Raw genomic sequence first — 72,089 nt, forward strand, 5'->3', positions numbered from 1 at the left:
AAAAAAATAAAAATAAAAAAGAGAGTTACAGGGAGGGCATTCCTCTGCGTCAGGGATTTAACATAAGCTCTCCTCTGTGCTACAACCTACTGTTACCTGTTTTGTACAGATGGGGAAAGTCTTCAAGTTTCAGAGAGCTTATGGGACCTGCCCGAAATCTCCCAGTTAAGTAAGTGCTAGTTAGAATTTGAACTGGAACACACATCCACCTGGAAACAAAGTCCAGGATTTTCTAAGAATAATAAATGCCGTTTTTGTTTGTAGGTGAAAAGGTGTACTCTGAGCCCATGGAATAGACCAATTATATTGTCTTCTGCTGCTTCCACTGTATTCCTTAGGAAAGTTAAGATTTTCTGCCATGACCGGAATACAAACTATGTAGTAACGATCATTACCATCAACAGGTGGAGGAAAACAAGCTTACGGGGGTCACAGATGGTTTTAGGAGAATTACAATATGTTAAATACTGATTTCCACCAGAGAGAAAATGTATACAGTAATAGTTATTTAGAAGTTTGAGAGTTAAGTTTTTCCTGAGGATTATTAACATTTCGACACTGAGGAATTTCCAACAGGAATTTCTCACCTGTAAGCTTAGTTTATGATCTAACAGAATTTTTCAAAAATCATATAGGTAGCTTGGATTAAAGAAGTCTTTGAAAATTTGCCACATCATTAAATCATCCGTAACTTTTAAAAATATATAATTTTAGAAGACATACATTTTCTCTAATGTGTATTTCATTAACCTATGTGACTACATATCAGTATCAATTATTGGAAAACTATTTAACTATTAGAAAACTTTTTTCTATATTTCTATATGTTAAACACTTTGAGATTTTTTTTTTACAAATACTAAAACGAAATCATTTTCCTTCCTGAATTTACATCTCTGTCAGCAACCAAACTGGTTCTAAAACAATCAAGTTTTGCAAAAATGCCCCTGATGAATAATAATAGTGAGAAATCAAAAAAGAGGATGGTTCCTTAGAGCAAGTAAAATGTGCAAATTGTTATTTTTAGCACTTTATCCCCCAAATTATTAATTTGTTATTAAGATTTTCTACACTCTCTCAAATGACCAAGAAAAGGATACTCTAGTTACCTCAAAATTCTGGTTAATTTTGGGCCAGTTTTCAAAGAAGTTTCATATGTCATATACCATCCTATCATATCTATCATTTATTGAGTAGTTACTTTGCATACTGTGCTAAGGACTTTAATGCATCATCTCATTTAATTTTCATCACAACCATGTAAAATAAGATGCTATTTTTATCCTTATTTTATAGGCAAGGAGCCCAAGACTTTAGAGAAGTTATTTAGCTTTCCCAGTGTCTTTTCACCAGAAAGTCAGTCACAAAGCCTTTAAAGGTCTCTTGGATTTTAAAGTCCATGCTCTAAACTACTTACACTTCATTTAACATACAAGTTCTACTAGCCATGATCACCTCTTTCCTTGCTCATTCAGAAGTTACTTCTGGTTATAGTTCTACTAAAAATTTATATTAGGGATTTTTAAATGAAAGAAAGACAAGTAATATAACTCTTTCACACTTTTTAAATCATTTCCTCAACATAGAAGGCCTTGATTTGTGTTTTAGTCTTAGCAATGTCAATTTTATAAAACTATATTTTAAAATTAAAATTTGATAAAATATCTCCTCAAAACGGTCAAGGGTCTGTAGTTTCAAACAACAGCAATTGTGATTTACCTCCATCTGCAGTTTCCCTCAGTTCCAGCCCATTTGAAGCCTAAATTAGGAGTAACAGAAGTGGAAAGTAAGTAGTCTGTTTCTAATGAAATCAAATAAATGACAAAAAGGAAGTGAAACTGTAAAATAACCCAAAATCAATGGAATTTAAGCTGTATAGGGCTGAAGTGGAGTAAAGAGAGCATTTTCATATTTTTCTTTTTTCTTTAAAGTAAAATGACTATACTTTAGTGTTTGAGTTAATTTATCACATTATCATTGACTTGTACCCAGAGTCCAGGCCTACTTGATATCAGGTAGGTTAACATATCAGATCCTGAAAGCTGTTGGCTCTTTCATTGTCTCCCTCCATTTCATTCCTTAACTCATTCACCTGTTTTTCCATTTGGCAAAAGATGTCTTGGGGAAAGGGGAAAATCTAGTTCAACTTTGGGAACAATCTCCTAGTATTTTAAGAAGTGAGCAGATGAATACACATGAACAGCTAATGGTGGTGAACAACCCATTAAAAGGATAGGTAGTTTTATCTCTAAACATGTTTAAATGATCTCTCTCTCTCTTTTTTTTCTCTCTTCAGCTTTAATTTTTTCTCTTTTTACTTAACTTTTTATCACTCCCCCAACTTGACTCAAAGGGACTTTTAAGTAAAAAAATGACCAAAAGGCACTCAGTTATCAATGTACTGAAAGAGGACTCCTACATAGCTCACTATCTAGTCAACATTTATCACAAAAACACCCTGATGAATGTTTGCTTTTGAACTGTGGTGCTGGGGAAGAATCTTGAGAGACAGCAAGGAGATCAAAGAGATCAATCCCAAAGGAAATCAACCCTGAATATTCATTGGAAGGACTGATGCTGAAGCTGAAGCTCCAATACTTTGGCCACCTGATGTGAAGAGCCAGCTCATTGGAAAAGACCCTGATGCTGGGAAAAATTGAAGGCAGGAGGTGAAGGGGATGACAGAGGGTGAGATGGCTGGATGACATCACTGATTCAATGGAAATGAGTTTGAGCAAACTCTGGGAGATAGTGAAGGGCAGGGAAGCCTGGCATGCTGCAGCCCATGGAGTCTCAAAGAGTCAGACACAACTGAGTGACTGAACAACAACAACAAAATGTTGCTTGTAAGAGTCCTCGTTGACTTGAGGCATTTCAATTATGCAGTTTCAGATTATTAGAGTAGTTTTTGTAGAAAAGGGCACCCAACCATTCCTTGCTGTTGTCTTTTCATGACTGTGGTCTTGAACATCTTCTACTGCAAGTTTCCTGGAAGATGGGGAATTTAATAACACAAACCAGATGGCAGGGAGTGGTGATTTAAATGTCCCCAAAGAAAGTCTGATTCCCTCTAGCTCAGAATGCAAATCATTATCAAAAGTCATCATTGTTAACTTGCTGCCCTGGGGATCACTCAAGCCTCTAGCAACTTGGACTGTGAGGGCTGAATTTCAGCTCTGCCAGTGAGGGGCCAGAGTGAACCATGCAACACCCCTGGATCCTAACAAGTCTCTGGAGGCTGCTTACCTGCCTGCAATTCAGGAGACCAGGGTTTGATCCCTGGGTTGGGAAGATCCCCTAGAGAAAAGAATGGCTACCCACTCTAGTGATCTTGCCTGGAGAATTCCATGGACTGAGGAGCCTGGTGGGTCACAAAGAGTCAGATGCAACTGAGCAACTAATACTTACTTGATTTTGCATCAAAACCTGGTTATGTTTGATAGGTAGAGTCACTTACAGTTTAAGTATCAAGAAATCAAAATGTCCAAAGAAGTTATGAAGATCATAAAATGATTTATTGAGAATAGTTGAATGCACTCTGTTAAATAAGGCTAGAGATTTTACAAACTATTAATTTTTACAACACATGAAATAACTACAAAAGATATGAAGTAGGAAGCTTAATAATTCCAGTTCTAGCTCCTGGAGGAACTGATTTGATACTAACCCAAATAACCTTCAAAGTGCTAATTTCATTTCTCTCCTAATGCTGCTTTCTATTCTCCCTCTTTCCTTTTTGTGACCCAGTACATGACATGAACAGTAACTGTCTAGGATCATTAAACCAAGCTGTTGCAAAAGCTGGTCTGTTGATTCAGCATTTGGCTGAAGAATAGAAGGCTGGCTATTCAGTGAAAGTTTTGATTCCATTTCTGTCAAGCCAGCAAATAACAGCAACACTCTAGTTTTGCTGATAAAAGGAACAAAGAAAATAAACCAATACCTTTTGGTGACATTTCCATTGCAAAAAGGGAAGGTGTTTTTTCCCTTTTCCACCCTTTTCTGGCATTAGGAAGTGTTAAGACCTAGAACATGTTTTGTGTCTGAGTAAATGCTTATAAACAAAATCCTTAAAAATAAATAATTTTTCTTCTCCCAGCTCTTCAGTTCCAACTCTGTTCTGTTCCAGACTCTTCTCTTCCCACTGTGTTCCATGTTGTTGTCTGCTTGATACCCTTACTTTCTTTATAAGCTAGCCTATACAGAGGAGAAAGATGTTTACTGCTTTGTAACCTTCCTGCTGCCATAAGCAGGGTTCTGATTTAGTTCAGAGCTGCCAGGGCTGAGAAAAGACTTTCTGTAAGTCACAGTGCCCTCTCATAATATATTCTGCCATTTTCTTGCTTATGTTTTGTTGAAGTATCAATGCTGCATATTTTCACAAGCCCAGTTTCCTACAGGAGAAGGAGTTTGTGTCCTCTGATGGTTTCCTGGCTGGGGGAACTTGTGCCTGTGTTCTGGTCAGTGGAGCTGGATCTCATCTCTCTGAAAGGCAGCACAGTGTCCAGTAGTAGGTTTTGGGTTGTCTATGGATGTTTTTCCCTTTCACAAGCTGAGAATGTAGCCAGATCTTGCATTTCTTTGTCCTTGAGCCCTTTGCATTGCAGCAGGAAGCAGCGGATATGAGGCAAGAAATGACAACTCCTTCTAAGGCTTTTGTTTGTGATAGTCTTGGCTTAGTGAGAATTATGTAGGAAGTGGGAATGAGAGAGGTAAGTGCTTAAATTTTAGTAGGTGAAATTTGTGGGATCCAAGGAGAAAGAAATACTCCTGAGACAAAGAGATGGGGTGGGTTATGAGTGGGTTTTCTGTCCCACTAGGTACATTCTGGGACCTTAAGTAGTACCTGAAGAAGTGAAGAACCCTATCAGTGAATGAGATTGAATTTCCTGTGATAGGAGGCTCAGCACAAAATAAAGTTGATTAGAATAAATTTCAGGCTTAGTACAATGGTACCATTTATAAAAGTGCTTGCTTTGGCAATGATCAATGCATAGCATAAAATGAGAAAAAAAAAATTATATATATAGAACATTAGAACTAGAAGTGACTTCTATGTTCATTTAGTCTAGACTCTTCAGTTTTAGATTATGAAACCAATGTTTAAGATATTTAAAAGAACTTGTTCCAAGTTGATGGACTAAAACCAGTGCAGAGCTGAGAAAGTGGGTTATCATCCTACTGTGCATTTTCCTTTCAATCTCATCATTTGAGAAATTCAGATATATTTGTAGCAATTAAAATTAAAATACATATTATTTCATCATAACCATGAGTAGCCCTTATCAAAATAAAATCTCTTACTTTTGAAATGAAATAAGGACATCAAAACTACAAATAATATGTAGCTGTAATAGTGGAAGTAAAAAAAAAAGAACCATGGCTACGTGAATGTTCTAGTTTTTTCCCGTTATACAAATTGTGAGGAAAATGATGAGCTACATTATCAACAGCTAAAGTAGTTGCTATTATAGTTTCTGAGAATGAAACACCTAAGGCATCTTCACTGCAGATATGAGTGTGTAAGTGTATGAATAGGCAGACACACACAGAGAAATCTGTCAGCTATCAAAAACTGTGGGGTTTTCTTTCCAGGAGTGTGCTTAAGAGTTAAGAAATATTCGTATACCTTCTCACTGAGTCCTACTTTTTTAAGAACCCTCCTGAAAAAGTGAAAGTGAAAGTCACTCATTCCTGTCCGACTCTTTACAATCCCATGGACTATTTAGTCCATAGAATTCTCCAGGCCAGAATACTGGAGTGGGTAGTCTTTCCCTTCTCCAGGGGATTTTCCCAATGCAGGGATCAAACCCAGCTCTCCCACATTGCAGGCGGATTCTTTACCAGCTGAGCCACCAGGGAAACCCAAGAATACTGGAGTGGGTAGCCTATCCCTTCTCCAGTGGATCTTCACAGCCCAGGAATTGAAATGCAGTCTCCTGCATTACAGGTGGATTCTTAACCAACTGAGCTATCAGGGAAGACCCATATAATACTATTTCTAGTCTAATTTTTCCCATTATCAAATCTTTAATCTGTGTCTTTGTCATCCCTTGTAATTTTTTGCTCTTTGGAGGCAAAATGCTGATTGGAGTTTCACTTCTTATTTTCCTCTGGACATTGGTGCCAGAGAATACAATTATCTGTTGCAGAAGTATTTCCTTCTAGCTGAATGAGAAGCCTGTACCAGGATGAGTTCAACAATGAGAAGACCTAAGTAATCTGGGTGTTAATTCATCAATGCATTGGGTGGCTGTCCCTGAGTTGCTGTGAATTCAGACTCTTCTCTAGGCAAATTCAAAGGGCAGCACAATGCCCACAGTGTGGAAGCCTGTCCTCTGAATGCTGCATCACAGGGGGTTGGCCTGGCATGTCTGCTCTTATTCAGCCATCTGTTCATATGTTTCCATAGGAGTCTCTCTGCCAGCAGGGCCCATGGCGGATGAGGATAAACAGCAGCACCATTAGGACACCAGACACCAGGCAAAAGATGATGGCAAGGATGATCCTTAGAACTGTGAGAAAATAGGAAGAACATTAGTGTAAAATAAAGGATTGGGAAAACATAAAGATCATAAAATTCATGTATTAGGAAAATATGAAGATTACACATCAGTGTTGGTTTCTACCTTCATCTATGGCTGATTCATATCAATGTATGACAAAAAAAATAATAAATAAATAAAAATTAAAAAAAAACATAATATCTCAGTATTTAAATTAAAAAAAAAATAAAAAATAAAATAAAATAAAATGTCAGTGGCATTTCTAAAGCAGCCATCAGTTCAGTTCAGTTCATTCACGCAGTTTTGTCTGACTCTGCGAGCCATGAAATAGTATATTTCATATAGCATAGTGAGATGAAAATAGCACCAGACTAAGAGTCAGGAAATGACCTATGTTCCAGTTCCAGCATGACCTTTGATATTTGGGCCTCAGTTCGGTGGGCTACAGTCCATGGAGTCACAAAGAGTCGGACACAACTGAGTGACTGAGCACACACATATTCTTCCACTATAAAGTGAGGGTAATTGACTGAAGTATTTCTAAGGTTCTCCTTCAGCAATAACTTAATGCATTTTTTGGTGCATTTTTCTACAGTTAAAATTAGTTGTTCATGGTGTCAGGGTCAAAGGCATTCTGAATACTCAACTGTGATCATTAATTGAGTCTTAAAGAAATAGAATATCAACGTTTGCTCTCTAAAGTCGATTTTCAGTAAATATCTTTTAAAGAGGAAACCTTGAGCACATACTGTGTATGGTAAGCATTTTTAGGATAACTAAATCACTGCAGATGGTGATTGCAGCCATGAAATTAAAAGATGCTTACTCCTTAGAAGGAAAGTTATGACCAACCCAGACAGCATATTAAAAAGCAGAGACATTACTTTGTCAACAAAGGTCCATCTAGTCAAGGCTATGGTTTTTCCAGTAGTCATGTATGGATGTGAGAGTTAAACACCAAGAATTGATGCTTTTGAACTGTGGTGTTGGAGAAGACTCTTCTTGAGAGTCCCTTGGACAGCAAGAAGATCCAACCAGTCCATCCTAAAGGAGATCAGTCCTGGGTGTTCCTTGGAAGGACTGATATTGAAGCTGTAACTCCAATCCTTTGGCCACCTGATGCGAAGAGCTGACTCATTTGAAAAGATGCTGATACTGGGAAAGACTGAAGGTGGGAGGAGAAGGAGACGACAGAGGGTAAGATGGTTGGATGGCATCACCGACTCAATGGACATGAATTTGGGTAGGCTCTGGGAGTTGGTGATGGACAGGGAGGCCTGGCATGCTGCAGTTCATAGGGTTGCAAAGATTTCGACACAGACTGAGTGACTGAACTGAACTGAACTGATACTACTGCTATTTTGTATGCTTATTTACACATACATGCTATTACACATACATGCTTATTGCACATACATGCTTTGTATGCTTATTACACATACATGCTATCCCTTTGATAGTTGACCAGTCATGAAGCAGATATATGCGGTTGTTTTTTCATGAGATGCTATTCATTATTTCATCTGGAAACCTATCCTCTCACCCAACAATACCCTAGTCCATGATAGTATATATATATTATAAATATCAGCTTGCACCATCTCTAAATGTATATCTGATTTTCACTGTAAAAGTATGGGATTGCTTGTTGGCTTAAGTAATAGGAGAGCAAACATCTCTCTGATCCTGGTAGCCCTGTCCACAGAACCCTAGTGCTCCATGGAACATAGCTGAAAATCTCTTATTTAACCTAAACTTATTGCAGAGATGAAGAAAATGAGAAGCAGAGAGATTAAGGTAAGGAGGTAATTGCATTTGGATTGAAATACATGGCATCTTATCAGTCTTATGGGTTTAAAACCATCTATTCACTAATTCTCTAAAAAGCAGAGACATAGTTCTGCCAACAAAGGTCCATCTAGTCAAAGCTATGGTTTTTCCTGTAGTCATGTATGGATGTGAGAGTTGGACCAGCAGAGAATTAATACTTTTGAAGCATGGTGTTGGAGAAGACTCTTGAGAGTCCCTTGGACTTCAAGGAGATCCAACCAGTCAATCCTAAAGGAAATCAGTCCCGAATATTCATTGGAAAGACTGATGCTGAAGCTGAAACTCCAATACTTTGGCCACCTGATGCAAAGAGCTGACTCATTTGAAAAGACCCTGATGCTGGGAAAGATTGAAGGCAGGAAGAGAAGGGGACAACAGAGAATGAGATGGTTGGATGGCATCACCAACTTGACAGACATGAGTTTGAGCAAGTTCTGGGAGCTGGTGATGGACAGGGAGGCCTGGCGTGCTGCAGTCACGGGGTCTCGAAGAGTCAGACACGACTGAGCGAGTGAACTGACTGACTGATTCACTAATGACTTCCAAATTTTAATCTTCCCCAAATTCAAGGTTTATATATCCAACTGTGTATTCAGCACATTAGCTGGGACATCTAATAGTCGTTTCAGTCTCAACAAGTCCAAAGCTCACCTCCCAGTCCTGTTATGCCCCATGCATCTCCCTCACTAAGTGTGTTGTTCCCACAGCATTCCCCACCTCAGTCGATGGAAATTTCCTACTTCTAGAGTCTCAGTCCCCAAATCTTGGAGTCTCCCTTGACTCCTCCCTTTCTCTCACATCCTATGCCGAATATGTCAGGAAATCCTGTAGTCCTACCAACAACTATATCTGCAAACCAGTGATTTCTCCCTTTCTCAGCCACCAGTCTGTTTTGAACCACCAATTTTTTTGTGGGATAAGTACCTCTGACTTCTTCCTAGCTTCTATCCTTTATCACTCCCAGTCTCTTTTTAACACAGAAGCCAAGTGGCTTCAGGTCAAATCATGCCACTCCTCTACTTACAGTCTGCAATGAATGCTTATCTCACTCAGAATGAAAGTCAAAATCCTGATGATAATAGTTTAGAAGGCTCTATATTAGCCTCTTGGATTTCCTCTCCTACGCTCTTCTTTGACTTATTCTCTTTTGGCCACCGCACTCCTTTTTGTTGCTCAAACATTCCAGGCATTCTCCCCTTTACCTCATTTGCTATAGTTTTAACATTGCCTAGACACTGTTCTCTGGAAAAGGTCAGTTTTCATTCCAATCCCAAAGAAAGAAAGTGCCAAAGAATGCTCAAACTACTGCACAATTGCACTCATCTCACGCACTAGTAAAGTAATGCTCAAAATTCTCCAAGCCCCGCTTCAGCAATACGTGAACCATGAACTTCCAGATGTTCAAGCTGGTTTTAGAAAAGGCAGAGGAACCAGAGATCAAATTGCCAACATCTTCTGGATCATTGAAAAAGCAAGAGAGTTCCAGAAAAACATCTATTTCTGCTTTATTGACTACACCAAAGCCTTTGACTGTGTGGATCACAATACACTGTGGAAAATTCTGAAAGAGATGGGAATACCAGACCACCTGACCGGTCTCTTGAGAAACCTGTATGCAGGTCAGCAAGCAACAGTTAGAACTGGAAATGGAACACAGACTGGTTCCAAATAGGAAAAGGAGTATGTCAAGGCTGTATATTGTCACCCTGCTTATTTAACTTATATGCAGAGTACATCATGAGAAACGCTGGGCTGGATGAAGCACAAGCTGGAATCAAGATTGCCAGGAGAAATATCAATAACCTCAGATATGCAGATGACACCACCCTTGTGGCAGAAAGTGAAGAACTAAAGAGCCTCTTGATGGAAGTGAAAGAGGAGAGTGAAAAAGTTGGCTTAAAGCTCAACATTCAGAAAACTAAGATTATGGCATCTGGTCCCATCACTTCATGGGAAATAGATGGGGAAACAGTGGAAACAGTGGCTGACTTTATTTGTGGGGGCTCCAAAATCACTGCAGATGGTGATTGCAGCCATGAAATTAAAAGACGCTTACTCCTTGGAAGGAAAGTTATAACCAACTTAGACAGCATATTAAAAAGCAGAGATATTACTTTACCAACAAAGGTCTGTCTAGTCAAATCTATGGTTTTTCCAGTGGTCATGTACGGATGTGAGAGTTGGACTATAAAGAAAGCCGAGTGCCGAAGAATTGATGCTTTTGAACTGTGGTGTTGGAGAAGACTCTTGAGAGTCCCTTGGACTGCAAGGAGATCCAACCAGTCCATCCTAAAGGAGATCAGTCCTGGGTGTTCATTGGAAGGACTGATGTCGAAGCTGAAACTCCAATACTTTGGCCACCTGATGCGAAGAGTTGACTCATTTGAAAAGACCCTGATGCTGGGAAAGACTGAGGGCAGGAGGAGAAAGGGATGACAGAGGATAAGATGGTTGGATGGCATCACCGACTCAATGGACATGGGTTTGGGTGGACTCTGGGAGTTGGTGATGGACAGGGAGGTCTGGCGTGCTGCAGTTCATGGGGTGGCAAAGAGTCGGACATGACTGAGCGACTGAACTGAACTGAAGACACTTTTCTCACAAATCCCTGTACCAGGTAACTCCATCACTTTCCTTGTTCAGATCTTATCTTCTCAATGAGGACTTTCTGTTTGAAAATGCAACCTATATGCCTTCTCCCCACACCCATCCCCAATTGTCACTTGTGACCCTCCCCTTCCAAAGTACTTATTTACTATGTTTATTATTCATTATCCATCTCTATTTCCTTCTAACAGAATGTATGCATCACAAGGTCAAGAACCTTTATCTTTTTTGTTCACGAATGTATCCCAAATACTTAGAACACTATCTGTCACACAGCAGGAGCTCAATAAACATTTTTTAAATTAACTTTTTTATACCTATGGCTGACTCATGTTGAGGTTTGACAGAAAACAACAAAATTCTGTAAAGCAATTATCCTTCAATAAAAAATAAATTAATCAATAGATATTTATGAAAGGAATTAATTATCTAGAGCTCATATATCTTCTCAACTCTTATTTCAGTATTTTTTCTCCCAGTGTCAGAATGCCTCTTAGTATCATAAGAAAGTGAATATTAATCAAATTAGATCTTGGTGGACCAGTGCCATTAGCACTGCAGATGGAGTTAAAGTTGGAGGAAACTAAACAGAATAAACAGAATTGAAGAAGAAAGGAAAGGACTAAATGAAAATGAGGGAAGAAGGCAGAGGCTAACAATTCTTTAAAATTAATGTCCATGACTGAATTTCTGTATTTGGAAATTTATTTTCAATTTTTTTGGCCGAGTTGTCATATACTTTCCTAGTCTTTCCCCTTCCTTTGTTCCTTCCTAGATATGCAGTGAGTAACCAAATGTCAGGCCAGCTGTGTGTTGGGTTCTGGGGTTCCAACATCCTTGCCCTTGAGGAGATCAATATCTAATGAGAGAACTAGATAATCATGAAATTATGTAATAGTAAAATAGAGGTGTAAAATATAATGCCATTTGAACAGAGAGAAAGTTGAGATTACCACGACGTGTTCTACTTGGAAGAGATAGAATTTGGAAAGTCTTCTGAGAAAATGATAAGATTTGAGTTGGACTTTGAGGTAAATAGAATTTTGTCATGAGACATAATGAACTGCATGAGAGTGTCTTGGGGAAATAGTGAGTGGTTGCATGTGACTGGAATATAGGTTGTGGTGAGTTGAGACCAGATATGTAGGTTGAGGCTCAGGTTTTACAAGTTCTAGTTTGTCATGAGGCAAATGGAAATTATCAGCAATTACTACACATTGAAGTGACATGGCCTAATTTCTGGTTTAAAAAAAAAAAGAAAAACTGGAAAAAGGGAAGATGGTGGAGATATTCTCAGCCTGACAGCTATTAAAATGGCTTTGATAAGATACTGAGCACTGGATGCAGCACTGGAAGTGTGGCCCTGACAATGCAGATGAGGGAATTCAAGAGATACTTCTAAAGAAGAATTGACAGGCTTTATGATGGACTAAATATACTGGTAAAGTGGACATTGTGGTCAATGCCACTCCATGAGCTCTAGGTTGGATAAATAAGATAATTAAGCTGCAAATGGTTCCACATAGGAAAAGAAGTACATCAAGGCTGTATATTGGCACCCTGCTTATTTAACTGATATGCAGAGTACCTCATGAGAAATGCTGGGCTGGAAGAAGCACAGGCTGGAATCAAGATTGCTGGGAGAAATATCAATAACCTCAGATATACAGATGACATCACCCTTATGGCAGAAAGTGAAGAGGAACTAAAAAGCCTCTTGATGAAAGTGAAAGAGGAGAGTGAAAAAGTTGGCTTAAAGCTCAACATTCAGAAAACTAAGATCATGGCATCTGGTCCCATCACTTCATGGGAAATAGATGGGGAAACAGTGGAAACAGTGGCTGACTTTATTTGTGGGGGCTCCAAAATCACTGCAGATGGTGATTGCAGCCATGAAATTAAAAGACGCTTACTCCTTAGAAGGAAAGTTATAACCAACCTAGACAGCATATTAAAAAGCAGGGACATTACTTTGCAAACAAAGGTTCATCTAGTCAAGGCTATGGTTTTTCCAGTGGTCATGTATGGATGTGAGAGTTGGACTGTGAAGAAAGCTGAGTGCCGAAGAATTGATGCTTTTGAACTGTGGTGTTGGAGAAGACTCTTGAGAGTCCCTTGAACTGCAAAGAGATCCAACCAGTCCATCCTAAAGGAGATTAGTCCTGGGTGTTCATTGGAAGGACTGATGCTGAAGCTGAAACGCCAATAGTTGGCCACTTCATGCGAAGAGTTGACTCATTGGAAAAGACCCTGATGCTGGGAGGGATTGGGGGCAGGAGGAGAAGGGGGCGACAGAGGGTGAGATGGCTGGATGGCATCACTGACTCAGTGGACATGAGTTTGAGTAAACTCCGGGAGTTGGTGATGGACAGGGAGGCCTGGCGTGCTGCGATTCTTGGGGTCGCAAAGAATCGGACAGGACTGAGCGACTGAAATGAACTGAACTGAAAGTGAGATTGAAAGCACATTGGAAAGGATCCACCTGGAGTAGAGGAGATAATAAAATTTGTTTCAAATATAGGATTGAGATGGATTATTATCCTGGTAGAGATGATCAGTAGGCAACTGGAAAAAAACAGGTCTAAAAATCTATATATAGATATGAAAATAAGGACAGTAGAAGAAGATAGCCTCTTAAGTAACCCTGGCTCATGGTGACTGTGGAAGGAGGAAACCAGGGACAGAGCCCTGGACACCATCATTTCGGGGGTTGGTGGAAGTTACCAATCCAGTAGAAATTCAACAAAAAATCTGAGAACAAAGAGAAGACTCTCTCTCTCGCTTTCCTTCCCCCCCATGTTTATTTATTAAAGTATACATTCCCTTGTACTGTAAAGGATTTTGTGAGTTTGACAGAGAAATGTTCTGGAATCTGAGAAAAGAGAGTGGTTACTTATATCTTACCGCAAAGAGGTCTAGTGCTGGTAATGGCTGACAATATGTCCTACTACATGGGGACACATGAAAGCTGCTGAAGGCAGTGTGAATTGGTACTAATTGAAAACTATTCTGGCAGTATGTATCAACTTCTTCCTGGTGCCATAAATCCCCAAGTCCTGTCTACTGTACTTCTTTTCTGCCTTTGAATATTTTTGCTTTTTTTGTTCACATGTACTAGTATTTTGTTTTTTGTGGGGACGGGGGTGGGGAGCGGTGGGCGGGATATTATTTCAACAGCCTCCCAACTGTTCTCCTGCTCTCAGAACCACTTTTCTTCAATCTGCTCTCCCCACTGTAACCAAAGAGGTCTGTCCAAATCAAGAGGCTAGTCACATCATCTGTCCTCAGATAAAACCCTTTAATGACCAGAGTTAGTTAACTTGACCTACAAGACACTTAATGCCTTCCTTTCCAGCATGTGAGGATTGAAGAGATTGTACTCTCATCAGACACACTTTTTTCAATTCCTAAAATGCTCCTAACCCTAAACCTCTTGGTCTTTATACATTTTCCCAGTTCATGTATAACATTTTCTTTTCTCCTCCTCTCCACTAACCTGGTTAATTCCCTGTTTCCTTCTGGTTTTTGTTTAAACATCTCTCCCTTGGAAAAGATTTCTCTGATACCTTAGACCTCAGATAATTGCCTCTGCTATATGTATTTATAGTTACCTCTGTGTTCTTCATTACAATACTCACCATACTTAATTGTTTGAGGTTGTTGAATTCTCCTCTCTCTCTGTCCTCCTTGCCTCCCTCCCCACATCCATGTCAAAGTTTACAAGACACATAGCGAAAAATTCTCTGGTCTTGCTGTTGTTTCCTCAGCAAACTTACTGACTCCTACCTAGGCACATATAAAGTACATAATAGGTACTGAATAAATATCTATTGTTTCTTTAATGTTCATAAACTTTGACCCATCAATGCTATTCTGGTGTATTTGTCCAAAGAGAATAGTTCACTAGATAGTGTGCAAGGAAAGAGAAGAGATATAGTGAAAATATGATGTTGGAGAGTGCTTTAGGCTTGAACCCTACTACTCATGGCAATTCTTTTCTGAGGTTTGATTTTCTAGCCTGTAAAATGGAGATACGTGATTCTGACAGGAAAAGTTTCACAAAGTTTCACTGAATTAGGCATGAGTTCATTCAGTTCAGTCACTCAGTTGTGTCAGACTCTTTGCAAGCCCATGGACTGCAGCACGCCAGGCTTCCCTGTGCATCACCAATTCCCAAAGCTGGCTCAAACTCATGTCCATCAAGTCAGTGATGCCATCCAACCATCTCATTCTCTGTTGTCCCCTTCTCCTCCTGCTTTCAATCTTTCCCAGCATCAGGGTCTTTTCCAAGGAGTCAGTTCTTCACACCAGGTGGCCAAAGGATATGACTTTCAGCTTCAGCATCAGTCCTTCCAATGAATATTCAGGACTGATTTCCTTTAGGATGGACTGGTTGGATCTCCTTGCAGTCCAAGGGACTCTCAAGAATCTTCCCCAACACCACAGTTGAAAGGCATCAATTCTTTGGCACTCAGCTTTCTTCACAGTCCAACTCTCACATCCATACATTACTACTAGAAAAACTATAGCTTTGACTAGATGGACCTTTGTTGGTAAAGTAATGTCTCTGCTTTTAAATATGCTGTCTAGGTTGGTCATAACTTTTTTTCCAAGGAGCAAGCATCTTTTAATTTCATGGCTGCACTCACCATCTGCAGTGATTTTGGAGCTCAAGAAAATAAAGTCTCTCAATGTTTCCCCGTCTATTTGCCATGAAGTGATGGGACCAGATGCCATGATCTTAGTTTTTTGAATGCTGAGTTTTAAGCCTACTTTTTCACTTTCATCAAGAAGATGTTTAGTTCTTCGCTTTCGCCATAAGGGTGGTGTCATCTGTGTATCTGAGGTTATTGATATTTCTCCTGACAATCTTGAGCTTCATCTAACCCAGCATTTTGCATGATGTACTCTGCTTGTAAGTTAAATAAGCAGGGTGACAGTATACAGCCTTGACATGCTCCTTTCCCGATTTGGAAACAGTCTGTTGTTCCATGTCCAGTTCTAACTGTTGCTTTTTGACCTGCATACAGATTTCTCAGGAGGAAGGTCAGGTGATCTGGTATTCTCATGTCTTGAAGAATTTTCCACAGCTTGTTGTAATCCACACAGTCAAAGGCTTTGGCATAGTCAATAAAGCAGAAGTAGATATTTTTCTGGAACTCTCTTGCTTTTTCTATGACCCAACAGATGTTAGAAATTTGATCTCTGGTTCCTCTTCCTTTTCTTTTCTGCTTGAACATCTGGAAGTTCTTGATTCATGTACTATCGAAGCCTGGCTTGGAGAATTTTGAGGATTACTTTGCTAGCATGTGAGATGAGTGCAGTTGTGTGGTAGTTTGAACATTCTTTGGCATTGCCTTTGTTTGGGATTGGAATGAAAACTGACCTTTTCCAGTCCTGTGGCCACTGCTGAGTTTTCCAAATTGGCTAGCATATCAAGTGTGACACTTTCACAGCATCATCTTTTAGCACTTGAAATAACTCAGCCAGAATTCCATCACCTCCACTAGCTTTGTTTGTAGTGATTCTTCCTAAGGCCCACTTGACTTCACATTCCAGAATGTCTGGCTCTAGGTGAGTGATAAAACCTTCATGGTTATCTGGGTCATTAAGATCTTTTTTGTACAGTTCTTCTGTGTATTCTTGCCACCTCTTCTTAATATTTCTGCTTCTGCTAGGTCCATATGGTTTCTGTCCTTTATTGTGCCCATCTTTACATGAAATGTTCCCTTGTTATCTCTAATTTTCTTGAAGAGATCTCTAGTCTTTCCCATTCTGTTGTTTTCCTCTAATTCTTTTCATTGACCATGGAGGAAGCCTTTCTTATCTCTCCTTGCTGTTTTTTTGGAACTCTGCATTCAGATGGGTATATCTTTCCTTTTCTCCTTTGCCTTTAGCTTCTCTCCTTTTCTCAGCTATTTGTAAGGCCTCCTTAGACAACCATTTTGCCTGTTTGCATTACTTTTTCTTGAATCATTTGTCACTTCCTCTGTATAATCATAAGGGATTTGATTTAGGTCATACCTGAATGTCTAGTGTTTTCCCTACTTTGTTCAATTTAACTCTGAATTTTGCAATAAGGAGTTTATGATCTGAACCACAGTCATGAATTAGGGATGAATGAGTTTCAACAAAGAAATGAAGGAAGAGTAATATAATTTTACAAAATAGTTCAGGAGTGGGAGGGAGTGAAGGAAATAGAGTTATAGGTGGAAATTACTCGTGTGAGAAAACTGGGATTGAAGAGAGTGATATAGAGCAGGCCCTTGGTGGTGCTCTTGATAGAAAAGGGGACAGAGCCAGAGCAGAGGAAGAAAATGAAGCTGAGAGCTTCATGGAGGTCCAAGGGGACTGTAGGAGTGAGATCATATATCTGAGGAGAGGAGTTAGGTTGCTCAAGGAGGAGCATGTTTTCTTGAAGGACAGCAGGAAAGGCAGGTCAAAGCTACTGAGATATTTTGAGGCAATGGCAGGAGAACATGAGAGAGTTTTCAGTGGATTGTTTTGTTATTATTAGGACATCTCATGAGAATTAGAGAAGCAAAGTTGGAATTAGAAGTTTGGGAAAATCAATAAGACCTTCCTGTAGAAAATAGGAAAAGAGTCCAGTAAGGATGAATACATTTATCATGCAGCATTGAAAGATACAGCTGAGGTTGGACTAGGAATGTCAACGTTCATAGTTTGAAATGGTGACACTTGGTTTCGTTCAGCTCCATTCAGCAAATCAGAATGCAGAAACTGTGTGGTTGGTTTGACCCAGGGATGCATATTGTTGAGGTGGGCAGGATATGGGTAGGGCCATTATTATGACGGTCAGAATTGCCTAGATTGAGGACAGGAGTGATGAGTGAGCTGGGGTTTACCAAAGCACGTTCCCAATGTCATTAATGAATGATGAGACATGTCCTAAGAAACTGATGATGATGACAAGGATGAGAAAAAGGTATAGTAATCACACAGTCTCATCTCTGGGGGAGGAGGGGTGCTGGAAGGCATATCACTGAACAGGGGCTCTAAATAGCAGCGGGGGCGGGGGTGGGGTGGGGAGGAACAGGAGAATGCCAAGGCGATTGTGCTGGAAACAGAGGCTAAAGACACAGACACAGTGGTATAAATATATGAATATATAGGCAATGAGTGGGTCTTTACATTACAGTTACATTCGAGGCTCATTCATAGCTTCTTTCCCCCCTTTATCGAACAACTGAGATCCAGACTGCTGACATCTAGGCCCAGACATTCGGAAATCAGGCTAGGTATGGAAGGTGGAACATTTATTCAATTAGCAAATGTTGATTAAAGGCACCAGGTTCTAGACATTGCTTACTGACTGAAGGTTCAAGGAGGATTAAGGTATGGATCCTGCCTGCAAGAAACTCATGACTGAATCTTGGGGATGTGTCTATGTGCTACAGATTCTCAACTTGACAAAGCTTATGAGGGGAAACGAACACTTCCTACCAGTAAATCTCTTTCCTATCAAATAACTGGGGTTGGAGGTTGAGATGGGGTTGGAAGAGTGCTAGTAAAGGGAGTCCAAGTGTATTAGTAAAATTTTGGAATTATGCATTTTCAAAAAAATTGTTATTATTTTCAAGTAACATAGTATGGAACTTAGACTTATTATGAGTTTCCCAGAAAAGGCTCTGGTTAATCTAGTTGATATGACAATGAAGTTAATTGGGTCTACTAGCACTGGTGAAAACACTACTCATAGGAATAAATAGAATTTCATAGATGGAAATACCCTAAGGAGTAGGCTTGTCAGGCATTCTGTATACACAATATATGTCCCATTGATGGTTTTGTACTGCTTCCTCTACTGGCTTTATCAGGGCACTGTTAATGTCTTTGAATTTAGCTTTTTTTAAAAAAAAAAATAAATGATAAGAATTCAGTAGTTAGGGTTATTTATCCAATTTATCTAGGTATCCTGTACTTTTATTTGCTAAATTTGAAGGTCCTTGTAAAGAGTCATTCAACCCCTACAACCTTCCAAGTGGGCACCCACCCCAATGGACACTTTCAGTCCCAGAGATTTCCCAACAGTGAACACTATCTTCCTGAAATGTTCACCTGCTGCCCTTCACATCACTCCTTGAGACCATATAGAACAAATTGAATCCTTTTTCATTAAAGCAGTTCAAATATTGAATTCACTTTGTTGGAGACCACCTCATGATACAAAATTTTTATGAGTTAAAACCAGTGGTGTTCTGCTAGACTGGATTTAAAAAAAAAAAAACCCAAAACAATAAAACAAAACTCCAAATTGTGGTAAACATTGACTTCTGTGGTGGAAATACTCCCACATGACACAATGACCAATTTCAAATATCCAGAGTGAATTCACTGAACTCAAGGTGGGAAAGTGAGACATAACTTCCCACTCTTGAGATCTGTGTGAGTTAACTCCAGCACACCAATCCCTACATTTTCTTTTTATTAACATGTTTTGCTGCTTAACTGTGTTTCACTCTATCTGGATATAGGTTTGCTGATGTTTGTGTTTTAAGGAAAAGAATTCTACAAACATACTGTAGGTAGATTTGATAAGAAGAGGTGACAGACAGTTGTGGAAAATGAAGAGAGATAACCTGGTAACTCCCAGGGTATTAGGTATTGCTGCCAGTCAAGATAGAAAGAATAGGTTCAGGGAAGAAAGGTAACTAACTTACATATTCATGAGCAAATATTTATTGAGCACTAATCCATGTCAGGCACAGTCACTTCTGGTTGCTGAGGACCAATACATGAGAAAATACCACAAATAAAAATCCTTGCTCTTGTGGGGATGACATTTTATCTCATTAAAATTGGCTCCTTGAAGGAAACCTATGGCAATCTGTTTAGACCCTCAATCTTCTGCTAAGTAATTCCACTATCCTTTCCAACTTAAAGCAACTAGTACATTTGATAAGGGTATTTTTAGCCCTTATACCACATCAGTAGAAGAAACCTCCATCCAAACTGATTCCATATGCTCTCAACCTTTGTAGGGAGCCCTCCCTGGCACTCTTTTCAGCCTCCTTCCCTCCAAATCCAGGGTTGTTCCCATAGCAACTCTTGGAGTCTTTAGGCATAACCTTTGCTGTTTTGTGTAATAAGCATTTCTTTACTTCTCTACTACATTGTAAATTTTCCCAGGTTGTTTCCTTAGCCAGTTCCATCTTAAATAGATGAAGCAGAGCCACCCATCAGTTTAGGCTTTATCTGAAGTAGCCAAGTCCAAACTAAATACATTTTCAATTTAGAACATTAATTTAAGCCAGTCAAGTCATTTTACTTTATATTAATATTTTCCTTCTCATTGCATTAAAATTAAACCCTAAAACAAAAATAGAGCCTCTAAAATCTGTTCCTCAGGAATATTATTCTAAGTAAATAAACACACACACACTTTTTAAAGACACCATTTCAAAAGTAATGCTTTTGAATTTCCTAAAATGACTTTACTCATTATTTTACATTTGGCTTACATGCGTGAAGGAGAAAGGATATTTGAATGATGGTCCCAAGGCCAAATATTTACTTGGAAAAGAAAGAATATAAATAAACACATCAATTGATGTGTCAGTCATCCCATGACCAACTAGGAGAGAGAATGGCTTTAACTCTAGACTCTGGCATCCAGTTGAAACCATCTCTAGAACCTGTTTCATCTTTATTCGTGCTGGTAAAGTAGCATGGTGTTTTCTAGATGTGTTGCATCTGCAAGTTGCAAATCTACAGGACTCTAAAGAGTGTTATTTGAATATGATTTCTTCTTTTATAGTAAGTGGTTTCTGCAGGACCTGAGAGTTTGTTCAGGTTTTCTGAAGATACCAGAATTAAAGCCTTACATATTCCTCTTGTCCTCAGAACAAATATCACACCTATACTTTCAATATTCCAATAAGTTACCCCCTGCCCCCGGGAGGTATGCAGAACATTCTTACATTTCTAATTTTGTTCCAGTTTTGAGGTAGGAGATAGATGGACCCCAGGACTGGACAGCTGGTGTATATGTCAGGTGGAGTAGAATTGAAGCTTTAGTCTCATCTAAACACTCCTCCAGAGGAAAAGGGGATGACAGAGGATGAGATGGCTGGATGGCATCACCAACTCGATGAACTTGAGTTTGAGTAAACTCCGGGAGTTGGTGATGGACAGGGAGGCCCGGCATGCTGCGATTCATGGGGTCGCAAAGAGTCGGACACGACTGAGCGACTGAACTGAACTGAACTGAAACACTCCAAGGACAAAGCTAGTGGCAGAAGCTGAGCTCTGCTGACATAAAGATATAAGATGGCCACTCCTGAGGTCAAGGAAAATTTCCATGTCAGCACATGCTCACAAAGGCTCCTTGGGGGTCAAAAAAGGAAGGGTACCACACCATAATAAGTTTGGGCATATCCTCACAGGCTTCTGCAGTGGGATCCATCTTAGCAAAAAGTTGCACACGCATCTTGGGAAGAGTCTTAGGACTGATCAGGTGTGAAAAAAAACAATGAAAAACCAACATAATTGGCCAAAGGTAAACAAAGACCCAGAAGGCCTGTTTTATATAAGGGATTTAAATCACCTTTTTACTGTGCTCCTCCTCATTAGAGAGGACTCCCACACCCTTTCTCTGTGGGTGTGTATTTCTGCCTAGCTTCTCACTTATAGAAACTACTTCTGTGTGTGTTCTCCCATTGGTTGTGCTAATAATAAACTTTGTACCTGTTTTTAAAATTTTTGCCTCTTTGAAACATTCTTGCTTTCAAAGGAGGGGAAGAGCCTGGGAATTTCGCCCCTTGCCACTAGTCCCTGTTGGTCTACTGGTTAGGATTCCTGGTTTTCATTCAGGCTACCCAGGTTCGATTCCTGGACAGAGAACTAAGATTTCTCTTCAGGACTGTTCACTACTGTTTCTCTGAGATCAGTCTGATACTTGTTCCCTGAATTCCAATTCTTTGATCCCAAGTAAGTGCTTTCTGCTTGATTACTGCTTCCTCGGTTTATGTAGGTTGACAAGGTTTATGGCAGGTAGAGGCAGGGCCCAGTGAAGAAATAGGAGTTGCCTGAAGTTGAGGTCTCTGAAACATACAATTATCACCCAAACCCTATTTCCCTCAAAGATGGGGGTGAAGCCAGTTTATAGTCTCAAAGCACCATCCATCTGGAAAAAAGATGTTCTGCCTTCTCTGCAGAGCTCTGCATTCACCCTAATTGATAATGTCCTCAGTACCTTTATGGTTGCTTATGGCACACTCCATGGACCAGTCTTGGGAGATAACGGGGGCAACCAGCTCAACAAACTTCGTCAAAGGGCAGCTGAGGGTGCAGCCAGGTAGCGTGAGGGGATGTGGTTCATATCGTGTCTCATTCCGATAGTACATCTCTACGAAGTATTCTCTGGTGGAGGAAGGTGGAGGGAATAGAGGGAAGAACTCTGTTAGATCTGTGCTGTTGACCTGCCAATGAAATTCTTTCTACCTGTTCTATACCATGTCAGATGAAGGACTAGTGGAAGAATTTATGGGAATGAGTAGCTATTAGCCAGTTTAGCTGTGGGAAGAGGGGGATTGGGGTAGGTGGGCCTGATTGGGAGGGTGGAAATGGGAGAGTTGGTTTGTTAGATGACCAGGGGCATGTGAGGTGGGACCTGGGATGCTGAGTTAGAGAAAGAGCTGAGACACAATGGTTGGGGGACTTGGGGGTGATTTGGTGAACCTTTAGGTAAGAAGTAGGGCACAGGTGGGATGTTGGGGTTTCTTTCTCCTATTCTGTCCCTTTCATGCTTCTGATTTGCTCTGTCCTTTTGTCCTTTTTTCTCTCTCAGTATTTCTTCCAGTCTTCCCCCTGAATGAATGTATCTTCCCTGTCCTTAACCAGGCCAGAAACATGAAACTGAATAATACATATAAGAAAAACTAACAGCATGACATCCGTTCCCATCACAAATAGAAGGGGAAAAAGTGGAGGCAGAGGAAGTTTTTCTCTTCTTGGGCTCTAAAATCACTTGTGGATGGTGATTGCAGCCATGAAATTAGAAGATGATTACTTCTTGGAAGGAAAGCTATGACAAACCTAGACAGTGTATTAAAAAGCAAAGACATCACTTTGCCATCAAAGGACCATATAGTCAAAGCTATAGTATTTCCAGTAGTCATGTAAGGTAGAACACCAAAGAATCGATGCTTTCGAACTGTGGTGCTGGAGAAGACTCTTGAGAGTTCCTTGGACTGCAAGGAGATCAAACAGGTCAATCCTAAAGGAAATCAACCCTGAATATTTATTGGAAGGACTGGTACTGAAGCTGAAGCTCCAATGCTTTGGCCACCTGATGCGAAGAACTGACTAATTGGAAAAGACCCTGATGCTGGGAAAGATTGAAGGCAGAAGGAAAAGAGGGTGACAAAGGATGAGATGGTTGGATGGCATCACCAATTCAATGGACATGAACTTGGGCAATCTCCCGGAGATAGTGAGGGACAGGGAGGCCTGGTGTGCTACAGTCCATGGGGTCACAAAGAGTTAGACACGACTTAGTGAATGAACAGCAACAAATGTGCTTGAATATACAGCAAGACATAAAAATGATACCCCTGAAAGAGAGGGTGAGTGTATACTCAAGTCCTTACATCTGCTGATGTTGAGAAGGGCTCTCCCACTACTTTATTTCATAAAACAATATATTGCTTAAGGAAGGACCACTGTCCCAAATCAACCTTGTAAAGCTAGTACAGGATCCCTGTAGAAGTCACCTGCCAAAGAGACTTGGGATAGTAATCACACAACTGCAACTTTTGGATGTTGTTACAAACAAGCATTTTTAAAAACATCACTTTAAGAAACCATATGTGTGCTAAGTTGCTTCAGTCATGTCCAACATTTTGAGACCCTATGGACTGTAGCCCGCCAGGCTTCTCTGTCCATAGGGATTCTCCAGGCAAGAATACTGGAGTGGGTTGCTGTGTCTTCCTCCAGGGGATCTTCCCAAACCAGGGATCAAACCTGCGTCTCTCATGTCTCCTGCTTTGGTGGGTGGGCTCTTTACCACTAGTGCCACCTGGGAAGCCCAAGAAGCCATATAAAAAGTAGTAATTACAAATATTCACTTCTATGTTCCTAAAAACTCCTCTAATATTGTATGAATGAGTACCTATATCTTGTATAACTTTTTCAGTGACAGTACCCTTTATCTCATGGTAACATGGCAAAGAGGACTAATAGTTCATCAAAATTCATGATTCTCTTTCCATCAAATAAGGTTACAGCTGAGAAGTGAATACACTTCCCAGACTCCCTTGCACTTAGGAGGGAACAAGTGACTAATTTTAGCGAGTAGAACTGACATATTTTCCTTCTGGGCTGAGGTGCTTGATAAGCAGTTTGCCTTCTTCACCCTCTCATTCTTTCCTACATGCTCTCTGCAGACGAGGAGGGCACTTTTGAAAACTGTAGGTCCAAAAGTGGAACTCCCCAGTTCACAAATCACCATGTGTGAATCACACCATGGATGAGTCACTTCCTGTTGGCCAGGAACATCTACACTGGACGGTTAGATGAACGAGAAAGAAATCTCCATTGAGTTAAGCCTCTGAGATTTGAGGTTCATTTGTGCAGCAGCCAAAATTACCCTTATAATTAATATATTTGGAAAATATTTTTAGGGGACTTAAAATTGGCTTGAGTGGTAAGATACAAGTTAAGGTGCATACAGAGAGTTTGAATAAGTATTTCATAAAATATTTATTTCATAATAAGTATTTCATAAAATACTTATTTCATAATAAGTATTTTCATAAGCATTTCATAAAATATGAAAGTGAGAAGAAGCACTATTTTTTAACTTAGTGAATTATTTTATATAGTATATGATTTTAAGTTTATGTACTTAACCAAAAAATAGAATATTTTTAGAATATATTTAGCTACCTTATCTACAGCCTTAAAAACTTGTCTGTTTAATGTAAATAAAAATCTAAAAATTTTCTTTTTCTCTTTATTTTCTAATATGGATAAAGTGGTATCAACTTACACTCAGGATCACCTAATTTGCAGGTATATACTTTATACCTGTATTTGGTAACTTAGATTCTCCTTGCTCTTAATTTAAAAGTAAGCACTTTTAAATTTTGATCCTCCTCTAGAGTGTTAAAAAATCCCAATATAACAACAAATTTGACTTCTACCTGTGAGTGACCCTTGGTTACTTTTTTCTGTATAGGTCAGTGTCTCTCAGATGAAAAATGCCCCAAACTTGATGCATAACATGAATTTATTCAAGCTATTCAGTGAGACAAAATGCTGTAGCACTCTAAATAAAAGCAAGCTCAGGACTACTGGGTGCAGAAACCAGAGAGGAGAGGCCAAGAAAAGTGGGTAGTTTCTTTTGTCACATCCCAAAGTGACAGTGCCTACTCCTAGAGTTGATCCTGGAATTGTCACTGGATTTATTAACTCTGTGCCTGGAGCCAGTCTTCAAACTGGGTCTTTTGCAGAGCTTTTTATTGACAGAGCACTTGATGCCCATGTCTTTGCATTCCCATTTTTGGCCCTGTTTGGATTTTCTCCATGTTATGGGCATTATCTCTCCATTCTGACTCTAGATATTTGAGAACAAAGGTTGCTAAGACCACATTTTAGTTCTAGCTCTTTATGCTTAGCACACAGTTAGAAGTTCAAAGGAGAATGAACATACTTTTTCCCTAGTGGCAGAACTCACTTTCTTTGTAAGCAGTGAAGATTTTGGTTGAGAACGGGCCTCTGTGTTGCTACTTTCCTATTCTACAAATTCAGGTAGCCAGAAACCTACAGCCAGGACTGCAAAATTTGCCAAAAAAAAATGCAGGATACCTTGTTTAAAAATTACTAAGAATTTCAAAATGGCAACACTGAATCGTTAAACCAAGCACAGGCTCTTCTGAGCACGGGCCTTATATAACTGCAGTCAGATGGTCCCGACTGCAGCTATTGTGAATGACTTGAGGGGAGAGCAAAATGCACCTCCCCAGCTAACCCTGAAATAAAACTCTGGAGTCCCTGCTCTAACTCAGTCCTTGCATTGTGATTATCCCATCAATAATATCCACGAGGTCTCTTCTTCCCAACAAGAATGCCAGTGTCACAGCAGACACAAATTTTTGCTACGACCTTGGCTATGGTGGCCAACTCTTCCTGGTTTGCCCAGGGCTTTACTGGTTTTAACAATGAAACTTCTATGTTCTGGGACCCCCCCCCCCCCCCCCCCCCCCCCAGTTCTGGGTAAACTAGGACATTTGGTCTCTCTAGTCGTGGCCTTTCTAGTGGGCTTCAGCCACTTGGTCAGCTGGGGAGGGCCACACCAGATTGCAAAGTTGTGAACGCTATGCAGAGGAATACTTTAAGAATCCTACCTGGTGGATATGAATAACCATAAGTTTCATGGATATGTTTGAAGTCTTTAACTGAAAGAACATTATTTGTAACCAGCAACAAACAATTTCTTCTTGATATCTTCTACCACCCTGTGTTTTACAAGAGAACAGTGTAATGTCCACATCCTTCTTAGAATACCTTAATCTTTTTTTAAAAAAACACAATTTCTGTCGCTGATGGGGGGTGGGTTCTATCAAATTTTTCATCTACTGTGTCTGTATGTGATTCCCCAATTTAAGTCTTTATGAAAATAAAGAAAAAAAGAGTCATGACTAAGCAAAGATACAGTTATCATTCTCCCCCCAAATATAAAACCTAACCAACCAAATAGACAAGACAACCCTTAAGTCAATAATAACACAAATGATCATAGTACCTGGTTTCCAGGGGTATTAATTTTGAGAAACACCGCTTAGACACTTACCCCTCCTGGAAGTACAATTCCATCATGTGGCAGGACGCATAGGGAGGGAGGATTCCGTTGTAAACATCTAGCGCCATCTGCAGGGCACTCACAGTAGTGTCATGCTACAGAGATTTTGAAACAAACGTTTTTGATCTTTATCTCTTTCAAATTTACAGTCAATAGGTGTGTAACAAGCACTTGTAGAATACTATGGTGGTTTCTGATCCAACTAAATTTCCTATAACCCCAGTGACTTCAGAATAGAGAGAGAAAGGATGAATTTTGATTGTGCATCTCCTTGGTGCTAGGCAATGAGATTTACATACATACAATTATTTCCTTTAAAAAGAGGAAGAAACTGAGACCCAAAGAAATTGAGTAACTTGGGCAGAATTCCCTGGTGATCCAGTGGTTAGGACTCTGCACTCTCGATGCCAAGGGCTTGAGTTCAATCCCTAGTTGGGGAACTAAGATCCCACAAGCCATGTGGTGCAGCCAAAAAGAAAAAAAAAAAAAAGGGACCGGGGCGGAATTAAGTAGCTTACTTTACGTCATACATCTTCAAAATGGAAGAAAGTAAATCTGAGTCAAGTCTTCTGATTTTGTCCTATGCCTACCCCAGTAGAACATATCTCTGTTTTGGTGTGTTTCATTGATTTTCATTAAATTTTAAAATAACTTTGAGTACATTAATGCTAGATTATATTTGTTTTCTATAGATTAATGTCATCTGTGATTTTAAAGTTGGGGAAGAATATATGAGGTTACAAACATTTAGACAGAATGAAATGTAAGGAAGTAGAGAGTGTAGCTTAAAAATAATTGTTAAAGGTTTATTTTAGAATAGCCAGAAGGCATGGAGGACGGGTTTTCAATCCTAGTTTTGCCACTGATTAGCTATCTAATCTTAAGAAATCCTTAATTTTCATATGTATAAAATGGACCTAACATTTGGTTGCCTAAACTATATGGCAGTGTTTACATACTCCAAAGGGGTTAGAACCAATTCACTAGAGGAAAAAAAGGAGTTACAGATTTATGACTTGCCAGAAGTCATACAACAAGTTACAATTGGAAACCATATTAGAAACCAGAAAACCTGAAACTATCAACTAATTTTGGGCCTATCTTTCTCTCAGAGGCACTACACTTTGTTTCCTCCATGAAACTTTTCTCCAGTCTATACCATTTAGAACCCCAGATGATAAACTCTGCTTTATCTTTAATTGTTTCTTTCATCTTCTTGCAGAATGACACCATGGCTTTCTCCAGCCAGACCACATCTGAGAAATCCTCTGTCCTGCAGAAGTGGGTGGGAGCCTGACCCAGCCCTCCATATCCTGTTTCCCTGCTCATCCCAGATTCCATGGATACCCACTTCAGTGCATGGTATATCCCTGGAACTCTCTTTCCCTGGCTGCTGCTCCAACATAGATGTCTTCTCTGAGATCTCACTCTCTTTCCTTTCTTCACCCAAATATAACACTGACCTCAAGTTGGAGCTTTCCTTCCCCTCCCCTTTTTTTTCTATCCCTTCTGCCATCTGAGGATTCCTACTTGGATGTTGCCGGCATTTCAAACCCAATTGTATAATCAGTATATTCACCTGACCCATGACCACATCTGTTAATGGTTCTACCCTCCTTCCAGTCGTCAACACTTGAAACACCACCTTCATCTATGGCTTAACTTCCACACCACTGTCCTCCACCCACATTCCAGTCCATCACCAAGTCCTATACACTCAGCTTTTCTTATAACCTTTCTACTTCTTTTCCCTTGCTATTTTCCCTCTAATTTTAGTTTGGAACAGAAAAGATGTTTCCTTTCTATGAGTGAGTCACCAAATCATTGGCTCGTGTGACATTGCTATTCTGCTATGCAGGGTGTTTATATGCTTACTTTTCTTGTCAGAGAAAAAAGTGAAAGTTGCTCAGTTGTGTCCAACTCTTTGCGACCCCATGGACTATACAGTCCATGGAATTCTCTAGGCCAGAATACTGGAGTGGGTAGCCAATCCCTTCTCCAGGGGATCTTCCCAACCCAGGGATTTAAACCCAGCTCTCCTGCATTGCAGGTGGATTCTTTACCGGCTGAGCCACAAGAGAAGCCCAAGAATACTGGAGTGGGTAGCCGATCCCTTCTCCAGCGGGTCTTCCTGACCCAGGAATCAAACCGGGGTCTCCTGCATTGCATGCGGATTCTTTACCAACTGAGCCATCAGGGATTGGGTTGTAAATTCCTTGAGACCCAGAATTATATATTTAACTAAAAAATTTTGAACATCTGATACAGAAATGATGATGAAGAAGTTGAGGCCCCTCCTGAGAGAGCTCATACACTTGAACAGATGTTGAATGGAGACAGAATACTTACTGCAGAATACATAATGAGTTTTCTGTGGTTTGATGGCTGAGTTGCACTCTTCATGTGATTGAGGATTTCATTGATCAGGACACCTTTATGAAGACAGATCAACAATGGAGCTGAACCAAATGTGGGCTTATATTTCAGTTCATAAGCTTTTTGCTCGTTCGTATAGAGATTCTCTCTGCCAGGATTCTCAAGACTTAAGAAGGGAGGGCAAGAACTCATTTTGGTGGAGCATCTGCTATGTACTAGTAGCATGATTTACATACATTATCTACTGAATCCTGACTTCCATCCCCCATTCAGAGGTTAGGAAGCTGAGGCTCAGAGTCATTAAGTGACTCACTCACTGGGGAAGGAGAGCTGGATTGGCACATTAAAGTTTGATTCTACCCGATTTTGTTAAAACTCAAGTTAGGAGGTTGATGAACTTGGAAGGAATTTCGGATGGCTTTTTCCAGATAGCTGTTAACCAGTGCTCTGTTCAGGGCAGGTCTGAAATGACAGTGCGGCATACACCTCTCTGTCTTCATCCCTCTGGTAGCCACACCTGGGTGAAGCCAGGGGAGAAAGCATCTCTCTGGATGTCTGCACAGGGCATGGACTGTGTTCTGTGGACCATTGCTCCAGGTTACACTAGCTTTCACTCTTGGGAGGCAGCCAGAACCTTCAGAGTTCATCTAGGGCTCTAACTGTTGTCAGTAGAGGAAACAGTTTGCCCTTCGCCCCTGTTGCTCCTAAGGTGGTAAAAGGCAGACGGACAGAGAGCAGAGTCTCCATCCTCTCAGCAGATGCTGATGCTGAAGGTACCTGTGGTGCAGGTGTTGTTCTGAGGAGGTGCTGCCTCAGGGGCTTCCACACCCTCCCCTGAGGACTCCTTGTGTCTTATTGGTCATCTCTCTACACTGCCTGTGGTCTCCTCACTTGAGGATGACCAGTTTTCTTCTGTAATGAGCGGGGCATTGATGTTAACAGATTGATTATAATCCTAGACTCTATGGTCCACTTTGCAAAACACACACTGAACAGCTACCACAAGTCAATTAGACATGGCTCCTGTCCTCAAAAATCTCATAAAACAGTGAGAAGAGACTGTCCCGTTGTCTGTGTACCACCATAAGCACAAAGAGGAATGAATTAAGGAGGGAGATGATTGGCATCTGTGGCTGCTGGGATGTCTTTAACTGGGAAGGAGGGAGCTGGAGGCTACACCTCCCATAGGTCTGCATCCCTCTGCCTCAGGGCAGGCTGGCCTCTGGGAACCCTTTAGACCTGTATCTTGAGCTTCAGGCCACAATAGAAGTAAACTCTGTGTAAGAGGGTTCCCTTTTCTCCACACCCTCTCCAGCATTTATTGCTTGTAGACTTTTGGATAGCAGCCATCCTGACTGGCGTGTAATGGTATATTATCTATGGTGAAACAGATCCCCAGCCCAGGTGGGATGCATGAGACAAGTGCTCGGGCCTGGTGCACTGGGAAGACCCAGAGGAATCGGGTGGAGAGGGAGGTGGGAGGGGGATCGGGATGGGGAATACGTGTAAATCTATGGCTGATTCATATCAATGTACGACAAAACCCACTGGAAAAAAACAATAAATAAAGGAAATCAGTTCTGAAAAAAAAAAAAAAATTAGGATCCATGGGAAAAAAAAAAAAGAAGTAAACTCTGTGGCTGAGTTTCTGGGGGTGATGACAGGCAGTCACCTTCCATCAGCGATTTGTTCCTTGTCAGTTCTTTTGTGGTGGCTCAGATGGTAAAGAATCCTCCTGCAATGTGGGAAGCCTGGGTTCATCTTTGGGTTGGGAAGATCCCCTGGAGGAGGGCATGGCAACCCACTGCAGTATTCTTGCCTGGAGAATCCCCATGGACAGAGGAGCCTGGTGGGCTACAGTCCATGGGGTCGCAGAGTCAGACACGACTGAGTGACTAAGCGCAGCACAGCATATCTGAAAGGAGATATTCTACACTGACCAAGATGCATTCTCTATAACACTTAGCTAATTAACATCAATTAATTAGTTAATCAATAGACATGGATTTAGTTCAATTAGCAACTTGTTCCTTGTCAGTAGGTGTCTTTGCAGCAACCTTCAGTGTGGATGATGGAATAGATCAGCTCTTGGTTCTGTGGTGGTTTCCCAGCTTGTCCCAGGAGAAAATAGGGGTAATTGTCATAAGCACCTACAGACTCTGGCAGGCCAATAGTCAAGTTATATATGAAGGGGAACTGAAGCTCAGAGAGGTTCAGCAACTTGCCCAAGATCACACAGCTAGTACGCAGAGGGGCTGAGTTTCTCTGAACTCAGCAGGTCCAGCTTCAAAACCTATCCTCTTAATTATTAGGCCATACTGTAGCATAAGCTAGCACCCAAGCTCCCTGGTGCATCATTTATTAAACCTGCACACACTGGACAAAATATCATTATTTGAGGATACAAACTTCACTTCTCTCTCTTGGGCTACAGCAGGAGTTGGCAAATTTGTTCTGTGAAAGTTATATGATTTATGCTATTCTCTCAAATCATCCTACCCTCGCCTTCACTGAAACATGTGTATTACCATATATGAAATAGATCGCCAGTCCAGGTTTGATGCATAAGACAGGGGTGCATCAGTGCACTGGGATGACCCTGAGGGATGGGATGGGGAGGGGGGTGGGAGGGGGGTTCAGGATGGTGGACACATGTACACCCATGGCTGATTCATGTCAATGTATGGCAGAAACCACTACAATATTGTAAAATAATTAGCCTCCAATTAAAATAAATTAATTTTTTAAAAAAGAAAGAAAGAAAAAAAGTTATATGATTTAGACTCTGTGGGCCATGTGTTCCATCACAACCATTTATTCTCAAGTGGAAGCACAAAAGCAGCTAAATATGCTGCATAAATGCATGAGTGTGACTGAGCTTCAGTAGCATTTTACTAATAAAAAATAGGTGGCAGCAGGCCAGATTTGGCCTGCAGGCTGTAGTTTGCCAATCTCTGGTCTTCAGCAAGAAGCAGTTTCCATGAAAACAAACAGGTACATGTGCATGTCACTCAGTCGTGTTCGACTCTTCGCATGCCCGTGGATTGTAGTCTGTCAGGCTCCTCTGTCCATGGGATTTCCCAGGCAAGAATACTGGAGTTGGTTGCCATTTCCTCCTCCAGGGGATCCTCTCAACCCCAGGATTGACTGAATCCGTATCTCCAGTTTCTCCTGCATTGGCAGGCAGATTCTTTACCACTGAGCCACCTGGGAAGCCCTAATACAAACAGGACCAGGCATATATTCCTAAATTAGTCTTAGGAATTAGTCTAGAGATTTCCTTGTGTGTGTGTGTGCCGGGGGTGGGGTGGGGTGGGGTGTTTTAGTGGTGAAGGCAGTGGGAGGAGGAGATTACTGAACAGTGTCACCCTTGAAACCAACTGATGGAACAGAAGTTCTGGCAAAGGTAAGAAGATGCTGGTCAAAGTCCTGATGTTCCCTTGTGACTCTGTCACCAAACTGTTCATGCTTTCTCTGCAGCATTAGGTTCAGGGGCTTTATAACTCAACAAGAGTTGACAAATCTCTCTTGCTTTGCCAGATCTGAACAATAGGTTGAAATGTGGCTTGGCAGGAATTATGAAGATAACAACTTCCTGGCTCATTAATAGTACTGAGCTTCCCCTAGAAAATAGGACAGGTGTGTGCATATGAGTGCTAACTTTTGGAGTCTAAGACCCAGAGAATACTTTAGGGAGGAACTCTGATAGAATATAGTTTAATGCACTCACCAGATGGGGAAACTGAGAGCCAGAGAGAGAAGATGACTTCCCCAAAATGCAATTTCTAGTAGTCAAAGGGAAAAAGTAAAGGAAATACAAGCAAGCTGTTGGGAAAAAAATCCCACATCTTATATTCAGATACAGACCCCTGCATCTATTAATAGATTCTTATAGACTCCTTCCTGGCTTTCCCTGGCCTTTTCTTCACTGTCTCCTACATCTAGAGAAGTGCTTCTGAAACTTTAATGGGATTTCATTAAAATGTAGATTTAGATTCAGCTGTTCTGGGGTGTGACCTGGAATTCCTCATTTTTTGTCAGAAGCTTGGTGATGCTGACTTTGCTGGTCCATGGATTTCATCTTGAGTAGCGAGGGGATGATTTTCTGAGCCCATCATGACTAGGTTGGGGGAAACAGAGTCCTGTTTTCACCATCTGAAGCATTTGGCCACCATACTGTTGGCCCCTGCTGGTTCAGGAATGAGACCTGGTAGTTGTGTGGTCACGGAGGCCCAGCTTCCACCTTCTGTGTCCTTGGTTGTTTGGTATGTAGGATTGAGTTGCATCCTGGTCTCTGTTCCTACATGTAGTCCATGTCCTACCTGCTAATTATTCCTAAGACACCAAGTTCCAACTATGACTCACCTCTGGGTGCTCTCCCATCCCCAAGGAAGGGCTGAATCTTGCTGCTCATGCCCTAAGCTTGGAGTGAGGACGTGTACATTCCATCAAATCTTCCTCTTTGTCTTGCAGCCAGGTCTCTGTAACAGCAGGCCTGTAGCTTGATCATTTCTTTATGATGCTGCCCTAAATTACTTGCCCCAAGTGCTATGTTCACCTCATATGAAATTACTCCCAGCTATCTGGACTTCATACCTCATTAGCTGTTCTTATTACAGGTTCCTTAACTCTTTATATGAGCTTTTGTAGCTCCTCTCCTGGTTAGTGACTTAAACTCTTTCTCTTGCTCTGCAGCCCTGAGTGAACATCCTTCTAGTCTGGTCCAACCCCCAGGATACTTTGTCTCTGTTTTCTCCTGGAAGTCTGTTGAATTTGTCCAACCTCATGGTGAATAGGGTCCAGCAATGGTTGGAGTCCTGATTATACTGTTTTCTTCCAACTGTGTGGAGTGTATGACTAAGAACATCTCCTGTGGCTTAAAATTTCTTCATTGTTATGACAGCCTGGCACAGTGGACTTCCTCTTGCTCTCCACCTTTAGTTTTAATGCCTATATGAACAGCATTTGAACCTGCCATATCCTCTTGGGTCTTGGCCTGCCACTCAGCTGCCCTCAGAGCCTCAGCACCTATCCCTGTCCTGCCTGGTCCTGGCTTCTTTCTTCTACCCACCTATCCTGATTACAAGGGTTAGGCTTCTGAATTATGATCGGATGACCTGTTCTACAACAGGTCAAATCCAGCTGAGAAGAGGCCTCACTGAAAAGTCAGCACCTTTTAACACCAATGAAAAAATTTGAGCAGTGTCATAAACTTGTCAATTGCAATACATATTAATCAACAGGGCAATAATTAGCCTGAAAATTACATTGTATTAACTTTAACAGTGGTTACAACCAAGGGTTTCTAGAAAATAGGCTGCTTTTGCCTTTCCTCCCACTTGAAAAATTCATCCAGTAAGCCACTCGGCATAATTGACTTTCATGGAACTCAGATACGAAATCCATGATTTTTTGATCTGGAAAGAATGAAAAGTATCATTTAGCATTAGCCCAAAGTTTCTGTTTTTCAGCTGGGAAAATTAAGGCCCAGAGTGAATAATTTTGATAATCATATAACACATAATGTTTGACAGTGTATTAGGTACTATTTGTGCTAAGCCTTTGGAATACATACATTCATTTTCATCCTTAATACCTAAGAAGTGAGTAGTATTATTATCCCCAATTTGCAGAATAGAAGCTGGTGGAATGATTATGTGTCTAATTCGAGGTCACATAGCTGATTAACAGTCGAACCTGGACTCAGACCCAGATCACTCAACAACAATTCTAATGCACTTCTCTCATTTTAAAAAATACTTACCCCCCTGCAATCTAGATTTTTCTTTCTGCTTATGAATTCCATAGAGGGACAGAAGGGACAATTCTGATATTTCTTTCAACTTAGTCATGGTGTCCTCTGTTGCCCAGGAGGGTAAAGTGAAATTATGAATGCCCTGTATCAAAGAAAAAGGAAGGAAATGTGTATTTTATTTCCGACTATCTTCTTTGTTGACTCTTTATCCCCCTTCTCCCATGAGAAGTACTGTGTCCAGCCTTTCTTGGGAGAGAGGGAGATTTCATGAAAGAGGAAATGAAAGTGAAGTAGCCTACAGAAGAATTGAGAGAGATGTAAAATACCTTTAGCCACATTGCAGAATAGCTCAGACTGAACTGTAGTAAGGAAAAAAACAAAACAAAACAAAACCCAAGACTTGAACCAAAAAATGGGCTCTTGTTTTTATTGAAGACTTTTATAAGACTAAAAAGTCTTCCTTGAAACAGATGCTGATGATATACTGAAAATGTTGGGAACGTTGAATGTGCTTGGGTCAATGACCTCTAATGTGGATGAGGGCAACAGGTACCATTTATTATCGAGTTGGAATTCTGAAAGTATCTTGCTCCTTAGACACTCACAATGCCCTTAAAATCAGAAGTGGATAGGAGTCATGCGGCTGGTCAGAATTTTGCCGCACGATTCAGTGAACTGGTTGGAAAAACAGAATTATGGTGGAGCATGATAATTAAGAAAAACACCATGAAACCCTGAAAAAAATAGTAATTTATCTAGCTACAAAGATTATTTCACATGCATTGTACAGCAAGAGAGAGATTCTTTCCTGATATATCAATTTTAATAGCCTGGTTCAAAATTTGCTTGTTTATTTCTATATCCAGAAATCAGGTAACTTTTTTCTTTTTATAAAATATTATAAAATCTTTAAATAAAGTATAACAACCTTGCTTTTTTCATTAAAGTCCATGACAGGAACCCAGAATTTCTAAGCGACTGAAAAATAACTGGCATGCACAGAAAAGCAATTTTGTTTACAATTTTCTAAAGGGTGAATACATAACTGACAGAGAGAAGCCAGAATTTTTAACTTAATATAAATGTCTTGACTTATATTTCAATGTCAAACTCTAAATAATATATCTTATAAAAGCAAAGGAAAGAGAATTCATCTGTTTCAAAATAGGCATAAGTCATCAGATTGCATGTTAATCTTTGATATTTTTACATTTACCTCACAAAATAAAGGGTCGTAGACTTTACTCCAAATTCCAAGAAGATCCTGGTCATGGTATCCTGTAAGTTTTGGCAAGACTTCTATAAAATCCTGAGACACACACAGAGGTAAAAAATTTATATCGGAGTTTCTCAACTTGAGCATTACTGATGTGTGGGCTAGCCAGTTCTTTTTTGTGGGGCCGCCCTGTGCACTGTAGGATGTTCAGCATCCTACCCACTAGAGGCCATATCACCCCTAGTCTCTCAGTTGTGACAACCCAAAATGTCTCCAGACACTGACAAAGGGTCCCTGTGAGGCAAACTCGCCCTCAGTGGGAACTGCTGTTCTTCACATACAAGTGCACCAGTAATACTGGCTATAACAATGACAACCCAAAGATTTTTACAAAGACTAATTATTTCTCATTTTTACATTAAACATTGTGGGTACCTGCTGGCAGTAGCCACATGTTCCTGGTGTGTCCTGGGACCAGACTGAGGTGTACTGCCTCAAATTCATTTTGGAAATTGGTGAAGTACAACTCATATGTAAATGAGTGGAAGGTGAGAAAGGAAACCATGTCTCAGGTCAAAGAACCCCAGGAAAACACAACAGAAATGGGACCTGGTTCTGGCTAGAAGTGTGAGATTTGGGTAGGATTCAAACATTTCTCCAGGTTCTGTATTATTCTTAGATTGTCATAGTAATGAGACCCATTGGCCAGCTATCAATGAATTGACAGAAATTTCTGGGAAGCCTTTGGAAGATATTGTTTGTCTAATTCATATATTTTCTAGGAAAATAAAATTTGTCAATATTAACCCAGATGAATTTCCATAAACTAAACAGAAGGAATTATTAAAGAGTCCCCAACTTCCCCCAACAAAACAAAGCAAAACAAAACTTCAGGACCAGATTATTTTATGGGGAAATTCTGTCAAACTTTTCAAGCGTAAGTTATTCTAGTGTTATTTTAACTAGTCTGGAGCATATAAAGAAAAAAAAAACTTTCAAAAAATTTGTGTAAGCATTGATATTGACAAAGACTGGCTAGAAGAGAAAACTATAGTCTGAAGTTACTTTGAATATCAATGCAAAAGGTCTAAGTAAACTATTAACAAATAATTCAATATCATACTAAAAGAAAGAGGCTTGAATCTAGACATGTAAAGATGGTTCAATAGTAGTAATCTATGAATATAATTAATCTTAGCAATTGATCCAAGAGAAAAGTAACTTAATTATACTAAAAATGTTGAAAAGACCTTTCAAACACCAGAACTGTTAAAAACACTCAAGAAGAAAGGAAAGATAGCCAATTCCTTAACTTGATAAAAGTATCTCTATCTGGTCAAAAGGCCAGCATGTTTAATAGGGAAATACTGCTAAAATCAGGACTAAGACAAGGATGCCCACTACCAATTCTATTACGTAGTACTGGACTGTAAGTACCAGCCAATACAAGTAGGCAAAATAAGTCAGAAATATAAATATTGGAAAAGTAGAGGTAAGCCATTATTATTTGTAAATATTATAAACCTGAGACAAATTTAACAGAAAAATCTGTATGAAGAAAACCTTAAAACAATCTTGAAGATAAGAAGAGATAGGAAAATATTTTGTGTTCTTGGAAAGGAAGACTATATAAATTTGCAACAAAGTTTCAAATTCTCCCTAATTTGTACATTTAATATGATCTCAGTAAAAACTTCCCTGGGCTTCCCTGGGCTTTCCTTGTGCTTCCATGGTAGCTCAGCTGGTAGAGAACCTGCCTGCAATGCAGGAGACCCAGATTCGATTCCTGGGTCGGGAAGATTCCCATGGTGAAGGGAACTGGCTACCTACTCCAGTATTCTGGCCTGGAGAATTCCATGGACTGCATAGGCCATGAGCGTCACAAACAGTTGGACACGACTGAGTGACTTTCACTAAAACACTGAAAAGTTAAGTGAAAACACAGCCATGAAAACTCAGAAAAAATTGAGAATGTGAAATGTCCAGCCTTTTAGATATTAAAGCATATATAACTTTTAATAATTATAACAGTGTGAATTTGTTTGATAAAATGAAAGAATAAGAATAAAAATTCTAGAAAGAGACATATGGGAATTTTAATATAAAATAGTGGGGGAAAAGATGCCCTAGTCAATAAATAGTGATGAAGCCATTAGGTAATCTTCTGGGAAAAAACTTCAACAGGATAGATACCTCACAGCTAATACCAGTACAAACTGTAAGTGGATTCAATATTTATATTCTATATTTTCTATATAATTTTCTATATATTCTATATAAAATATTCTATATTTACATATAGAAATGAAGCTATAGAAGAATTAGAAGAAAGCATTGCAGATTTCCTTGTGACCTAGGAGTGGTGAAGGCCTTTCTAAATGTGACTATAAATATACAAATATAGCCATGTGACAAAACTGTAAACAAGTAGTGTTGTTGTTTTAGTCGCTTGGTCACGTCTGACTCTTTTGTGACCCCCAAGGCCTGTAAGCCCACCAGGCTCCTCTGTCCTTGGGATTTCCCAGGAAAGAATACTGGAGTGGGTTGCCATTTCCTCCTCCAGGGGATCTTCCCAGCCCAGGGATTGAACCTGTTTCTTCTGCATTGGCAGGCGAATTTTTTAGTGCTGAGCCACCAGGGAAGCCCAAAATGGGCAAACAAAAAGAGGGTCAGAAAAAAATGTTAAAATAGAGAGAGAAAACTCCTAAAACTTGATAAAGAGAAGAAAACCAATACCCAAAAGAAAAATGGTCAGGTGATGTGAACAGAATAAAAAATACAAAGGGCATTTAACTAGGTGAAGGTATCCAAAGCTCACTCATCATAAAAGAATACTACAGCACAATGTTCTATAATAGTAATGATACTGGGCTTTCTTGTCTCAGTCCTAATTTTGGAAGGGATCCTTCTAGTGATATCATCTTTCACTTACAGTCTGGCAAATATCCTCAAAGTTGTCTATGCACTGTTGGGAATACTGTGGATAAACAGGTACTCTTATACTTTTCTAAATTGGTACCTTTTGGAAGGATATTTTGATAATATTCAAATTGTCCCAGAATTTCTATTTCTGTATGCCAGTAAATGACATTTTTTTTTAACCTTATAAGGATGTAGCCTCTTCTGGAATTCTTCTGATATCAAAGTCTCACTCTGAAGTTCTTGAAAACGAGGGCAGTTCCTGAAAGGTAGGTATAGCAACTGAGGAAAAAGAGAGATCATAAGTCTTTTATTAGTCGAAAGAACTAAAGAAGCTGCAGCCATTAGATATAAAGTGACTTGAATAAAATATTCAAATGTGTTTTGAGCTGAATGGAATTCTAAAATTGAGGAAAAAGATAAATGATCTTATCTTAATCTTAATCTTAAATAGTAGTTATCCAAAACTCAAAAGCTTTTTTATCCCTTTCATAAACTTGCCTAAATAAGACTGTGTTATTGGTAAATATTCTCACTTCTGGTTTCTCTGTGAGATGGTAACTGTTATCTTGCTTCCTTCCGAATCTCTTTCATTTCTAGCACTAGAGACACATTTGTGTACATGCACTCTCTCTCTCTCTCACACACACATGAGTACAGAGAAATGAATTAGAGGTGCCAGAAAGAATCTTAAGAGATTGATTAATCATTCACTGAAGTAAGTTCTTGCAAATTTTCAGACTGTTAAAATAAGGGCACATACTAAAAACATAGAAAATATATTTGAAAATCTATTATGAGGATAAAGTGATCACCCCTTTAAAGTGAGTCTAAATTGACAGTCCTTTCTATTTTTAACTATAATCTATAGGCTGGTAACTTCCAACTTCATTTCATTGCTCTTCACTTTCCATCTGAGCTAGTCCTGTATTTCCAGCCCTTGGTGGATATCATTACTTGAATGTTTCTCTTCATCCTCAAATTTGACATTTACAACCTTGAACTCAGCCTCTTCATTTTGTATTCTCTCTTCCTTTGTCAATAGCAAAATTTATCATCCTGTGTCATAGACTGACTAATCACTTTTGCCTGTCTACTTCCAAAACACAGTTGATTCTTGAACAACGCAGAGATTAGGGCTGCCAACCCTTACACAGTTGAAAATCGGTGTAGCTTCAGGATCCATATCCACTGTTTCGCAGCTGAGACAGTCTACCTACTGTGGGTCATGTAGTGCTGTAGTACAAATTTATTGAAATAATGTGTATGTAAGTGGACCTGTGTAGTTCAAACCCACATTGTTCAGGAGTCTATCCAAAATAGACCCCTGTTCTTTATCTTCATTGTCCCCTCGCAGCCAAGACCACCATAATCCGTGTTTCAACTATCATAAGGGCTTTCTGTGGGATCACTTTGCATCACAATTCATCCTTCATGCAGCAACTACATGAATACTTTTTATTTTATTTTTTTAAAGGCTAATATGTTGAAGCCATCAATCAACTCATGCCATTCTGTAGCTTATAATTTTCACCACCTTTCCATTTTACTTGGAATAAAATCCAAACTCAGCCCCTAGTGATCTTTCTGTCCTGCTTTCCTACTGCTGCCCCCTCACTCACTTGTTTCCAGCATCACTGGGAGCCTCCTTGCTGTACCCTGAACGCACAGGCTGGCAGTCTCTGCAGACTGTTCCCTGAGACATTCCCCCTCTACAGCTCTTCTAGACATTCTGCTCAGCCACTATCACATTACTTTATTTTATTACCTTCGAGGAACTCATTGCCGTTTGAAATGACTGTATTTATTTACTTCTTTATCATCTATTTCCTATAAAACACAAACTTGAAGACAGCCAGGATCTTGCCTATCTTGTTCATTGCTGTCGTCTGTTCACTGTTGTCAAAGCCTAGAACAGGGCCTGACATATTAAATGCTACTCAAAAGTCATTTTTTGATAAGTTGCTTCCTGTCTGTCATTTCTAATTCTGTGTCACCTGGTCATACCTCACTTTCCTTTCTCTAATGTCCTTACCATCTACTTTCAGGCCTTCATTTCCTAACTCATGCATGGTTTCATTATTTTCAGAGGCCCCAGTATCTTTTCCCTCCAAGTCACTGTCAGACGAGTGCCCCAAAGCACTGCTCATCATGTGTGTGCACAGTACTGAGATAAGTACAACAGTTTCTTCTACATCCACTGCTTTACATCTAAATTTCCCTGCCTGCACAGGACTGTTCTTTTAAAGGTCTAGGTTTTAATGAATTACTTAACTTTTCCAGACTTTAGTTTTCTCATCCTACATATTCAAAGAGTCTGGATGAAAACAGAATGATCACCTAAACATCTGTCCAGCATTTTGGAGTTTATAAATTCATTTCCTTTTCTTAACCAACTTGGTTTTCACAAATCCCTGTGAAGAAGTTAGGTGGGTACTGGTTTTCCCACTTTATAGAAAAGGAGACTGAAGTACAGGGAAGTAAGTTCAGATATCTGAAGTGGTGGGTGGCTCTCAGACTCAGGTTTTCCCAACTTTAAATTCAACCCTCCTTCTATATCACACTGCCTTTGTCTCAAGATTCCTTCTGGTTATTAAATTTAGATTCTCTAACATGTGCCCAAAACAGTTATTCAGTCTTACTTTCATTCTTTCTAGACAAGAACTCTGGATACAGAAGGGCAAGTACTTTACATTGACTCAAAGCTAAGCTTTGGGGCTGCCTTCTTGTCCTTTTCTACCCTCTCCAAGGTCTGGTTCAAGTTCTCACTCTGTCCATGAAGACTTGAATGACTGCCCTTTATAGTTCTAAGTATGACTTATTCTCTGAATTCCTCCAGCATGTGCAGCCTGTTCTTGAAATCATTGCCCACCACCTTGTATTGTCTTCTACATACTTCATATGTGTGAATCTTTTTTCATCAAATGGATTGTAAATTAAGGAAGAAAACTGGTCTCATATTTCCCTGCTATTTCTGTATAGCACTTAGCAGAGTTCTGGGAATAACTTTAGCTGATTGATTTTGTTAAATTTCTTAGTTGATATTAGAATTGTTTCATCTTGGTGAGTAGGTTTCAGGGGGCCACAGGTGAGGGGGCCACTTTGCTCGTTTCTCTCTCCCTCTCCCCTCTTCTTCACTCTCAGTATTTCTTTCTTCCTCTTCTAATAGCACCTGCATCTCTTTAGTATGTAAGTTAACCATTATCTTTCAGGACTAAGTGTTAAATAGCTACCCTGGTTTATACTGGCTAAAGCTGGTGCTTCTGTCCAGTCTTTATGTAGAAAGGCTGTGTGGAAAAAGCCCCCCACCCCCAAACACTAATAATCATGACTCACTTCTGATTCTGTGAAGGAAAGAGGCATAAATAAGTCATCTTGTCTTTTCAGGAAACACTAGAAAATTTGATTGGAGTAGATTTACCTAGAGAGGTTGACAGGGTTAAGCTGTTTCTACAAAGCACTTGGGAAAAATTCTTAAGTCACCAGGATCAGCAATTAAGTCAAATTTCTTGGAGTACTGACAATGCAAATGTGATAGTTACCTAACCCAGAGGTCACCAGGTAACATTCTAGATCCGGTAGTCATGCTAAGCCTCAGTCATAAAGAGAGGAGATAGCCATGTTATAATGTGATTCTAGGGGAATTAGGAAGGGTTCCTTGTCCCAGACTATTTCCTTCATACAGTCTTAAATTCCAGACCTGAAAGATTAGTTAGATTTACTATTACTATTGTAAGAGTAGGAATTCCTCTGAAAAGATAAAAGAGTTCTTGGTCAGTCCCATCAGTGTAAACAAGTTTGGGAGTTTCTCTTGAACAAATTCATTTAGGCAACTTGGTTATGGTACTGGTTCTCAGCTTGGCTGTCTACTAGAATCATCCAGGGAAAATTTTAAAAACTTATTGGTGCCTGGGTCCCACCCTCAGAGATTCTGATGTACTATGGGGTGTGCCCTCGGCATCAATATTTTTTTAAAGTTTCCAGGTGATTCTAATATGCAACTAATTTTGAGAGTGACTAGTTTGCACAAAAGGAAACTACTCCGGAATGAGATCTGTCTGGTTCTAGTCCCAGTAGTGATGTTTATCGGCTGTGTGACTTTGGACCTATTTTGTTCACTGGACTTCTCTGAGCACTTTTTTCTCTGGCTATAAAAGGAGCACAACAATATTGTCCACTCATGGCTGTTATGAAAGGTAAATATTATGACACATATAAAGTTTTGGCCACCAATTATGCACCCACATCTTTCTTTTTTTACCTTAGCTAGAAAAGGGGATTTTCATCAGGGGAGGGATATTTTCTAGGTAGAGAGGTCTTAGGATATTTTGGAGGGAGGAGAACCCTTTGTCGGGCACCAAAAACCTAGGAATTGAAGCAGAACACTGAGAACTGTGTGTGTGCCTGTAAAGGTGAAGAGGGACAAATTGCCAGAAGTTAAAAGAATAGCAAAACAAAGTGAATAATAAATCTGTAAAGAGAAATTCTGTTCCTACTCCCTCTCACCAGGGCTTTCTATGTCCTGTGCACCATTATTTAGGAAAGAATTAAGGCTGCACAGCCCACAAATTGTCCAGACTCCCAAATCCGCAAGTCCTGAGTAGCCTGCCTTCCTTCTTCCAGAACAAATGAAATCTCTGTTTTCCCAGAAAACTGACCTGATCTTCAGAAACAGGGACTGTGTGCACTGGGATGGGCTGCCAGGGTAGGCTGGGATTCCAAATGCTGATACCCTCTGGGGGAAATAGGGCTGCAAGGTTTGTCATAGCACTCATCAAAGTCCGGTCAATATCTGTGCTTCGAACATGAACCTAGGGTGGGAAAATCAAAGCAGATCCAATTGAGAGGAACTGTGGTTTTCCCTCCACTGTGGAGCTAATAGTATATTTGAGAAATTGCAGGACACTCATACCAAAATATTAGCAGACATGGTAGCATCATAATCATAATACCTATTATGGAAAAGACAGTATTATGGGCATGCCGTGACATAAAGCAACCTGGTGTGTCAACAGTTGAATTGATGAAAGAGACAAATTAAGTAGTGGCTACTTGCCAAGCCAAAATATTTACCATAGGTGTCCATTTTGAACTTACTTATATTCATACTTTTTTTTTAGGAACAAAATATGTATATAAAGAGGAGTACATTTGTAAACAAGATATCTGACTTTTATAAGTTCCTTAGGAAATAGGAAACTTTTACAAATACATTATGTTAAATTATTTCAAGGGGCAAGGTTCCCACTATTCGCTTCCCAACTTACCTGTTCATGTTTATAAGATTCATTCAAAAAGTTTTCATAACGTTTCCTTATATACTCTCCAAGTTCATAATGCTGTGCCATGCCCAACTATGGGAACAAATAAAAGAAAAAATTATTGAAAGTAAGTTCTGTGAAGCTGTGAGTCTTTTCACTCCTCATTGAATAAGTAGAGTGAACAATGGTATATTTTAATAGTTTTATAGTAACAACACATTTTAAAATGCAAACAGGAAAAGAGAACTATAATCTTTAGTCATGACTCCCTGAGTAAACTCAGTTCATTCTCATCAGCACTTAACATAGAATCTTGCACAGTTAATAGCTGGTGATTGATTGAATTTAAGTAAACGGTTCATCTCTTTTGGCAGAGCATTCAGTCGGTCATCTTTGTTGGTAGAGAATTTCAAGGGCTGGTTACCTTGTGGAAGAAATTCAATCATCCTATAAGAGGCTAGACTTGATGAATCTAAAGATCACCTCAACCTCTGAGTGAAAAAATTTATTGTCCACACAGTTCACTTATGTCTGGTTCATGAAAAGTTAAAGTCTCTTATTCAAAGTGTGGTCTCTGGATCAGCAGTATTAGCATCACTTGGGAGTATGTTAGAAACCAAATTCTTGGGCCCCACCCTTGACCTATTGAACCAGAATCATTGTGGGGAGAGCTCAGTAATCTGTTTTTAACAAGCTCATTAAGATTCCAGTGGCAGTTAGTCATCGAGAAGTGTTGTCTTAGCTTGATGATCCTCAAGCATTACTGTGCATCAGAAGCAAAATTACCTAGGGTGCTTGTTGAAATGCAGATTCTTCAGTGTTTCTGCCAGAGATTCCAGCTCATTGGATCCTGGGTGTAGCCCTGGAATCTGTATTTTGACAAGTTCCCTAAGTGATTCAGGTCTGTGTAGCAGAACACTATGCTTTGGGAAATATTGCATTCAAATCTATCTTTAATTCAGAGCCTCATCAAAAGAGGAGTCAGAAAAGATGTGGTCAGTGTGGCTTTGGATTGGTTCCACTCACTCATTTACTTGGAGTTGTTCCACTCACTCCATTACACTCCTGGCTACCCTTCTAGATGGGAAAAGAAGTAGGAAAAGAATAATGTGTACTTTGAGGTTTGTGAGTTTCCTGAATGACCTGGATAGCTGAAGAAGCAAGTACTTTTGGTATAATTTGTTGTTCTAACCTAAAGCTAACTTTTAAGGAAATAGTCATCTTCTATAGAACGGTAAATCACCTGGGGAACTCATTAAGAACTAAGATTCCCTGACTTCAACCCTAGAGTTTCTAGTTCAGTTGGGGGGGCCAGAGAATTTACATTTCTGACAAGTTTCCAGGTAATGGTGATGTTGCTCATCCAGGGACCATACTTTGAAAACCACTGAACTCAAAAAGAACCATTGCTTTGTCACTATGCAGATTGGAAGTACCTAGTCAAGGGCAATGACAAACCTAGACAGCATATTAAAAAGCAGAGACATTACTTTGCCTACAAAGGTCTGTCTAGTCAAAGCTATGGTTTCTCCAGTAATCATGTATGGATGTGAGAGTTGGACTATAAAGAAAGGCTAAGTGCTGAAGAATGGATACTTTTGAACTGTGGTATTGGAGAAGACTCTTGAAAGTCCCTTGGATTGCAAGGAGATCCAACCAGTCCATCCTAAAGGAGGTCAACCCTGAGTATTCACTGGAAGGGCTGATGCTGAAACTCCAACACTTTGGCCACCTGATGGGAAGAGCTGACTCACTGGAAAAGACCCTGATGCTGGGAAAGATTGAGGGCAGGAGGAGAAGTGGGCAGCAGAGGATGAGACGGTTGGATGTCATCATTGAATCAGTGGACATGAGTTGGAGCAAACTCCAAGGGATAGTGAAGGACAGAGAAGCCTGGTGTGCTGCAGTCCATGGGTTTGTGAAGAGTTGGACATGATGGAGCGACTGAACAAGTCAAGGGCAGGAATTTGAGCTCCAGAACCTTGTTACTTCAAGAGTGGCCGTGTACCAGCACCATGGGCATCACTTAGGAGTATGTTAGAAATGGAGAATCTCAGGCCATGTCAGACCCAATTAATTAGAATCTGCGTTTTAACAAGATCCTCAAATAATTCACTTGCACTTGGAAGATTGAGAACACCAGGAGAAACTGGTGGCTGGTCAAGAGAATGCCAGAAGAACCCAGGCAGATTCCACAGTCTGGAAGAAGCTTTTGATTTTAGTGGAACATTACAGCGAGGGAACCAAAGTCTTGACAGAACCATAGATGCCATGAAGCAGCCCTACATTTTTATAACCCTTCTCTTTCAGGAAGCCAGAAGTTATGTAGGCTATGGTGGGAAGAGCTCTGATGGGAGCCAGAAGATGCTGGCCTCAAATAGCCTCTTTGCGTTTTCTCCTCATTGAGATGATGCAGTTAGGACAGTAATTCTCAGCCTTTGCTACACACTAGATTGAGGAGTTTCTAAAAATCCCACTGTCCAGGTTGCACCCTAGATGGATTAAATAAGAAACTTCCAGGCAGACAATAGTATTTTGTACAACTCTCCAAGTAGTTCCAATATTTAGCCAAGATCAAGACCCATTAATTTAGGGTAGATATTCAACTCTAAACATTCTATGATATTTTCTTAATATATTTAAACAATATTTTGGTCAGGACAGAAGCAATATATGTGGCCTTGTGGCTCCAAACAGAAGGTTAATCCAGTGCAGGGCACTGGAGCATGACCACAGATGTCTTTGCTTCCCAGTTCACCTTCTTAGATGCTCTTTAGGAAGTAGGGCTCCCTGTGTTTAACTGATTACTTTTAAGGAAGGTGAAATCCCAATACATCCATCTAACAAAAATCAATTTTAGCAATACTAGTACCAAAGGAATCGAGTTTTCCTAACTCTGCTGATTCAGAATTATTTTCTACTTTCTCAGGTGGAGCCTGAGAAACTCACTGGCTGGCTTATAAGCAACTCTTGGCTCTCTTCAGCATCTTTTAAGTTCAAGTATTCTTCTGTTATATGCACAATACATCATGCAAAGTGCCAGGCTGGATGAAGCACAAGCTGGAGTCAAGACTGCCAGGAGAAATATCAATAACCTTAGATACACAGATGACACCACCCTTATGGCAGAAAGTAAAGAGGAACTAAAGAGCCTCTTGATGAAAGTGAAAGGGGAGAGTGAAAAAGCTGGCTTAAAACTCAACATTAAAAAACTAAGATCGTGGCATCCAGTCCCATCACTTCATGGCAAATAGATGGGGAAACAATGGAATCAGTGACAGACTTTATTTTATTGGGCTCCAAAATCACTGCAAATGGTGACTGCAGCCATGAAATTAAAAGACGCTTGCTCCTTGGAAGAAAAGTTATGATCAACCTAGACAGCATATTAGAAAGCAGAGACATTTTGCCAACAAAGGTCCATCTTGTCAAAGTGATGGTTTTTCCAGTAGTCATGTATGGATGCGACAGTTGGACTATAAAGAAAGCTGAGTGCTGAAGAATATTCATTGGAAGGACTGATGCTGCAGCTGAAACTCCAATACTTTGGCCACCTGATGCAAAGACCTGACTCATTGGAAAAGACCCTGATGCTGGGAAAGATTGAAGTCAGGAGGAGAAGAGGATGACAGAGGATGAGATGATTGGATGGCATCACCAATTTGATGGACATGAATTTGAGCAAACTCCGGGAGTTGGTGAGGGACAGGGAAGCCTGATGTGCTTCAGTCCATGGGGTTGCAAAGAGTTGTACACAACTGAGTGATTGAACTAAACTGATTCTTCTGTTGTCCATGCACAACTCATGCTTTAATAAACCCAACAGGAAATCCTATGTATATCAAAATTCTATATATTTCTATAATTCTATATAAAATTCTATATAATTTTCCTACAGTTACTAGTCACTAGGGGTGACTTGATCATGATCAGAAATTGCTGAGCACAATCAAAACACATTTTACACCTTTTAGATTCCAGGTACCTGTGCAAAACACTTTCTCAGATTTGAGTAACTAAAGTAGTTATACAGTTTCAATATATTATAACAGTTCCACAGTTTCCCTTGCGACTCATCAGAAACCCTTAGATGAAAATCCAACCAACCTGAGTGAGTTGGCCAAATCCCTGTGGCCATGAGGATTCCTTAATGGGATCGTTAGGAAAGGTTTCAATAGGACTTCGGTCTCCATGCCTAAAAACCTGAAAATAGATTGAGATAGTAATGTTACCAGCTTAGGTGTTTTGCCTCTGTTCATCGTGATAGAGGGCTTCCCTTGCGGCTCAGCTGGTAAAGAATCTGCCTGCAATGCGGGAGACCAGGGTTCGATCCCTAGGTTGGGAAGATCCCCTGGAGAAGGGAAAGGCTACTCACTCCAGTATTCTGGCCTAGAGAATTCCATGGGCCGTATAGTCCATGAGGTTGCAAGGAGTTGGACACAACTGAGCGACTTTCTTTTACTTTTTTTTGGTGTGTGTGATGGAGGTTTCTTATAAACCTCTGGTTCTCAACATTGGATGCTCACTGGAATCAACTGGGGAGTTAAAAAAAATTCTAAGGACTGGATTCCTCCCTTGTGATTTTGGTTTAATTAGTTTCCGATGCAGCCAGGGCATTAGAATTAAGAACTGCTATTCTTAGGTTAAGAACTGCCATTCTAAGTTTACTAACACTTTTCTTAATAGCTCATCATCTTGTTATTCACATTACCAGAAACACAGGAAAACTGTTAGTGAACTGTTATTGTTTCAAGTAATGTGAATGAGAATGATGAGTCATTAGAAGTCAGGTGACCCACACGTGGAGAATGATTTGTACGTCAGATAGGGCAAGAGGGAAAACAAAGCTTAGCAAGATCACTTTATTACAGACAAGCTCTGATGAGAAATATCCCTTCCCTAATTAATAGTGTTAACATTTTGAAATATAATAGTAGCTTTTAAATGCTACACACAGTTTGTGACCATCTTTGGCCAATGATTTATTAGTTTTTAGGAAGTTAAGGATTAGAAAAGCTACTTCTCAACACTTTAAGAACGTACTTCTGGATTTGTGTGCATGTCATCATGCTTGTTTGCACATTTTACTCTTTGGGAGGGTAGTCTGGACTTTTGAAACCTTGGTGAGTGAAAGTTGCTCAGTCATGTCCGACTCCTTGCAACCACATGGACTATACAGTCCATGGAATTCTCCAGGCCATAATACTGGAGTGGGTAGCCTTTTCCTTCTCGAGGGGATCTTCCCAACCCAGGGATCGAACCCAGGTCTCCCACATTGCAGGCAGATTCTTTACCAGCTGAACCATAAGGGAAGCCCAAGAATACAGGAGTGAGTAAACTATCCCTTCTCCAGAGGATCTTCCCGACCCAGGAATCGAACCAGGGTTGAAACCTTGGTACTTTGATTTTTTTTTTTTTATTAGTTGGAGGCTAATTACTTCACAACATTTCAGTGGGTTTTGTCATACATTGACATGAATCAGCCATGGAGTTACATGTATTCCCCATCCCGATCCCCACTCCCACCTCCCTCTCCAGCCGATTCCTCTGGGTCTTCCCAGTGCACCAGGCCCGAGCACTTGTCTCATGCATCCCACCTGGGCTGGTGATCTGTTTCACTATAGATAATATACTTTCTGAATAGCATATCAAACCAAACACAAAGCTGTTTTATAAGCAAAAGATAAGAAAAGAAAAACTCAAGAAATACAAGATGAAGTCTGCACTAGTGTCAGCAAACATTTTTAATACAGAGGAGGGCTGCTTAACACCTTGCATTCTCTGAGACTTCCTGCACTGGTCACGCATACAACCTGGCTAACGTGATCCATTGAAAAGAAAGCCAAGAGGCTGCTCTCTTGAAATCTTGTAAAATAGTTCAGCAGAGACACAGTAAGGAACAGTCTCAGACTTTAGTCATCTTTGAGATGGGATTCCAGGAAAAGGAAAAGGAGGTAAGCTTCTAAGACCTGGGTTGTGTCTCTGGTGTCTGAAGAAAACTTACCTTTTGGCCGTCTGAATTGGTAAGAAATTGAAATCTCAGTAGAACAGCCTATGGCAAACAGAGGGACAATGGTGTGGTGGATCTTAAGAAACTATTTTGGTCAGGTAAGGAATTATTGTCATGAATGGTCCCTTAGCTGTGTATTCTCTAATGAGCACCTACAGTTACTAGTCACTAGGGGTGTCTTGATCATGATCAGAAATCGTTGAGGCTAATCATTAGTGCTTTTCTTTCCACAATCGGAAGACATTTTACACTTTTTAGATCCCAGGTAGTTGTGCAAAGTACTTGAGGGCTTCCTTGCTGCTTCAGACTGTAAAGAATCTGCAATGCAGGAGACCTGAGTGGGGAAGATCCCCTGGAGAAGGAAAAGGCATGTCACTCAAGTAGGTATGGAGAAGTCTATGGACAGAGGATCCTGGCAGGCTATAGTCCACGGGGTCGCAAAGAGTAGGACATGACTAAGCGACTAAGACTTTCCCAGATCTGAGTAACAAAATTACCATATGGTTTCAATGGATTATAAACTCCACATTGTTTAGTTTCTAGTTTCTCATCCTTAGCACAGTCGGCATTTTTGCTGTGGAGGACTATCCTTTGTATCGTAGGGATCTTTAGTAATGTCCCTGGCCTTCGCCCACTGGATGCCTGTAGCATTGCCCAGTTGTGACATTGCCAAATGTCCCCCAGGGGCCAAAACCACCCCTAGCTGAGAGCCACTGAACCAAAGAGAAGTTGAATGAAATACAGGACAGCAAAATAACTTACAACACTTCCTACCAGCCTATAATCACAATAACTCAACACTTTTAGAATGCTTGCTTTTCCTAGAAGCTGTGCTTCTCATATATCTAATCCTCTCATCAATTCTACAAAGCAATTACTATCACTATCTTCATTTCACACACCAGAAAACTGACCTTCGTTAAATGACCTGCCCAAGGTCACATGGCACTTAAGTGGTTGAGCAGAAATACAAACAGGTTTCGTGAGTCCAACACCAGCTTCTGAACCCACATAAGAGGCTCATTTCTCTCTGCTCTAACATGCCTCTTAGCCGTCCACCAGTGGAAAATCTGGGACCTGCTGCTTTTTTATGAACTAAAATTAGAAATTGTGTGTGTGTGTGAGGGGGGGGGTGGTGTTGTGTTGCATCAGAGGAAACCAAAACCTTGATATAAGAAACATCCTCAAACATTTTTTAAAAGATAAATCTGAGGATATGCAACTAAATGACAGAATGGCCTGGGGAGAAAAACGAGTGTGGTATCCTTAGATGAGTATCTTAAAGAGCAAAGCTGAAATAAAACCATAAGATGTGGGCAAGCTTTCCTGCTCTGTTTTATAGGTCAGGAATAATTGTGCTCCCCTACATTTCAGTGGCTTTCCAGGTGGTGTGGTGGTAAAGAATATGCTAGCTAATGCATGAGAAGCAAGAGACGTGGGTTCAATCCTTGGGTGGGAAAGATCTCCTGAAATGGCAACCCACTCCAGTATTCTTGCCTGGAAAATTTCATGGACAGAAGAGCCTGGCAGGCTCCATGTGGTTGCAAAGAGTGAGACATGACTGAGCACACATGCACATTTCAGTAGGTTTTCAGGGTTTCTGAGGTAGTGGCTCACACATGCTATGAGCTCTTTGGAAGGGGTGTTCCACAGAAACACTTAATGAAACATCTCCCACCTCCAGTGCTAGAAATCAAAATGTATATGTGTGTGTGTGTGTGTGTGTGTGTGTGCGCACACACGTGCACACCTGTCCCTCAAGCACATGAAGGTGGCATTCTCGAGCTTCTGGAGTTTCTTCACTTTACCTGGAGACTTTGGACTATGCTCAGGCATGTTTTTTAAGTCTGTGGCAGGGCAATCTTCTTAACTGCTGCCCTGCCAAAATTTATATCCTCTGTTCTCAGTCCAGCAATCACACTCTATCAAATCCTTTAGAAGCCTAAGACTACTGGTACTACTATACTACTGGTACTGAACCTACTGGTATTGCAGTAGGACTATTTGGGGTACCAGTAGTAGTTACAAAAGGAAGACATCCAGGATAATAACAACCCCTTATGTTTGTGTTTTCATGGTTTTGTACAACTCTTTCCCCTGCCATCTCTTTTAATTCTTACAACTCTGTGAGGACAGATTGGTACTATTACTGCACTGAAAAAATAAGAAAAGTGAGGCTTAAAGAGATGAAATAAGCCATCCAGATCTCTTGCCTTCCTCCCATGATTGCTAGCCCATTGCTTTCCCCACCATATCACATTTACTTTACGCTTTTAAATCAAAGGGGAATTCCCTAGTAGCTCAAATGGTACAGAATCTGCCTGCAATGCAGGAGATCTGGGTTTGGTCCCTGGATATGGAAGATCCCTGGAGAAGGGCTTGGCAACCCATTCCAGTATTCTTGCCTGGAGAATTCCATGGATAGAGGAACCTGGTGGTCTATAGTCCATGGGGTCACAAAGAGTTGGACACAACTGAGCAACTTTCACTACTACTACTAAATCAAAGGTAACTTTTTAAAAAGAACCATGATTTGGTACCCATGTGACTGATCCTGCTCCATTGAGTCTGTTGACCAGATTTGGTGCACTGTGTATGATGTGGAGACCCTAATGACTGGAGGACATCTTGTCTAGTCCCCCTTCCCTGCCATCAGTCAAGAGCTCTTTTAAAGTGTAAGTCAGAATAGTCTCTTGATTGCTTTAGAACCCTCTAATGTCCTCTCATTCTATCACACTTTTTTTTTTTGCAGAAAATTAGAAAAATATACAAAAATAGAGATTTTTTTATAATGAGCCACTATGAATCCATCACTTGCTCCAACAACGATCAGCTCATGTGCGGCCAGTCTTGTTTCATGTACTCCCACTGACTCTCAGACATTATATCATTTCCCACTGCTCTTTGCATAAAATTCCAAGTCCTTACAATAGCTCACTAGACACTACCTGATGTGGTCCTGCCCACCGCCTGTTCTTCCCTTACATTTTTGCTAAACATGCTTAGCCAGAGGAGACTATGCTGTTCTTTCCAGTACATTAAGTGTGTTCCAGCTTCAGGGCCTTCATATTCTATCTTCCTGGAATGTCCAGCTTCTGCATCTCCTGGCACATTCACTTGGTTGCTAAGAGAACTTGGCTTGTGGCATTAAATTCCACTTCCTATTTTGTTAGGTATGTTCCAAGTCATGAAAATTTCTTGATGCACAAACCTTGCCATGAAGAAAAAGTTTATTTAATTTTCTTCTTTCAGGAACTGAGAGATAACTCCTTTGGTAAAGAGAATTAAAAAGTGAAAGACTTTGGGTAGAAAGGAATGAATTGAGTAAATGAATGACACTTCAGAGGTAAGAAGGAAAGCCAACTGCTTCTTAAGGGACTCAGGGTGGGAATGCACCCTGCGCTTTCCATGAGGAAGGCTGAAAGGCCTGGCATGCTAATGGGATGTATTTAGGGCCCAGGAGGATACAGAGCCTGCAGGAGAGAGACGGGGGGTGGGGGGGTGTGAAACTGTATGTTAAACTTAGTGGAACTGCATGACATCTCAGAAAAGCTGTGGGCTTGAGTTGGTTAGACCTGGATTCAAACCCCTGCTTTGTCAACACCTAGCCAGGTGACCCGGGGAAAATGATTTAACTTAAACTTTTTCATGTCTCGATTTCCCTCTCTGTAAAATGAGATCATTACTTCCCATACAGGAGGATCATGAAAATTAAATGTGTAATACATGCAAAACTATCATCATAGTACTGAAAATGTAGAATCCATTTAGTACATGAGGTCTGTTATTGTATTTGTTGCTATTATTTTGGTTATTGTTGTTACATTATTCAGGCTTTAACTTAGCTATCCACTGTACTTCCTTTCCTGCTGGCAATAGCAGGCAGCATATTAGGGCAAATGAGAACTACCCATTGAGTAAAGGGAAATAGTCCTCCTTCAGAAAACATTTCTATTAATTTCTAATAATCTTTTCCCCACTTTTATTTTCCTGACTGTGAAGAATAACTAATTCTTCCTTTGGATTTAGGACATGTTGAAAGCTTTCGAGAGCCCATGGTGGCAACCTGGCTGGCTAAAATGACTTGAGCCCAATATAATGTCCCTGATCAGTTCATTACCCTGAAAATTTGCTAAATACATTGGCATAAAAGTGAGAGAACCTCATGTAAGTGAACTGAAGTGGCTTCTTACTTGTCCTAGTACCAACCCACAGTTCAGAATGATCTATACAGAAAATGGCTCTGAAGGACCTACAGGTTCCCTGGATGGCTTCACTGCTTTTCGCCCCTGGCAATTAGGGGGCCACAGCACAGGGGAGAGAGATCAGAGGTCTGTCTTTGAGTTGAGGCTGGAGCCCTGGTTTTTGTTTTCCAAGAGAGAGTTTTATCTGGTACATATGTCTTTTATAAGCCAACCCACAAGTAGGAGATGTGCCACCAGACAGTTGCAGCACCCAGTATACCACAGAGAAGCCCCAGATCCTTCCCATTTCTGTTGTGTAATACCAGGCCTTACTGGATCATTTGGGGGATTCAAAATACAAAGTGCAAGGAAACTGGCATCTAATGGGTGCTTATAATTTGGTAGCTGTAACTGTAATTTTTACTTTAATGGAAGTGAGAAGGAGGTTTACAAGCCTTGTGAAGTTCCTGCCTGTGATCAAAGGTACTGTTCAAACATGGGCGGTGAAGATGACAGCAGATAAAAGGGCAATTGTAATCCATTTTAGCAAAAAGTTAAGAAGGAACTGTGTGTGTACCAAAAGTTAAGAAGGAAAAGACCTGCAGATCAGCAGATTAGTAAGTCAAACAATGGTTGAAATGAGTAAAATCTGTTTAACTTGTCATGTTTTAAATATATACTTTTTCCAGCTTTTATTGGGCCAGGGACCTAAATCTGGGAAGAAAACGGATCAAATTTAAAAGCAAAAGGACATGTAAATACTTTATCGTTTGAGAATAAAAAGAAGGGAGAAAAAAAATTGACATTTTAATCAACTGATTATATGAACATTATTTTTTAAAAAATGAGAGAAGTTCATATAAATAAACTGAAGCAGCCTTCAGTTTACTGTTAAAAAAAACCACACATGAGGTAATTGAGTGAGTATATATACAGTATATATACAGTCAGCACAATGCAGTAGTTGCAAACTTTAAGGCATTTACCAGATTGGCTTCTAAGTACTTTTGTATATTAACTCAAGCCTCACAATAACTCCATGAAATACCATTACCTTAATTTTACTGATGATGAAACTAAGACACAGGTAGGTTAAGTTACTCATCTGAAGTCCCACAGCTTGGAAGAGGTTGAGCTGGCATTCAAACCCCAGTGGTCTGATTCATGAGCCTGCAGTTTTAACCCCTACATTGTATGCGATTGTGTAATACACAATACTGTAAATCTCTTTGATATTTACATCCCTTTATTCTTTTTTTGCTGGATCATGCAACTTGCAGGATCTATCCCAACCAGGGACTGAATGCTGAGACTTTGGCAATGAAGATGCTGAGTCCCATCCACTGGACTCCCAGGGAATTTCCTCTCATATTTCTTTTCAAGAAGTTCAAATGTTTAATGCCTTTCATGTACCCTGTCTCCATGATGTCATCATTTTCCCAACAACCAAAATTAGAAAACAGGGTCATTTTGACTTCTTTCTCTTTCTTAATATACACAGTCAACCCAAAGAGATTCTTCTGCCTTCACAATTTTTCAAACAAATTGATATTTTTTTCCTCCAATTCTATTGCTTTCTGATCTAACTGGATCCTCATTGTGCTCTTTCTGACCTTTGGTAGTATCCCCTATCTATTCTCCTCTCTAGTTTCTCCCCTCCTCATGCTGTGTGTGCTAAGTCACTTCAGTCATGTCCAACTCTTTGCAACCCTGTGGACTGTAGCCTGTCAGTCTCCTCTGTCATATGGGATTCTCCAGGCAAGAATACTGCCATGCCCTCCTCCAGGGGATCGTCCTCACCCAGAGACTGAACCCACGTCTCTAATGTCTCTTTCATTGGCAGGTGGGTTCTTTACCGCTTTGCCACCTGGGAAGCCCTCCTCAAGTGTACTTACACACAGATGTGTATCTCTCACAAGACAAAACACATTAGAATTCACAGGTGGTAGAAATTGAGTGCAAACACGGTAACCTGTTAGCCTAATGTTCCAGCGGACATGATAACTATATAATATCTTCAATTCTCCTTAGTGAAAAATGATGAAAGGTCAACTAGAACCTTTAAGGACATTATATTGGAATATTAAAGACTCTGCAGAGTCCCACATTTAAGAGACTTTTAAACACAGTTTAATTCACATTTTCTTCCCAAAACTGATTTGACTATAGAAACCTATTTTTTTTTTTAAATCAAGCAAGACCTGTTAACAACTTGTCAAACTAGCATTCCACTAGCATTGGTGAACCTGTTTCAAAAGAGCACATGGTGACTCTGTTCATGAGAGAACAAGAACTGGACAGTTTCCTGCTATTTCTGCCAAGAACAGTTTTTCAGAATTGAGGAAGATTTATTTTTCTTGGCTTGCAGTGGAAAACCACTGCTGAATATGTGTGAAGCCAACACACAGACCTTGATGGGGAGGCCTCAGCTCCACGTTCTGAGTTAGACACACATGGCAGGAACAGAATGTGTCTAGTGATTAAGGGCAGGTTTCTGAAATCACACAGCCTGGGTTCAAATCTTAGCTGTGTGGCCGTGAGCATGTTGCTTAATCTCTTTGTGCCTCAATTCCTTCAACTATAAAACAGGGTTAATAAGGATTTTACGAAAACCTCATAGAACAGTTCCCGGATTTAGCAAACAAAAATGTAGGATGCCCCAATATTGCATGTAAACGTATGTATATTAAAAAAAACTATTTGCTGATTATCTGAAATACAAATTTAACTGGGCATCTTGTGTTTTCTGGTACCCCTATTTTATAGGATTGTTGGGAGGACAATGTAACATAATTCATATTGAAAGTCTCATTGAGATTTTTGTTTGCTAAATCTGAGAACTGTCGCCCAGTGGCTCAGTGGTAAAGAATCCGCCTCCAATGTAGGAGATGTGGGTTTGATCCCTGGGTCGGGAAGACCCGCTGGGGAGAAAAATGGTAACCCACTCCAGTATTCTTGCCGTGGACAGAGAAGCCTGGTGGGCTACATGGGGTCACAAAAGAGTTGGACATGACTTAGTGACTAAACAGCAACAACAATCTTTCTTTCACTCTGATTCTCCTAATCATTTTTAGGGAATTCCCTGGGTATATAATAGAACCATTTATAGTCAGATATTTTCTATAATCAGTAAAATGAATATAGTGATATCTTCTGGCTTAAGTCCTTAGATATAGTTTTATGGCAAAGAAAAATGTATTGTTGCCTCAATCTACTATTAATGGAAGAAAGCTATGGTAGGCAAAATTGTTAACATTAGTCTTGTATAGTAATTGTTAAATCTTTTAGCTCCAATAGAGCTAACTTTGTAAGCTTTTTCTTAGGGAAGAATTAACTTGTAGTTCCTGAACACATGTTAACCAAGAATGGAGGGGGAGAAAGGAAACCTACAACAGTTTGGTAGCCAGGGAAACAAGCCTGGGCTGTTGTGAAACATGGAGGAGAGAATGGACCAGATGCAGTTAGGTGCGAGTTCACTGTAATATCTCGAAGAGGATTATTACCCTTCCTCCAGCTTGTCACAGTGCAATTTCTGCAGATATAAGTAAAAGTCTAACTCACATGGATTTCCCTATATAAAGTACACAATGTTATAAAGACTTTCTTTTTCAACGCAGAAGCCTGAATTCTGTGAATACTGGTGAATCTTTTGTAAATAAATTGATGATATGTTCCTCTGGTTCTCTCTCTCTCATTGTTGAATCATGACCTAGTAAAGATTTACTGGATGAAGAAGAATCCTGATTTGCAAAAGCATATGATTATGAAATTTTTCTATAGAAGGGAAAGAAAGAAGTTCTGAGTACAGCAAGCTGAGAAAAATAAGAATTTCATGTTTAATTTTTAAGTAAAAGGTGACCTCCCTTGAAAGTATAAAAATAAGCTTTGGATATTATTTCAGGAAAAAAATGTACTTATCAGCATACTTCTACTCTATCAAATGAAAAGATGTGATAAAGAAAAAAGATGGAGAGAGCCTATAAAATAAATGGAGAGGGTCAGAGGCAGAGAGACAGTGAGTGAAACAGGAAAAAGAGAAACAGAAAAACAGAGACAATCAAAGATCAAGACAGAAACCAAGAGATATAAAATAATCAATTTCAGGACTGTTAGTAAAGTGGTTAATCCCCCTTACTTCACAAACTCTCTCCCTATCTCTTTTTTAAAATGATGCCAACAGTATATTTTCTTTCCTTGGCAACATCCATTAGCCTCCCCATCCCTCATTTCTAACTTGTCACACTTCCTAACATGTCACATGGGTAGGGAAAAACATTATTTTAATGATCAACCATATCTGTTTCAGGAAGTTATCCTAGAATTCTTGGGTTTTACTTTCATGCTTCAAAGACTGCTTGTAAATATGTTTTCTAATTTCCTGATAAACAAAAAGGGAAGGGGTTATTAAATTGAGAAAATGACAGTTTTTTGGCTTGCCAACAAATAATCATTAAACTGAATGAAACCAGTCTAGCTACTGGTGCTAAACAGACCTAAGGGAGGCACCCCCTGGTCTCATGTGGCTATCAAGAGGAAAACATTTAAGGCAGTTGTAAAGTAAGTGACTAGGTAAATAACATTGGCAAAGTAAAAAATATCCAAACCAAACAGGCTTTTGTTAGGACACGTTCATTCTTCTTTACAAGAAACTTGCAAAACTTGCTTATTCACTTTCTGAGTTGAGACTCTGGGAGACTATACTAGGGTAAAATGAAACTGGCACTCGGTTTTCAGACCCTGTTGGTAGCAAACAGATTTAAAGGAAAAGCAATGAGAGAAGTCTACTCACCAATGTCACAAACCTTAGTTCCTTGGCTCTCACTCCTTGGTCCAGGTCCGGCAGGAAGGAGAGCAGAAGGAACAGGCTGAGGCGAAGGCTTGTTGCCCTGGCCATGAGGAGGGCAGCATTTCTCATCCTGGGGAGAGCTGCTTCAGGCTAGAGTTGGGACGTGCTTCTTCCAGGGCAAAGCCATTAGAGGGGAAGCTATTTAACCAAGGGTTTGAAAGGGAAGGAGGAACTGGGAGGAGCCAGTCTCCAGGTAGCTTGGGGAGGGATTTAGCCTGTGTCTGGTCAGATCATTTTTGGCTGAGTGTTAGAGTTCATGGTCTTCTGGATTTAAGTTAAAATCCTGAGGCCCAGACAGGGGAGAGCTGTCGCTCAGGGTCATAGAGTACGTGGCTAGATTTCTTTTCTGACTTATCTTTATCCTTTCTTTAGGTGTGATACAACATTTGCTTTGTGCTATCACTTGGGAAAGGATTAGACCTCAACTTTGGAAACCTTAGGTTAGTGATTCCTAATCTTTTTGGTAGCAGAATTATAGGGAGAGAAATATGGAAGGAACTGCAGATACCAGCATATTTTGGGTATATTCTCCAGGCCAAAGATGGCTTTCTTCCCTAAAACTCTCATGTAGCCTATTTTTAAGTTGAAGAAAAGTAAGAGCAACTTTGTTTTGAGAATTTTTAGTCACACTTTAAGATATTTGGGGCTCATCTGAGGTATCCCAAAATTAGGATTAGAAGTACCTTTTCTAACCTGACAGTTTAAAAACAACAAACTAACCTAGAGTTAGTTCTGTTATTAGTCACCAACTCTGACCGGGAGTCATATAGTCTGGGTGAGTCACAGCCTTGCTTCTCCAGCAGTGATCTAATCAGGGATGCTATGAAAGAGGATAATCCAGGCTGAGGGAATTTAGATTTCCTTTTTTCCCAACCTGTCAGTCCCATACAGGCAAAAATAGGACATTGGGGTAGAGCTGCCTGTCAGGATGCCCCCACCCCATCAGCAGAGAGAACACCTCATTCTCTGGTTCAGTGCACTGAGGAGACCTCTGTCCTTATGTGATCATAAGCTGCTATAGAACGTGGCGGGTGGGAGAGCTGTTGCCTCTGCTGGTGTGGGGAAATATGTGTGGAGAATGAATGCATGTATGGTTAGGGATTGGCATTTAAGGGAACTTGTGACCCTCTCTCTACCATCGAATTCTCCACCTGCCAGTCCCAGCTGTCATTTTTAATGTATGAGATATTGAGGAGATACATGCAGAGAAAAGGAGATGAAAACTGAAAGGTTGCCCAAGTAGGCAGAGACAGAGTTGCCACATGGATTCCTGCTGTATATTCCGGGCAACCTGAGAAAGGAAGCTCCAGCACCTGCTGAAGCCTACTTAGTTCTGAACAATGTGCCTTCAGTTGTGCCAGATACTTGAATCTGTGCAGCGATTTCTCAAGAATCAGCCAGTTCTTTGTTCTCCTATCTTCTTCCTTGTCTCACCCTTTGATTACTGTGTGCATGCGTGCTCAGTCTTTCAGCTGTGTCTGACTCTTTGTGACCTTATGGACTGTGGCCTGCCATGCTCCTCTGTCCATGGGATTCTCCAGGCAAAAATACTGGAGAGAGTTGCCATTTCCTCTTTCAGGGGATCTTCTCAATCCATGGATCGAACCCACATCTTTTGACTGTTACCTGGCATTATTCTGTCTATAGCCTTCATGCTTTCTGATAATGGCTCTGCTTCTTTAACCTATCTGTGCCATCTTGTGCTAGGTTGGATAAACTATCTCTCACCCAGACCCTACTTTCACTGTGTCACCTCCTCTGGGCTCCTTTTAGCCTTCCAAGTAAGAATGAGAACAACAGCTTTTTATAGAAAGAGCCAGAAAATGGCTGCTTGAATTGAACACATCTCAACTCAAACTTAAGTCAAATTGGAGTACGTGAATGGCTTTTCTTTCTACTCTATTTCAGTCATCATCCTAACTTCTACTTTGTTCATCAAATTATAAATGGAAAAGATAAAAAATGTAATTCTGAACACCATGAAGTTGAGTCTGAAAGATGCTCTAAATTCAGATGGACTCCATTTTAGAATTTTCCTTGGTCTCCTGAACCTTAAATTAATATGACCTTGTAAAGACCTAAAAATTCATCTGGCATAAACATATGGATATGGTATTATTGAAAGTGAGACTTGAAAAAAATACTGGGATGTCTTTATTGATATCCCAATGACATGTCAATCATGTTAGTGTCAATGATTAGCAGAACTTACTGGCTAAATCACTTTTTTCCCCTTGTGGTACTTCTTTTATCATATGTAAAGTGTTCAAGCTCTAATTGATTCAGTGTGAGGAAGTTCCAGGTTGGGCTCATTGGAAAGTAAACTTCCTGGTGGAGATTTGCATATAGGAAATTTATTAGGGAGTGCTCTCAGGATCAAAAAAGGAAGGGGAGGAGAAATAAATAGACTTGGGAAGAGGGAGAAGGCCTCAGCTGACCATGCTATGAATTCTGAAGTTGGATGGCCTTTTGGAGTTGTCCTGAGTTGGTGCGAGGAAGCCAGGCTTTTTACGTTGCATTAGCCAGTTGTTGGAGGCAGGGGTTCTCAGCAGGGAGGATGATTGTGGGTTGAAATGACTCTTTTCTATAGTGGCAGTTCTCAAAGCAGTTGACAGCTGAGTGATGTCAGACAACAAATTCCCAAGAGCTTGGGGAAATTAACTCTTCAGCTCATGAAAGGAGTTCTGGGTGGTGTAACATAGAATCCATGACAATGAACAAGTTCTTACAGGAAAAAAAATTCATGATCCTTGGTAGATAAAAGGCTATAAAAGCAGTAAGTTGACCTTTGATAGTAAGAGTCTAGTTGGAGTTGAGATCCATCAATAGGTGTATTGGTTGGTCCCAGGTAGGACTGCTGTGTTTAAACTCTCTGACTTGTTGTTTAGTCACTCAGTTGTGTCCAACTCTTTGTGACCCCATGGATTGCAGCATGCCAGCCTTCCCTGTCCTTCACCATCTCCTGGTGAAAAGATATTATGTTCACTGAGTTGGTGATGCCATCCAACCATCTCATCCTCTGTCATCCCTATTTTCCTCCTGCCTTCAACTTTTCCCAGCATCAGGGTCTTCTAATGAGTTGGCTCTTCACATCAGGTGGCCAAACTATTGGAACTTCAGCATCAGTCCTTCCAAGGAATATTCAGGATTGATTTCCTTTAGGATTGTCTGGTTTGATCTCCTTGTAGTCCAAAGGACTCTCAAGAGTCTTCCCCAGCATCACAGTTCAAAAGCATCAATTCTTCAGCACTCAGCCTTGTTTATGGTCCAACTCTCACATCCACGCATGACTACTGGAAAAACCGTAACTTTGACTACATGGACCTTTATTGACAAAGTAATGTCTCTGCTTTTTAATATGCTGTCTAATTTTGTCATAGCTTTTCTTCCAAGAAGTAACTGTCTTTTAATTTCATGGCTGCAGTCACCATCGGCAGTGCTTTTGGAGTCCTGGAAAATGACTTGCTACATCTTCACAATTCTATTACTTGGCTCTCAGTGCCTTATGGACTGTTGGTCATACAGTATTGACTGATGAACAGTCAATATAAAGGCAATTTTTTTTTTTTTTTTTTTTACAGAGAGAAATGCTCTTTATTACTGGAAATGTCTTCTCTGTTTGCAATACAAAGGAGAAAGAGAGAGCGAGATTGAAATGCCTTTGAAGCCACCATTGACTTCAGGGTCCTCTCCCTTCCCAGCCCTCCAGGCACACGTTTCATTGGCAGGGGCTCTTTTAGGAACCTGTGCTGGAAGATGCTGCTGTACAGCGGCCACCAAAGGCAAATTTTTGTATCAGAACCTCATTAAAATGTTATCTGCTTTGAGGCAAAATTTAATATAAAATGTGTTTATAGTAAAAGTTCTTCACTCCTGAACTGATCATTTTGTGGGTTTTGGGTGTGTGTGTCTGTTGACCCTTGGTTTAATATTTAGAGAAATATCCTTTCATGTAACCAATGACTATGTCATTGGAATGTTACCAAAGTGTAACTTCAGAGATCACCAGAATATCTTTCCTGTACTCCAAAAATTAGTGTGCATACGAATCACATTGGAAGCTTAATAAAATACAAATCCCTGGGGCTCACTCCCGGAAACTCTGGTTTGGTAGGTTCAGATAATATTAGAAACAGTACCCTGCGAGATGTTATTAGAGCCTTAGGCAAGAAGAAAATTATCAGTCATACTGTCTTTATTTAAATCTTTGATATTTAAAAAAATCTAGGTTGTTTTACATTAATTTCTATTTTTTTTTAATATTGTGTCAAAATATTTATCTTGATTACTGAGGTTTGTGGCACCCCCTTAAATTATGTGCCTAAAGTGTCCTCACTGTCCTCTCCCTAGATCCCTGATGTTACTCTAAGAATTGGAAGATGAGAGAACTTTTTTGTTTTAAAAATTAAATGACCTAACTTCCCCTTGTTCTCTCTACAAGGAAATAAAGGGGTGGGATGAAGCCACATTTGGAGGAGTATATTGATGTGTGGAGAATGGAAAGGAATCATGTGATTTTAGATGAAACAAAGCTGACTGCATCTATTTGGACAATACAACCTAGTCTTCTTTGTAAATCTTGCCCCTTGTAACAAAACTGCTTTTCTCACATTTTGGACTAGCCAACCTAAGAGAACAGAGCAGAAAGTGACTCACACCTAAGAGGGAGCTCTGAGGAACAGGTCCAGTCTTTCTGAAACTGTCACCCAGAAAGGAGGCCCAATTGTTCAGGTGCTGGCAGAAAAAATAGGGCACACATGCTTTGTCATAGTCTTCCTTGCATGTACGATACTGTAATTGATAGGAAAAATATATATTTGGTGACCTGAATGACCAAATCTTTATTTCCTATATATATTTCTTCTTATTCCATAGTTCCTGGCTTTCATCTCCAAACCCTTGGAATCTTCTGAGGGACAAGACCCCTGGGATAATATCTGGTCTTTTGTGCTCAGTTCCTGAAACTGTTTCAGGAAAGGTGACATTTGGGTCTTACGCAAAGGTGGGGGTTCACTCCCAGGAGAATCAACCATATGATTAGAGTGTTGGGACTTCCTTCCTAACACCTGACCTCTGGGCAGGAGAGAGGGACTAGAAGTTCAATCAATCACCAAAACCAATGATTAAATTAACTGTGTCAATGTAATGAAACCTATATAAAATCCTAAAAAAGACAGGGTTCAGAGAGCTTCTGGGTTGGTGAACACATGGAGATTGGGGAGAGTGGCATGACTGACGTGGGTGGGCATGGAAACTCTATGCATTTTCCTTACACCTGGCCCTATGAATCTCTTTATCTGGCTACTGATTCGTATCCTATAATATCCACCTTGTTTAAAAAAATGAGATATAGTTGACGTAAAATATGATGTTAGTTTCAAATGTGCCACATAGTGATTTGATATCTACATACATTATGAAATAATCACCACGATGAGTCTAGTAACAATCTGTCCCTATACAAAGTTATTACAGTATTATTGATAAAATTCTTTATGCTGTCTGGAGGAGCTACCCCATGCCCAAGGTCAAGGGCGGCGACCGAGAGTGCCAGGCTGCAATGGCGCAGGAGCGGCCGATAGGAGCTGTTTCACATATGAGGTCAGGGGTGCTGGCTGAGAGGAGCTACCCCACATTCGAGGTCAGGGGCAGAGGCTGAGAGGGGCTACTCCACGTTCAAGGTCAGGAGAGGTGACCTCGTCCAAGGTAAGGAGCAGTGGTTGCTCTTTGCTGGAGCAGCTGTGAAAAGATACCCCACGTCCAAGGTAAGAGAAACCCAAGTAAGACAGTAGGTGTTGTGAAAGGGCATCAGAGGGCAGACACACTGAAACCATAATCACAGAAAACTAGCCAATCTGATAACACAGACCACAGCCTTGTCTAACTCAGTGAAACTAAGCCCTGCTGTGTGGGGCCACTCAAGACGGATGGGTCATGGTGGAGAGATCTGACAGATGTGGTCCACTGGATAAAGGAATGGCAAACAACTTCAGTATTCTTGCCTTGAGAACCTCATGAACAGTATGAAAAGGCAAAATGACAGGATACTGAAAGAGGAACTCCCCAGCTCGGTAGGTGTCCACTATGCTACTGGAGATCAGTGGAGAAATAACTCCAGAAAGAATGAAGGGATGGAGCCAAAGCAAAAACAATACCCAGTTGTGGATGTGACTGGTGATAGAAGCAAGGTCTGATGCTGTAAAGAGCAATATTGCATAGGAATCTGGAATGTTAGGTCCAGGAATCAAGGCAAATTGGAAGTGGTCCAACAGGAGATGGCAAGAGTGAACGTCGACATTCTAGGAATCAGCGAACTAAGATGGACTGGAATGGGTGAATTTAACTCAGATGACCATTATATCTACTACCGTGGGCAGGAATCCCTTAGAAGAAATGGAGTAGCCATCATGGTCAACAAAAGAGTACAAAATGTAGTACTTGGATGCAATTTCAAAAATGACAGAATGATCTCTGTTCGTTTCCAAGGCAAACGATTCAATATCATGGTAATCCAAGCCTATGCCCCAACCAGTAATGCTGAAGAAGCTGAAGTTGAACAGTTCTATGAAGACCTACAAGACTTTTTAGAACTAACATCCAAAAAGATGTCCTTTTCATTATAGGGGACTGGAATGCAAAAGTACGAGGTCAAGAAACACCTGGAGTAACAGGCAAATTTGGCCTTGGAGTACAGAATGAAGCAGGGCAAAGGCTAATAGAGTTTTGCCAAGAGAACACACTGGTCATAGCAAACACCCTCTTCCAACAACACAAGAGAAGACTCTACACATGGACATCACCAGATGGTCAACAACAAAATCTGATTATATTCATTGCAGCCAAAGATGGAGAAGCTGTATACAGTCAGGAAAAACAAGACCAGGAGCTGACTGTGGCTCAGATCACGAACTCATTGCCAAATTTAGACTTAAATTGAAGAAAGTAGGGAAAACCACTAGACCATTCAGATATGACCTAAATCAAATCCCTTATGACTATACAGTGGAAGTGAGAAATAGATTTAAGGGACTAGATCTGATAGACAGAGTGCCTGATGAACTATGGATGGAGGTTCGTGACATTTTCAGGAGACAGGGATCAAGACCATCCCCATGGAAAAGAAATGTAAAAAGGAAAATGGTTGTCCGAGGAGGCCTTACAAATTGCTGTGAAAAGAAGAGAAGCGAAAACAAAGGAGAAAAGGAAAGATATTCCCATTTGAATGCAGAGTTCCAAAGAATAGCAAGGAGAGATAAGAAAGCCTTCCTCGGTGACCAATGCAAAGAAATACAGGAAAGCAACAGAATGGGAAAGACTAGAGATCTCTTCAAGAAAATTAGAGATATCAAGAGAACATTTCAGGCAAAGATGGGTTTGATAAAGGACAGAAATGGTATGGACCTAACAGAAGCAGAAGATATTAAGAAGAGGTGGCAAGAATACACAGAAGAATTGTACAAAAAAGATCTTCAGGACCCATATAATCATGATGGAGTGATCACTCACCTAGAGCCAGACATCCTGGAATGTGAAGTCTAGTGGGCCTTAGAAAGAATCACTACAAACAAAGCTAGTGGAGGTGATGGAATTCCAGTTGAGCTATTTCAAATCATAAAACATGATTCTGTGAAAAGTGCTGCACTCAATATGCCAGCAAATTTGAAAAACTCAGCAGTGGCCACAGGACTGGAAAAGGTCAGTTTTCATTCCAATCCCAAGGAAAGGCAATCCCAAAGAAAGCTCAAACTATCGCACAATTGCACTCATCTCACACGCTAGTAAAGTAATGCTTAAAATTCTCCAAGCCAGGCTTCAGCAATACCTGAATCGTGAACTTCCAGATGTTCAAGCTGGTTTTAGAAATGGCAGAGGAACCAGAGATCAAATTGCCAACATCCACTGGATCATCAAAAAGGCAAGAGAGTTCCAGACAAACATCGATTTCTGCTTATTGACTGTGCCAAAGCCTTTGACTGTGTGGATCACAATAAACTGTGGAAAATTCTTCAAGAGATGGGAATACCAGACCACCTGACCTGCCTCTTGAGAAACCTATATGCAGGTCAGGAAGCAACAGTTAGAACTGGACATGGAACAACAAATCGGTTCCAAATAGGAAAAGGAGTATGTCAAGGCTGTATATTGTCACCCTGCTTATTTAACTTATATGCAGAGTACATCATGAGAAACGCTGTGCTGGAAGAAGCACAAACTGGAATCAAGATTGCCAGGAGAAATATCAATAACCTCAGATATGCAGATGACACCACACTTATGTCAAAAAGTGAAGAAGAACTAAAGAACCTCTTGATGAAAGTGAAAGAGGAGAGTGAAAAAGTTGGCTTAAAGCTCAACATTCAGAAAACTAAGATCATGGCATCCAGTTCCATCACTTCATGGGAAATAAATGGGGAAACAGTGGGAACAGTGGCTGACTTTAATTTTTGGGCTCCAAAATCACTGCAGATGGTGATTGCAGCCATGAAATTAAAAGACGCTTACTCCTTGGAAGGAAAGTTATGACCATCCTAGATAGCATATTAAAAGCAGAGACATTACTTTGCCAACAAAGGTCTGTCTAGTCAAGGCTATGGTTTTTCTAGTGGTCATGTGTGGATGTGAGAGTTGGACTGTGAAGAAAGGTGAGAGCCGAAGAATTGATGCTTTTGAACTGTGGTGTTGGAGAAGGCTCTTGAGAGTCCGTTGGACTGCAAGGAGGTCCAACTATTCCATCCTAAAGGAGATGAGTCCTGGGTGTTCATTGGAAGGACTGATGCTGAAGCTGAAACTCCAATACTTTGGCCACCTCATGCGAAGAGTTGACTCATTGGAAAAGACCCTGATGCTTGCAGGGATTGGGGGCAGAAGGAGAAGGGGGCGACAGAGGATGCGATGACTGGATGGCATCACCGAGTTGATGGACATGATTTAGAGTATACTCCGGGGGTTTTTGATGGACAGGGAAGTCCGGTGTGCTGCGATTCATGGGGTCACAAAGAGTCGGACACGACTGAGCAAATGAACTGAACTGAACTGAACTGATATATGAGACCCCCATGGCTTATGTAGTTTATAATTAAAGGTTTAATCCCCTCTATCCCCTTCCCCTATTTCATCCCTTCCTGCCCCACTCCCTCCCCTCAGGCAACCTACCCATTTGTTCTTTGTATCTGTGAGTGTTTTCATTTTAGTTTGTTTTGTTTTTTCAGTTCAGTTCAGTCACTCAGTCATGTCCAACTCTTTGTGAATCCATGGCTTGCAGCACGCCAGGCTTCCCTGTCCATCACCAACTCTCGGAGATGGCTCAAACTCATGTCCATCGAGTTGGTGATGCCATTCAACCATTTCATCCTCTGCCATCCCCTTCTCCTCCTTCTTTCAATCTTTCCCAGCATAAGGGTCTTTTCCAATAAGTCTGTTCTTCACATCAGGTGGCCAAAGTATTGGGGTTTCAGCTTCAGCATCAGCTCTTCCAGTGAATATTCAGGACTGATTTCCTTTTGGATTTACTGGTTTGATCTTGCAGTCCAAGGGACTCTCAAGAGTCTTCTCCAACACCGCAGTTCAAAAGCATCAATTTTTGCTATGACCAGTGTGCTCTCTTGGGAAAACTCTGTTAGCCTTTGCCCTACTTCTTTTTGTACTCCAAGGCCATATTTGCCTGTTACTCCATATATCTCTTGACTTCCTACTTTTGCATTCCAATCCCCTATAATGAAAAGGACATCTTTTTTGGGTATTAGTTCTAGAAGGTTTTGTAGGTCTTTATAGAACCGTTCAACTTCAGCTTCTTCAGTGTTACTGGTCGGGGCATAGACTTGGATTACTGTGATAAGAATGGTTTGCCTTGGAAATGAACAGAGATCAGTCTGTTGTTTTTGAGATGGCACCCAAGAACTGCATTTTAGATTCTTCTCGACTATCAATGCTACTCCATTTCTTCTAAAAGATTCTTGCCCACGGTAGTAGATATAATGGTCATCTGAGTTAAAATCACTGATTCCAGTCCCTTTTAATTCACTGATTCCTAAACTGTTGATGTTCACTCTTGCTGTCTCCTGTTTGACCACTTCCAATTTACCTTGATTTGTGGACCCAACAATCCAGGTTCCTATGCAATATTGTTCTTTACATCATCAGACTTCACTTCCATCATCAGTCACATCCACAACTGGGTGTTGTTTTTGCTTTGGCTCTGTCTCTTCATTCTTTCTGGAGTTATTTCTCCACTCTTCTCTAGTAGCATAGGGGGCACCTTTTGACCTGGGGAATTCATCTTTCAGTGTCATATCTTTTTTGCCTTTTCATAATGTTCATGGGGTTCTCAAGGCAAGAATACTGAAATGGTTTGCCATTCCCTTCTCCAGTGAAAACTCTCCACAATGACCTGTCTGTCTTGAGTGGCCCTCATAGTTTCTTTGAGGGAGACAGGGCCGTGGTCCATGTTATCAGTTTGATTAGTTTTCTGTGATTGTGGTTTTCATTCTGCCTGCCTTCTGATGGACAAGGATAAGAGGTTTATGGAAGCTTTGTGATGTGAGAGACTGATTGTGGGGGAAACTGGGTCTTGTTCTGATGGGCGGGGCCATGCTCTGTAAATCTTTAATGCAATTTTCTGTTGATGGGTGAGCTGTGTTCCCTCCCTGTTGTTTGACTTGAGACCAAACTATGGTGGAGTTAATGAAGATAATGTCAACCTCCTTCAAAAGATCCCCTGCATGCACTCCCACACTCAGTGCCCCTAACCCTGCAGCAGGCCACTGCTGACCCATGCTTCCGCCAGAGACTCCTGGACACTCACTCACAGGCAAGTTTGGGTCAGTCCCCTATAGGGTCACTGCTCCTTTCTCCTGGGCCCTGATGCACACAAGGTTTTGTTTGTGCCTTCCAAGTGTCTGTTTCCCCAGTCCTGTGTAACTTCTCCTGGCTCTATGGTGGGGTTAATGGCAACCTACTCCAAGAAGGCTTGTGCCACACCCAGGTCTGCTGCATCCAGAGCCCTTGCCCCTGTGGCAGGTCACTGCTGACCTGTACCTCCACAGGAGACACTCAAACACTCAAAGGCAGGTCTGACTCAGTCTCTGTGGGGTCTTCTGGTGCACTCAAGATTTTGTCTGAGCTCTCTGAGTGTCTCTGGTGGGTATGGAGTTTGACTCTCAATGCAATTTCATCCCTCTTACCATCTTGCTAGGGCTTCTCCTTTGTTCTTGAACGTGGGTTATCTTTTTTTGGTGGGATCCACCATTCTCCTGTGAATGGTTGTTCAGCAGTGAGTTGTAATTTTGGAATTCTTGCAGGAGAAGATGAGCATACTTCCTTCAAACCAGGAGTTGAATGGGGGTCTCTTGTATTGCAGGTGGATGCTTTACCAACTGAGCTATCAGGGTAGCCCTTTATTTTTTAGTTTTCACATAAAAATGAGATCTTATGGTGTTTGTCTTTCTCTGACTTACTACACTTAGCATAATATTATCTAATTTCATCTATGTTGTGGCAAATTTCATTCTTTTTTATGGCTGAGTGGTATTTCATTGTGGGCTTTCCTGGTGGCTCAGTAGTAAAGAATCCACCTTTACTACTTTCACCTTTACTACTTCTGGTGGAAGCAATGCAGGAGACTTGGGTTTGATCCCTGAATCAGGAAGATCCCCTGGAGGAGGAAATGGCAACCTACTCCAGTATTCTTGCCTAGGAAATCCCATGGACAGAGGACCCTGGTGGGCTACAGTCCTTAGGATCACAACTGAACAAGTATTTCATTGTATATACATATATGAATATATATGTACACAAATATATACATGATGTGGTGTGCATGTTAACAAATTGAAAGATAAAACAATATGATTATTTCAATAGATGCAGAGAAAACCTTTGACAAAATTCAACACCCATTTATGGTTAAAAAAAAAAAAATGACTCTTCAGAAAGCAGGCATAAAAAGAATGTACCTCAACATAATAAAAGACATCTATGATAATCCCACAGCAAACATTGCACTCAATGGTGAAAAATTGAAAGCATTTCCTCTAAAATCAGGAACAAGTCAAAGGTGCCTACTCTCACCACTACTATTCAACATAGTTTTGGAAGTCCTAGCCACAGCAATCAGAGATGAAAAAGAAATAAAGGAATCCAGATTGGAAGAGAAGAAGTAAAACTCACTGTTTACAGATGACATGATCTTCTACATAGAAAACCCTAAAAATACCACCAAAAATTATTAGAGCTAATCAGTGAATATAGTAAAGTTGCAGGATATAAAATTAATACACAAAATCCCTGGCATTTCTGTACACTAACAATGGGAAAATAGAAAGGGAAATTAAGAAAACAATCCCATTCACCACTGCAACAAAAAGAATAAAATACTTAGGAATAAATTTACCTAAAGGAAAAAAAGACCTATTTATATATAAAACTATGAAACACTGATGAAAGAAATTAAAGATGACACAGATAGATGGAGAAATATACCATGTTCATGGATCAGAAGAATCAATATAGTGAAAATAGGTATACTGCCCAAAGCAATCTGTAGATTCAATGCAATCCTTATCAAGTTACCAACGGTATTTTTCACAGGACTAGAACAAATAATTTCACAATTTGTATGGAAACACAAAAAACCTTGAATATCCAAAGCAACCTTGAAGAAGAAGAATGGAACTGGAGGAATCAACCTGCCTGACTTCAAACTATACTACAAAACTGCAGTCATCAAGACAGTATGGTCCTGGCACAAAGACAGAAATA

The 72,089-nt window shown here is 40.4% G+C and overlaps 1 protein-coding gene across 2 annotated transcripts; it reads right to left on the reverse strand.

Moving 5' to 3' along the window:
• Window positions 1-6,017: 6,017 nt before the first annotated feature.
• Window positions 6,018-59,467, reverse strand: ACP3 (acid phosphatase 3). Of its 2 annotated transcripts, XM_043474093.1 has the most exons (11): window positions 59,277-59,467; window positions 48,401-48,496; window positions 44,300-44,386; window positions 43,691-43,843; window positions 39,216-39,314; window positions 36,114-36,206; window positions 34,907-35,039; window positions 29,116-29,198; window positions 26,758-26,861; window positions 22,159-22,325; window positions 6,250-6,515 (listed from the first exon to the last, which is right to left on the reverse strand). In XM_043474093.1, exons 1-11 carry the CDS (start codon window positions 59,400-59,402, stop codon window positions 6,397-6,399), a joined length of 1,260 nt encoding a protein of 419 aa, XP_043330028.1. In that variant the 5' UTR covers window positions 59,403-59,467; the 3' UTR covers window positions 6,250-6,396. The 2 variants fall into 2 exon arrangements, with proteins under 2 accessions (XP_043330029.1, XP_043330028.1); XM_043474094.1 differs by lacking the exon at window positions 22,159-22,325 and having other exon boundaries at window positions 6,018-6,515.
• Window positions 59,468-72,089: the final 12,622 nt, after the last annotated feature.

Source organism: Cervus canadensis, chromosome 7, assembly GCF_019320065.1.
Source record: "Cervus canadensis isolate Bull #8, Minnesota chromosome 7, ASM1932006v1, whole genome shotgun sequence".
In the NCBI taxonomy this organism is placed as follows: Eukaryota; Metazoa; Chordata; class Mammalia; order Artiodactyla; family Cervidae; genus Cervus; species Cervus canadensis.

Bases quoted from the DNA above. Each gene is read 5' to 3' on its own strand.
- ACP3 (XM_043474094.1), bottom strand. From the start codon at position 59,402: ATGAGAAATGCTGCCCTCCTCATGGCCAGGGCAACAAGCCTTCGCCTC. The intron at 35,040-36,113 runs GTAAATGTAAAA...TCTTTGATACAG, and splicing joins ACGACCCTTTATTTTGTGAG to GGCATTCATAATTTCACTTT. The intron at 29,199-34,906 runs GTAAGTATTTTT...GTCTTCATAAAG, and splicing joins AAAATCTAGATTGCAGGGGG to GTGTCCTGATCAATGAAATC.